We start from the raw sequence: 71,658 nt of genomic DNA, 5'->3' as shown, positions 1-71,658 counted from the left end.
GGGGCTGATGGGAGTTGTAGTCCAAAACATCTGGACAGCACTAGATTGGCAAAGGCAGCTGAAGCTTCCTTATCCCTGCTTTTGATTCCATACTTGATTCCATATTCAAAGTACTGTAGTTTTGCTTTGCATACAGCAACCTCTTAACATGTCTTCCACATCCAACATCCACTACTTCTAATGGAGACGAAGCTATTTTGAAGTCCCTTTTCTTGTGTAGTGTCACTCTATTTTGGGGTGAAAGCATCCCTATATTTTTCTTTCTTGGGTTGGAGCATGAAATGTAGGAATATGCCTTACACTGAGTCAGACCATTGATCCATCTAGCTCAGTATTGTCTACACTGACTGGCAGCAATGGCTCTCCAGGGTCTCAGCAGGGGCTGTCTCCCAGCCCCGCCTGGTGATACTGCTATTGGGAATTGAATTTAGGTGAATAGCAGGTGCTCTGTCACTGAGTGACAGCCATTCCATGTTTGTGTGTTATGCTTAAATAGTACAAGAATATTAAACACGTGATGAAAAGATTACGGTATGTCCTAATGTTTTGGCTATAGATTCCAATAATGAAAATATGCATCAATATTGAATGGACAACTCCTCAATGAGCTGACCTTTTTTCACTGGCCAGTTCTGACCTTTTATAAGTGCGGCCTTCAGGATAACTTGGTTGCTTTGCATTCTGCTCATTTATTACGTTTATTTATTCATTGCATATATACACCACATTTTTCTCCAAGGAACTTACGGCTATCCCCTTCCTCCTTTAATCCCCAAAACAACCCTGCGAGGTAGGTTAGGCTTGTAAATTATTCATAGCATGATAGCTCTGCCAAGCACTGAGAAACTGGAAATAAATTTGCTGCTCTTGTTGAGAGGATAAGACCGCAATTTATTTATTCATTTACACGTCATTACTTTTACTTAATTGCTTTTATAATCCACCAAGGAGCTCAAAGTGGCCCCTCTCCATAGTACATGCCAGTAACCCTGTGAAGTAGGTTAGGCTGAGAAAGAATGACTAGCCAAAGGGCACCTGTGGGGCGATTTGAACCCTAGTTTTCACCAGGTCCTCGCCCAATGCCCTAACCACTATACCACATTGTCTTTCAAGTTCAAACACCACCTTGATCCCTGCAACTCCTTTTGCAAGTTGGGGCTGGGCAGAAAACACAAATACAACCCAGTGTGCTCCCTGCCTTGAGCGCTGGGACATCAGGCTCAAAGTCAGTACAGTGGTACCTCTACTTACGAATTTAATGCGTTCCGAACGCACATTTGTAAGTCGAAAAAAATTGTAAGTCGAATCCCATAGGAATGCATTGGGAGAAAAAATTCGTGAGTAGAAGCAACCCTATCTAAAAAATCGTAAGTAGAAAAAATCCTATCTAAACCGCATCCAAGATGGCGGACGGAGCTCCATTCGTAAGTAGAAACATTCGTAAGTAGAGTTATTCGTAAGTAGAGGTACCACTGTATACACGTTCAGCATCATGTTCTGTGCTTCAATCTCACTTGCCCATTTTTCAGGGATTCAGGAAAGAAGTAAGAGGCAACACAGGGCAATATTCTCCTTTATAGATGCTGAAATGAAAGGGAGTGCACACACCTGGGGCCCCGTTCTAACACTGAATGCAAATGTGGTGTGGTGGTTAGAGTGTTGAACCCAGGAGATCAGGCTTCAAATCTCTCCGCAGCTGTGAAGCTCACTTGATGTGACCTCAGGGGCCAGTCACTGCCTCTCAGCCTAACCTAACCTACCTTGCAGGGTTGTTGTGGAGATTAAATGAGGAGGAGGACAATATATGCCATCATGAGCTCCTTGGAGGAAACGGAAGGATGTAAATGCAACAGATAAATAAATAAATTGTCATGGAGGTTAGGAAAGATGGGAAAATATAATATATTTGCTGCAGTTGGACCACACCCTAGTTTTAGCACAACAAGCAAGCCTGAGTCTGAGGCTCACGTCCACCTGCCTGCCTCCTCCCCTTATCCAAACAGGCAAACTATGGTTTGCACTTGCCTGTCTCGCAACAATGGTTTGTTACTACATCTGAATGCAGCGGGTGTGACCTTTGCCTTGAAGACTAACAAATTAGCATGAAAAGGACCAGTTTGACACTCACACCCCTCTGGTCCTAGTTTGTGGTCCTAGTTTAAAGGCACACAACGGCCTTAGCAAGCCATTGTTTGCTGTGCTCGGATGCTAACTGCAAATTTTTCTCATGACAACCCCTCGCATGTGACACAAGGGAGAAGCAATGAAGGGAACTGCAAACCTGAAAGAGTCATAAACTGTAGAGTTGGAAGGGACCCCGAGGGTCATCTAGTCCAACCGCCTGCAAAGCAGAAATCCTGCCCGCAGCCGTTCCTACGTGGGAGCTGATTCTTTGTGCCACATGCATGGTTTGCTATTATATCAGAAGGTAGCTTTAATCTCCTTGCATACGCACCAGATATAAGATGTAAACAACAAAACAAGTCACGCATACAAAAACTGGTGCAAAGGCCGCTTTGCTTGTGCCAGGAAATTAAGAGATGAAGGCTAGCCCTTTAGATCACGATTTTATGTTACAAATGTTCACAATTTCTGAACCGTGAGATTTTGGACTAGACTTTCCTGGGTGCAATGTGTAGGCATCTGAGCTGCTAAGCTGTTGTTACCCACCATGGCTGCCCTTGCAAGTGTTACTTTCTGGCCTCCTCTCCTCTGGAATGCAAATTGTCACCACGTGGAGACTGCAACATCCTTGGGTGCTTTCAGGAATTGAGGGCTTATCGTTTGCATTTACTTGGTTACAATATAATAGTTGTACATTGTTTGCTCCTGCAAATTTTTCAGGGTGAAATCCATATACAGTACGCCAGAAGTTCAAGACAAGGCCAGATTATTGCATAAGGCTCACTGCTGGGTGAGGAAGGAGGCAGGGCTGTGTGTTTCTTGGAAGTACAGAAAACATGCTGAATGCGGTTTTAGCTGCAGAATTGCATTTCCTAAAAACTCCAGGTTTCCCTTAAAGCAGTGCGGAAGCCCTCACTGGCTGCATTCACAGGTAACAGGAAGCCAGACTTCCTGAAAAATTGTTATTTCTTGTAAAGAAGCAGCAAGCTAGCCCCTGCTGCCAGATGGCATCTACTTTGCTCTTCCTTTGGCGCGAGTGGGATGAACCAACCATTGTGCCTTGGCTCCCCATTGAATCAAACCCAGGGACTGTGGTTTGTTTCTCCCTCACAGGCCACAATCGCTGGCCAACCTTGAGTAAAGGTTTGTTGCCAGCTGACGGAATGTGCCTTGCAAGGGAGCAACAAACTATGATCCCTGGTTTGGACATAACGGGATGTCCCCCCGCCCCCCGCCCTGCGGGAGCAGGGCACTTATACCAAGTGTCCTGGATGGAAATCAATCCAGCGAACGTGGCTGTTGTTTCTATCAGTGTGCAAATGATACATCACCGAGTGCGATTCCTTCCTATTTGCATTGTGTTTCCTTTGTAATCAAGAGCACGGGGTAGACACACTTAATGACGATGCAGCTAATATCATATATGTAATTAATTGCGTCAGTTACATAATTTTGCCACAGCAGACAGCGAGTAACATTTTTATTTATTTTTTTATTTTTTGTGTGGAAGCCGAACTGTGTCAGAATGGAAGCAGCGCTGCCTGCAGTGAATGGGCAGTAAGGTAGAAAAGAACACCTTCTCCTTTCCTTAGTCTGGAGGTATCACAACTGGAGCTGTCTTGTAATATTTGATTTATACTAACAAGGCAGAGCACCCCAGAAACGAATCTTCCTGCAGCAAGCAACAAAATCTAAGGAAGCAACTGGGCATTTGTGGATGGGTCTCCTTTCCAGCTAAACTCAGAGCTCATATCTTCCAGCTCTCTGACTCAGTTTTGGACCTCACACCAAACCTTGATTAAGGAAGGTTTAGCTGTGGTTTAGTGTGCAGCCTTCATTGACAGGTGACAGTTTGCTTTGGCCACGAAACCAGAATTGAAAACCATTGTGTGAAGAAGGTTTAGACCTTGTGGTTTGCGCTAGCCATTTGTCGGCATGATGCTTAAATTGACAGACCACAGTTGCAACCATTTCTCTGCACCTGAAGATGGGAATGCCAGGCAGATGAAAACTGAAAGCAGACAAGGGTAAACCATGGTTTGCCTCTGTTTGGAAACTCAAGCCATGGTTTGGGTTCTAAATTGTGGCTAGTACAAACCATTGTTTGGTATGATGTCTGAAATGAGCCACTGAACGGCATGAAAAATTAGGGAAGAAACACACACAAATTATACAGGATTCAGCTTTCTTTTTTGCAGAATCTTTGTTATGATGCTCATGGGAATTCAGGAAATGAGAATAGGAAGTAAGAAGCTTCTTAATGAATGCTGTGATTTCATTGCATAAAATGTATTGGGATCAGAACAGGCAGTGGTGGAGCTTCAAGCTCTGGCAGGGGGAGCAGGGGCAGAGAGCAGGCGGGGGCATGGCTGGCGCACATCCTGGGGGCGTGGCATGTGTCCCGGGGGCATGGCACACCGCCTGCGGGGGGCAGCCATGATGGCTCCACCAGGGTCATGCCGCCGGGGGTGGTGCGCTCCCCCCGCACCCCTGTTCCTCCGCCAGTGAGACCAGGTAGCTGCCAAATTTAAAAGAGTGGACATGATCAAGATAAAGTTAAGAACTGCTGGTTTATTTCATTTCTATCCATCCTGCCTTTTCTTTAGAGAACTTGAGGAGGCATACACAGCGTTTTTGAGACAAGTCTGCTATCCAGGCCATAGTCAGGCTCATACTAGCTGAGCTTGGCTGTCTCATGCTTTCAATGTCCAGACTCTGGGATCACCTCCATTATCTTTTGGGCCCCATTCATATTTCAATGGGGGATGAAACCCTTGCTTAAAGCTTTTCCACTGACATCAATGGGACTTACAGGTGCTTAGCTTTGGCTGGATCATGCCCAGCAAATTTATAAAGGGGGATGGAACTGCGAGATGCCACTAGTTTCAATATGCTTTTTTTATAATTAAATATGTGCATTCACAGTTGGGGCAGCTTTGCTAAGAGCCCACAAGTTCCAAGAGGTTTCAGCGCTGCGCTTTGCTGCGAAAGGAACTCGCTACCTTAGCAACACATTAATATTGCAAATGAATATACTGCAAAAGGTTCAAAAATGCAGGGGGCCCTGTGGGGATAGATCAGCTTTGCTGCTGAGCCTGCACAGCTATTAGCCTGAAAGGTTTCTTCCTTTCTCTTATATAAAAGACGCCACCATGTTTTGGGACAGTATCTCTCTGATGAAAATAGGGACGCCCTATTCCATAATACTAGTACTAATAATAAATAATTTTATTATTTTTACCCCACCCATCTGAATGGGTTGCTCCAACCCCTCTGGGCGGCTTCCAACCTGTATAAAAACATTAAACATTAAAAAAAAACTTCCCTATACAGGGCTGCCTTCAGATGTCGTCTAAAGCTTATCTCCTTGGCTCAGGAGTCGCATAACTCCTTACCCTCCAACATTTCTCTGGTGAAAATAGGGACATTCTAAGGGGTGTCCAAACTTTTTTCAAAGAGGGCCAGATTTGCTGAAGTGAAGGGCCATGAGGGCCGACCAAAGTTGTTGACCCTTTTTTAGGATTGAAGTTGTTGAGGTTTTTTTCAGGATTTTACCCCAGGATATAATACCCCAGATTAAACTGACCGGCAGGCCAGATTAGGCCCCTGAAACGGACTTTGGACATGCCTGTTCTAAGGAAAAGGGGGACATTCTGGGATCAAATGAGAAACCAGGACGACTTTTGTAAATCTGGGACTGTCCCTGGAAAATAGGGACAATTGGGGGTTGTGTCATGATAGACATCTTTTTGTACACAGTTTACCAATGTATACCTTTTTGCAAGCAATTTCCTCTACTATAATACACCATAATGAGTTTTAACATTCATCCGGCAGAGAAAGAACCTTTTGCAGTGCCAAGAACGTAGGAACAACAATAATAAGAGCCCACTGGTCAATCAGATCACTGGTCCATCTAGTCCAGCATCCTGTTCTCACAGTGGCCAACCAGATGCCTCTTCTGGGAAACCAGCAAGCAGGATTGGAGCACAAGAGCCCTCTCTTTTTCTGGGGTTTCCAGCAACGGGTATACAGAAGCATTTCTGCCTTCTTCTGTGAACCATTGTGGCTAGTAGCCATGAATAAACCTCTTGGAAGTGATGGTTAGCCTGAGAGTTGGGGTGAAGAGGGCTGCACCTCATTTCATCTGCAAAGTCTTCGGGGTCAGCTCCAGTTTTCGGAGGGCCTTTGGGCAAGTTGTTCCCCCTCAGTGAGTCCAAGGGACTCTTCTTGGCAGACACCTGACACCAGATCTGGAAGGGGGTGGGGCTCTGCTGGTATTGTTTGTTTGTTTGTTTGTTTCTTCTTGGAGCCCAGATTCCCTCTCCTGCTGCGCAGATTTGCTTTTGCCGATTGAGCTCCCTTGCGTAACACTCCGGAGTGTGGCGAGGAGATTCTTCTCCTCCGTCTGGCTGTGCGAGGCTTCGATTTCACCTAATGAAATGCAAGCCGCATCACCTCACACTGGCAAGACAGAAGGAGCAGGATGTCAAGAAGGGAAGAAAGGCAGAGGACTGGGAGGAAGTTTTGTCTGAAGGGAGGAAAAAACCAGAACAGACAAGCATGGAACGGAACACTGAATAGGATGCCCAGCTGCCAAAGACAGCCATAGTTCCTGGGCCTTGTTGAAATAAATGGGTACAACAAGGTCAGGCAGAAGGTAAATTATGCTCTGCTAGGAGACCACCTTAAGCGCAATGGTTCTCAAACTTTTGGTGGACCCTGTCCTCCCCGTTCCATAAACTCACCCCCTGGGCCACCTACCTCATATTTTAAAAAAGCATTATTCACAAGAATGGTTTGCATGACCTGCTAAGGAACATAATGGCACCATTAATTCAAAACAGTAACGAATAATTGCACATTTGTTCCAAATCCATTTAAAACTCTTCAGTTTGATTAATTCAATGAAACTGAGGAACTTGATCCAGCGATACCAGCTTTTTGAATTCTGGTGGTGATTTGTCACTGCTGCTCCCAGTGCCCCCATTGCCCCCAGGGCGTGGTGCCACCAATTTTGGGAGCCAGTGACCTAGTGCTTGCTGGGATTCTTGCAAGGAATGCTGGGGCTCACCTTGCTCAGGAAGGTGCATCTTCCCTTTGTAAGCAAAGCGCAGACCACAGGTCACTTAACGCAGGTGAGTTGTGCATCTTTTCACTGCTAAGAGATCCTTTTCTGTACCACTGGTAAATTCTCTGCCACCTCATTTTCCTTCTCACAAGGGGCTCCTTCTTCATCTCTCCTCAGTTCCAATACAGACATTAGCTCTGGAAGAATGTTGACTCTTCTCCCCATTATAGGAGGGATTTGCTGACCTAGAGGCTCTGAACACAGGGGGCTTTTACTTTGATCGCTTCCCCCTCCTCTTCCAGGCTTGTCAAACTTCTTTTCTTTTCCTCATCTCTTGTAATTTCTTCTCCCGTTCACAGCAAACTTCTGTCTCCTCCTCCAATTGCCCGTTTCTTTAATCCTTCCTTTTACTTGCACTTCCTCCCGTAACAGCTTCCCTGTTTTAGCCCGTTCCTTTCTGTTCTCCTTTCACCATTTAAAACAATATTAACCTTCTGCCTCTTTCTAAGCTTGCACTGCAGTTCACCTGGTCCCCTCACCTTGGAGAAAGAGGTCATCCCTTCCTGACTCTGAGCTGCCTTCCCTCAGCACACGAGGCATTGGTCCAACCCAAAGGCAGTCAAGAGCTAGGTAGATTGTAGCACTGAGGCTCACTGTAATGTGGTCTGTGGGCCCCTGTGCTCTCCAGCGGGCCCCCACCTGAAAGATACTGGCCCAGGAGTAGTTTTGCTCTTCTATATCTGGGGTTCCGGGTTCTTCAGTTCCAAGGCATTTCATTATAATCCTCAGCAGGGGCAACAGGTTGATCAGCCTGAATCATGAGGTGATGCCTTGCAATACTGTAGGACTGCGGAGGTGGGGGAGGGGAATGTGTGGATTTCTCATACTGTGCCACCTTTCCAAGCTTTTGTTTTCAGAAAACTTCTACATAAAAATCACATCAGCGAAATCCTTAAAGGCTCAGTTGTAGGTGTGTGTGTGTGTGTTATTAATAAAGAAAATGCATTTCTGCCCTGCAGCCAAATAACTTCTTTACAACTCAGTGGCAGTTTAAAGAATAACGTTTTTGTATTAAAAATAAATGAATCTTAAAACCAATTTTTAAAAATCTTTAAAGTTTGGTCATAACATAATGCGATTAGAAATTCCTACCCCAGTAAAATCCAGGAGGAATGCTGGAATTATAGTTCAAGCAAAAAAGAAAAGAAAAGGGGGGAAAACCCGCAAGCAAAATAACACCCTCTCTTGTCCCATGTTTTGCTCCTGCAAAGAACCTGTGTGAGGAACATAAGAGTTGGAGTCAGTGAGAATCTGCTCTACTGTTTTGACCCAGTAAAACTATGTTCTGTTCTTCTGGACTTCCTTCACCCCATCCTGCAGGCCAATTCCAGTCCTGGTGGGCTCCCCACTGCATCAGTGCTCCCCCCAACTGTGGGATTACATAATAAGCCACCATTCAAATGCCTTATACTGAGTCAGACTCTTGGTCTATCTAGCTTAGTATTGTGTACTCTGACTGGCAGCAGCCACCACCCCCCCACCTCCCTGGGTTTCAGGCAGGGTGTCTCTCCCAGGTCTAGCTGGGCATGCTGCTGGGGATCGAAGCTTCTGCATGCAAAGCATATGCTCCATCCACATTGACCCTGAAAAGACCAAATTCTCCTGTTTGGATTTCAGTGTTGTTCCTCCATTTGCTCATCGCCAGTCCTTGTTGCCGCCAAGAGGACATGGCATGTTACGTAAGGCACAGGGAATTATCCCTTCTCAATTAGACCCCTGGGCGCTGAACCGGGGCCTGCTTAGTTCAATGCCCGGTAGCAAAGCAAAGATGGGCTTATGTAAAGTTTGTTTTGTTTCGGCCACTCGGCCCTCAGAGTAAACCTGGGTGCCCTCATCAAATTTAATGAGCCTGGGGTTGAACTATGGGCACAATCCAGCCCCAGTCCAAGGCTCCGGTCCTGGGCACACCGAAGCCAGTGGGATATCATGCCCAACACAGCAGGCCTCGGCCTCGGCTGAAGGAGGCCTCCTCTCTTGGAAGAGCAGCTTGGTTCAAGGTCGGTTTCTGGAGGCAGGTGAGAGACCCTTGAAATTGTCCCTCAACAAATTTGGACCACAGACTGAGCAGGCTCCCAGCTCGTCCTGGTCACCATCCTCCCCATTTACAGTGAAATGTATTGTATTTCTGTTTAAATTAGAGCAATTATTTCTCCATTTACATCTATGCATGCAAATTAGACTATATGCGTCCTCTTTCATCCTCTAGTTTCTAATGGCTGCCCTTTGCTTTCCCATAAGGCATTGCCAGAAAAAGGACATACATTAGAAATTAGAGGACTGACCCTTTCTTCGCTTGCGGCAGAGTTGGGTGCCTGTTTCCCTTACTGCCATTGTTTCAAAATGATCCTAACCTTAAGAAAATTCCTTCAGTAGCACCTTAAAGACCAACTAAGTTTTTATTTTGGTATGAGCTTTCGTGTGCATGCACACTTCTTCAGGATCTGAAGAAGTGTGCATGCACACGAAAGCTCATACCAAAATAAAAACTTAGTTGGTCTTTAAGGTGCTACTGAAGGATTTTTTTTATTTTGCTTCGACTCAGACCAACACGGCTACCTACCTGTAACTAACCTTAAGAGTAAAGCATACCCTCCAACATTTCTCTGATGAAAATAGGGACGTCCCATTCCATAAATGATAATTTTACTGTTTATACCCCTTCCACCTGACTGGGTTGCCCCAGCCTCTCTGGGCAGCTTCCAACATATATACAAACATGAGAAAACATTAAACTTTAAAAAAAAAAAAAACCTTCCCTATACAGGATTGCCTTCAGACAGCTTGGTTGTTTGGATAACTCCATACCATACCCTCCAACATTTCTCCAATGAAAATAGGGACATCCTAAGGAGAAGCGGGACATTCCAGGATCAAATCAGAAACCAGGATGGCTTTTCTAAATCAGGGACGTCCCTGGAAAATAGGGACACTTGGAGGGTTTGGTAAATAGAAGGAACAATGAGATTGGCCTGTGAAATAGTTCAAGGAAGACGGGCAGGAAGTTGCCACCTGGAGAGTGGACTGAGCAGGCACTGACACAGGGCCCCCAGGCCACAGTCTCCTCCAGCCCCCCATGATGAAACAGAACACATTCCTTTTTTTAAAAAAAAATGATGGCAATTTGCATCTATACCTATAAAATAGAGCGTGCAAATTTTATGGTGATACAATTTCTCTTTCGGCAATGTGAAAGTGGCCACCCTTGTGGAATGCTGTTCCAGGTGAGATATGTCAAGTCTTGGTACTTTGACGTGCTTGGTTAAAATGCAGCTGTTCAAGAGGAGGTTATTATCCGAACATTTTTCTCTTTTTTGTGTTATATTAATGCTGCTCTCTTTAGATCTTCGGGTATTTTAGGAGTCACTGTTCTTTCTATTTGCTGGGGTTCTTGGCTGATTGTGTTAATGCTGTTCAACTACCAGTATTGTACACACACACACACACACACACAGAGAGAGAGAGAGAGAGAGAGAGAGAGAGAGAGAGAGAGAGAGAGAGAGAGAGAGAGAGAGAGGAGTTGATGTATAAAGCTGGTGTGTGTGTGACATGATAGCTCAGTTGCTAAAGCATGGCACTCTTAATCTCAGGTTTGTGGGTTCAAGCCCCACATTGGGCAAAAGGGTCGGTTGGACTAGATGACCCTCTGACCCTTCCAACTCTATGGACTCAGCTACATTAGTAAAAAAAACCAATGATTTGAACGCGCTATAAACATGTAACACCAGATGGCGCCAGAGAGAAGGAACTTTTTATATGTGATTTTCTGTAGGGTTTTTTTTTAAAAAAATTGTTATAACAATCTAATTTCTGACTTATTCATAGTGTTCCTCCCACCTCCTGTGTATAGTTCCACCTTATGATTCTACATTTATTGTTTATACCCCGCCCATCCGGCTGGGTTTCCCCAGCCACTCTGGGCGGCTTCCAACAGAAAAATAAAATACATTAATCTATTAAACATTAAAAGCCTCCTTGAACAGGGCTGCCTTCAGATGACTTCTACAAATCTGGTAGCTGTTTTTCTCTTTGACATCTGATGGGAGGGCGTTCCACAGGGCAGGCGCCACCACCGAGAAGGCCCTCTGCCTGGTTCCCTGCAACTTGGCTTCTCGCAGCGAGGGAACAGCTAGAAGGCCCTCGGGTACTGGACCTCAGTGTCCGGGCAGAACGATGGAGGTGGAGACATTTAGGGCTTTAAAGGTCAGCACCAACACTTTGAATTGTGCTCGGAAACGTACTGGGAGCCAATGTAGATCTTTCAAGACTGGTGTTATGTGGTCTTGGCAGCTGCTCCCAGTCACCAGTCTAGCTGTAGCCCAACAACATGTGGGGTGGGCATTGATTTCCCATCCCTGATCAGAGTTTATTCAAACATAAACAGACAGAGTGACATTCATTTTCTCTGCACACTTGATTCAGACATGCATGCACATTCTTGTGCGCATGACTTGGCCAGAAAAGTACAACTGAGAAATTCGGAGGTGTGCAGATTTGAAAGGATGGAGGTTGCAATTCAGTCCATGGATTGTTTCGGAAAGCATGGGCTATGTAGGTTCTCCTTTAAATGCAAAATGTGTCAAATATCTTTCCCATCTCAGGATGCTTTGGGTAGTACAACAAGACATTAGTGTGCCCCCCTCCCCAGGCTCACACTACAGTCCCCATCCAGAAGTGGCAGCTCTTCACATGTCAGGAGCAGTAGTCTGAAGCATCGTGAGGGCACCGGCTTGGGAAGGTGTCCACAATAAAGACATTGCCTTTAAGATGCTGCAGGATCTTGAGGGAGCTTCCAGACAGGGTTAATGTTCTACATGAGGGTTGTTCAGATATTGCAAATGGGTCACTGGGAACAGGTTTTTATTTATTTATCTGATTTCCCCCGGAAAGGGTAAATCTGGATTAAATGGGGGGGGTTACAGACTGGCATTTTTATGCCAACAATGTAATTTGGAAAGTGCAATAAAACTGAAATAACACTGCAGGCATGAGGTGCAGCATCCTACAAGAGATGCCTGCCAGGGTCACCCTTGGATGCTTTTCTTGAAGGAAGATATGGGTTAATGTCATGTTTAAGGGACCCAGGTGGCACTGTGGGTTAAACCACAGAGTCTAGGGCTTGCTGATCAGAAGGTCGGCGGTTCGAATCCCTGCAATGGGGTGAGCTCCTGTTGCTCGGTCCCAGCTCCTGCCCACCTAGCAGTTCGAAAGCACATCAAAGTGCAAGTAGATAAATAGGTACCGCTCCGGCGGGAAGGTAAATGGCGTTTCCGTGCACTGCTCTGGTTCGCCAGAAGCAGCTTTGTCATGCTGGCCACATGACCCGGAAGCTGTCTGCGGACAAACGGCGGCTCCCTCGGCCTATAGAGCGAGATGAGCGCCGCAACCCCAGAGTCGGACATGACTGGACCTGATGGTCAGGAGCCCCTTTACCTTTACCTTTACCTTTAAGCCTCTGAATGTAGATTAGATAGTTGCGGGTTTTATGTCATTTTTCCTGCTTTCATTTCTAATATACAACAAGCAATAACAACGGTAAAGAGAAAAGATCAAAGCAAGAAATGAAAAAGAAGGTTACGAGGAGAGAGTGGTCCTATTTGAAAAACAGCATTATAATCCTTCATTAGCACATTATCCAAGAGTGTTTTCCCACAGGAGTCCAGGAGAAGAGGGCGGCTGCCAATCATGTTCCCTTACTTTAACCTAATCAGAGAGTTGGCTAAAGTGCTTTAAAAGCGCACAACGTGATGGACACCACTCCTGGCTAGGGAGATTTTAATTCTCCTTTGTATTGCGTGTTGTGCGTTTTGAGGGAAGCTGCAGTTGTTCACTGAGTTCGCGAGAGTGAAATGGCACTTCTATCCTGCTGGAAACTATAGATTCTCTTTTATTTTCCCTGGCATAAGAGCACACCCCGAAACACACTGCGTGTGTCATAGATTAACAGTGCCACCAAGGCTAAATGGGTGTACTTGCGTGACTAGGAATTCTGGAGCGGATCACCTCAGTTCTCCTCCACTTTGGCAGGGCTACAGGGCTCGTGTTTTCACATGAATGAACGGCTCTTGAACGATTTGTGGCTGAATTTCTCAAAGTTGTTAGGAACAAAAAGGCTTTTCTTTAGCATCGAGGGTACACAGCTACTGGGTTTGCCTATTTCTTCACCCGCACCCGCCCCCCAGCCTGGCGCACTGAGGAGAACATGGCTGCCGCATTTTAAGACACTGGGAAGTTCATTCATTTATCACATCCTGTTATTAAGATCATCCCTCTCTGATACTTCTTTCAGTGAGTGGGCAAATGAAGATGAAGGCTCAGTTTAGACATCATGCCAAACCAGAGTTTATACTAACCACAGTTCAGACTCCAAACCATGGTATGAGTTTTACAGGCATACGGGAAATAACTACAGTTTAGAGCACCTTTGGTTTGCTCTCTGCTCAGGACTGCTGTTGGCAGAGCAATGGCGGTAACTGCCTGAGATTGGTGGGCAGTTGTAGTGTTGCCAAGGATGCTGACGGCGTGTCTGCAGTGTTGGGTGTGTGTGTGTGTGTGTTGCTTTAGTTCATTTTTGCCGCATTTCTCCATCCTTTCGTGGCCAGCAAATGGATTAAGCATAGCAGCTCTCTGGATGGTCTAACAACTGCGCCCGCAGGCCTCTCCACCTTCCCCTTGGGACTCTCATAAGAATAGAATGCTGGATCAGGCCAATGGCCCATCTAGTCCAGCATCCTATCCTCACAGTGGCCCAAACAAATGCCTGTGGGAAACCAGCAAGCACAAGAGCCCTGTGGTTTCCAGCAGCTGATGTTCAGAAGCTTTCTGCCTCCAGCTATGGAGGAAGAGCATAGCCGTCATGGCTAGTAGCTATTGATAGCCCTCTCCTCCATGGATTTGTCTAATGCTCTGTTAAAGCCATCTAAGTTGGTGACCATCACTGCTTCCTGCGGAAGGGAGTTCCATAGTTTAACTATGCACTCTTCTTCTGTGACGGTTTTGTGGAACCTCTTGCCCTCCCACCTGATGCCATTATATATGGGTGTGGATCAGGGTAAGATGTTGTCTGAGCTGAAAGCAGGGGGGCACAGAGCCCTGAGCAAGCTCTGCCAGCGCTGATGATCGTCGAGTCTCATGGAGCGCCCTGCGTAGGGCTTTGCAAGGTGCGGTGATCAGGTGACAGCTGGATCTTAGGAAAGCTGGTGCAGGGGGCTCCACAAAGCGCCAACCATCAGCTAATGCATCAGCTAATTACGTTTTAGTGTTCCCCCTCCCGGTTCACTTTCATTCATGTCCATGGAGGCGCAGGTCAATTCTGTGTCCAGGGCAGCTGTCTATCAGCTCCATCTGGTACGCAGGCTGAGACCCTACCTGCCTGCAGACTGTCTCGCATGCTCTAGTTATCAAGAGAGCTTGGACTACTGCAATGCGCTCTACATGGGGCTACCTTTGAAGGTGACCCGGAAACTACAACTAATCCAGAATGCGGCAGCTAGACTGGTGAGTGGGAGCGGCCACCGAAACCACATAACACCGGTCTTGAAAGACCTACATTGGCTCCCAGTACCCACCAATCTCCCTCCCACCAGATGTCAAAGAGAAAAACAACTGCCAAGCTTTTAGAAGACATCTGAAGGCAGCCCTGTTTAGGAAAGCTTCTAATGTTTAATAGATTATTGCATTTTAATATTCTGTAGGAAGCCGCCCAAAGTGGCTGGGGAAACCCAGCCAGATGGGCGGGGTATAAATGTTGTTGTTGTTGTTGTTGTTGTTGTTGTTGTTGTTGTTGTTGTTGTTGTTTCACTCACATCAACAAGAGCGGTCGAAGTGAAAAGCTCTCCCGCAGACATTCTCTTAGATGGCAGAGAATTCCCTTGCCTTGAGAAATTTTCCAGTGTGAAAAAGAAAAAAGAAAAAAAGCTTGGCAAGTGAATTCCCAACGTTCCTCTTCAAAGATTCTTGTGTAAGCCCAGGGGGCTGGTTTTCATTCTAGGGCCACCAGATGGAGATGAAGCCTCACGCATCTGCTCATTTCGGGCTGGTGATTTCTGCCTCTCCCCATCCTTGCTTCTGTCTATAACCTAAGTTAGGGATCAGCAGCTAGCTGTCCTTGAGCCAAACCTGGCCCCCTGGCCGATTCTGCTTAGCACCCTGTTCTTAACCCAGAAGTGAAAGGGGGATATGGAGGGGATTTCAGCTGTGGGGTTGACCATTGTGGCCGAGGCCCACACCAAACGCTGACCTGGGCTGAAAATTCTGTTGCCACTTCTGAGATGCTCTCAGTAGGTGCTCCCAGATCACACAACTGCCATGAATGTTACATGGGATGTGGGTGCCCCATATCCATATATTATGGTCCACATGGTGGATTCCTCTCCCCCACCCCCATATATACACATATGTGGAAGTAAACAAGGAATCCTAAGAAAGTTGCATGAATTGAGTGAAACATTTCTTGCGTATGGCCAAAGGCCAAAATATCTCTCAAAACTAGATGCCTCCATCAATCTCTGTAAATGGTTTTGGGGTACTCTGGTGCAAAAACGGAACTAATATATCTCAACAGATCAGACATTCACACATGCCAATATTGAAAATACTATGTATATCAATCATCATAAATAAAAGCTAGAATCAGTTAAAATACAAAATGATGTACCGGTGGTGCCTCATGGCTTCCAAACTATCTAAAATGTACAAAAGTATAGCAGATGTATGTTGGAGGTGTGGGGAGACAAGAGGAGACATGCTACATATGTGGTGGGGCTGCTGTAAAATAAAAGAATTTTGGAATAAAATATACGAGGAAATGAAAAAGATCTTTAAAAAAAAACCTTCGTAGAAAAACCAGAGGCATTCCTCCTCGGAATTTTCAGTAAAGACCTCCCAGTAAACTATAGAGAGATCTTCCTGTATGCCACGGCAGCAGCCCGCTTGCTGATAGCTGCCAACTGGAAAGGGGATAAAACTCCCACAGTTGGAGAGTGGCAAATTAAGTTGCTAGAATTTGTGGAAATGGCTCAACTTACCGATAATTTAAGGGGAAAATCTAAACAGTCGTTTGTGGAAAAGTGGGAAAAATTTAGAAAATATATGCAAGAAAATGATAATAATGACGTAATCTTCATGGCAGCCTTGGAATGATTGGCTTATAGCAAAGAATTAGATAAATGGGTATGATTGGCTTTATTGTGTACAAAAGAAATAATAAGAATACGATGAGGAATGATGGTACATGGGTAACTTAGATGAGTCGCATGGCGGAAAGTGACAGGAAGTCAACAGTATCGATGTAATCAGTCATATATGGTATGGATTTATGTTATGTATGCTGTATAGCATGAAGAGCTTAAAGGTTAAAGGTTTCTTTTTTTTCAATAGACTCAATCTGAACAATTTGTGAAAAAGGAAATAAGAAGTAAGAACTCGGGAAATCTGTAATTTATAAAGGCTTTATTTTGTAATTGTGATGGAATAATTTTATAATTGTATAATTATTCAATAAATAATTGCATAACAAACAAAAAAAAAGAATCAGATAAAATAACAAATAAAAATAAAACAAAAGGAAGCAATAAAGCCCAAGCAACAAAATAAATGATAAAAGTCATCATCACAATTACAATTTCTCTCTCTGGGATATTTCTTCAGAAAGAGAGACCCTGCAAGTCACAACGAAAGCAAAGATCTGACGGTAGATCACACACCCTTTCTACAGTATATTTTGCGTGTATTCCCATTAAAACAGGATTGCGAAATTTAAGAAGGGTGAGTCTGTGTTCAGTTGACTCGCCAAGTGGTCAAAAGCAGATCACATTGATTGTTTCAGTCCCATCAAGTCAGCAGAAAAAAGGAAAAAACAGTATTCCTGGCCTGCTTTTCAATAATGTGGCAGAAAGGGTTACTGAAGTAAAGGGTACAGACAAGAAAGCGTCTTGTGACATCTTAAATACAAACAGCTGGGTGGCTTCGTAGGCTTCTGAGTGGCACAAGACTCCTTGACACTTTGCTGCAGCAGGAGAGCGGCACAGCGGCTGATCTGGAAGTTGAGGAAATGTAAACTAAACACCCCGACCTGTGAAAATTACCCTGTTGGTGGCACTGTTAGGTCCTGCCTGGTTGGCACAGAGCCATGGCGGCGTTTTCTCGGTGGCTGTTCCCCTTCTGCGAGAGGTGCACCTCACCCCCTTCATTCTTAACACACACAAGGAATTTTTAAACCTTCACCGGTCACCCAGACAATGGATGCCTGAAAGATGCTGCTCCTGGCAACTTCAAAATTCTTTGCTGCCAGGGCATGTTAACTCTTCTTTTGATGTTTTTAGATGTTTGTAACTGTTTTTAGTGTGTTTTAATGGCATTGTTTTACTACGCTGTTGTTGCCACCCTGGGCTCCTGTGCAACACAAAATCTTGATGTATTTATTTAGCTGTGATTCCTGCACTGGACTAGAATCAGGGGTGGCCAACTCCCAAGTGACTGCGATCTACTCACAAAGTTAAAAACTGGCAGTGATCTACCCCCTTTTTTAGGGTTCAGGTCAAAGTTGTTGAGCCTCTATGGGGGGAACCAGTGATCTACCAGTGATCTACCACAGACGTCCAGTGATCTACTGGTAGATCACAGTCTACCTGTTGGACTTGCCTGGACTAGATGACTCTTTGGGTCCTTTCCAACTCTACAATTCTATTCATTTAGAAATGCTGTGTATCTCTGTGTGGGTGTGGATTGATGCATGTACCGTATGTGCTTGATTATAGCACAGTTGCGTTTTGCTCCAAGCCGCGGTTTGGGTCTGGGGAATCTACTTGCTCCCTCTGAGAGTCTCCTTACGTAACCCATCGCTCTTGAAAGGCAGGCCCTGACCCTGCTGCCCTCCCCTCGTTGCGCAGGGTCCAACCTATTAGCATAGCTGTCCTGGTTCCAGGTTTCCTCAGCCTAGTTTAGCATTCCGCCCAGGTTGACTGTCTTCCTTTGGAGAAGGTTCTTCTGAATATTAATTAGACTTTCCCTGTCCGGATTAAAACCTTCGCCAGAAAAGCCATTTGGCTGCGAGATTAAAGTTCTTCCACCTCTTCCCAACACCTCCTTTCTTTGTCATTCTGAGAAAGTTCTCCTCTTAGAGCGGCATTCATTGACTGTCTTACTCACAGCAGTCATGAAAACAATTTCTTAAATCCCGTGCCTTTTACTGAGCGCCTGAGCGCCAAGCAAATGATCCTGGGATCTTCTTTGAAAAGCATCCAATAGTTGTCTCAATAGCTATTGTCTGCTTAGGGCTTTCCTTTATGGCAGATTTTGGTGTCAGTCCAGCTTAGGGAGTGGCAAATTATAGGGCTGGGTCCTATTCTGACTGGAGCTGATGGGTGTCAGAGTCCAAAGTACTAGAGTGAGATGGGCCGTAGCTCACCAGTGCAGCAGATGCTTTGCAGGCAGAAGTTCCCCAGGTTCAGTCGTCAGCATCTCCAGGTAAAGCTGTCTGAAAACCTAGAGAATTGCTGCCAGTCACTGTTGACAAGTCTAGCTTTTGCTAGACTCTCATTTGCACCAGCCAGCATGGCCAATGCTCAGTCACCCTTACATGTGCTGTTCATGAGGCAGAAACAGCGGCAAGCTTTCATCATCATCAAACGCCTCCTAAAGACCCATCTATTTAAACTGGTCGCCACATTGTTCTGTTTTATTATTTACTGCTTTATTGATGGCTTTTGCTGAGGCATCACTTTGCATTCGGAGTTTTAAATGTGGTATGTATATTATCTTACTGTGGGGTGGTGGTTGTTGTTGTTTTGTAAACCGCTTAGGGATTTTGAACATTAAGCAGCATATAAATATGATCGATGGTGACGAAGGTGACAATGCTGAGCTTTGTCCACCCTGTTTTGCTGAAATGGGAAGGTGCAGCCCTGCACAAACACCAGATACTCACCGCCACCACCCCTTCCTTACTGCCTCCACCAAAGCCTTGCTTATTGGGGTCACGGCTTCTGGGTTTTGGAAAGATCTCACGAGAGCTTTGTGGGATCTTGTGCTACCCCTGCAAGATCTCGTGGGACTCTTGCAATATTTCATGAGGCTCTCGCAAGATCTCATACCAGAACCCAAAGGCAGCCTCAGCTCCTTCTCCTTGCTCATCCGGAAATGGGGTGTGTGTGTGGGGGGGGGAGATGCCCCTTGGATTCTGCCACCTGAGGCAGCTGCTTCAGCCTGTCTCATGGATGGTGGATGGCCTGGCCGTGCTAAATGGTCTGATTGGGTAGAAGGCAGCTTCCTATGGCTTTGGTGTAGCTGGAGAAAAAACCCTCTGCCAAGTACTATCCAAATTCTCCTCTTCAAGTTATTACTGTTGTTGTTATTGGGGGCATACTAGAGTAGTGAGATGAGAAGATATGCCTATATATTAATTCATCTTCTCCTACGCCTTCTGCTCCTCCCAGGTAACATTATCGGCTCCGGCATCTTCATTTCCCCCAAAGGAGTCCTGGAGCACACGGGGTCCGTGGGGCTTGCCCTCATCATCTGGGTGCTCGGCGGGGGGATTGCAGCCCTCGGGTCGCTGTGCTACGCCGAGTTAGGAGTCACCATCCCGAAGTCTGGAGGGGATTATTCCTACGTCTCCGAGATTTTCGGTGAATTAGCTGGGTAAGTGGCGCTTTAGCAACATGACGCTTAATCTTTTGGGTCTCACGGCATCCTCACAGCAACCTTGCAAGGGGGGCTATATTGGCACATGCTCCTTGCCCCTCTGAGCAATTGACTGTGGTAGAGACAGCGCTGAGGATGCCTAGGGAGCTGGCCATATTTTGCTCTAAAAAGGGAGCAAGGGAGCTAGAGCCAATGGGTCAGTCCTTGACCCACCAGGTGCTCTATTTCCCCCCAAACCACGCCTACCTGTCAATCAACTGACATCACTGGATGATGTCAGCTGATGGGTGGGGTGAGGCTTAATCCTGTTGAGTGCTGCTCTGCCCTGTGGGGAAAGCAGGCCTCTATAGGGAGCAGGATTGAAGCTTTCTGCTTATCAGCTGGGGAATCAGAGAGTTCAGCCATGCTGTATAAGACATCCTACCGGTAATAAAACAGAAGAGCAGATCCATTTTTATAAACTTGAAAGATGCCAGGGATCAAACCCGAGGTCTTCATTTCATTTTACTTTTACAGTGGTACCTCGGTTTTAAGTACACAATTGGTTCCGGAAGTCTGTACTTAACCTGAAGCATACTTAACTTGAAGCGAACTTACCCATTGAAAGTAATGGAAAGTGGATTAATCCGTTCCAGATGGGTTCGCGGAGTACTTAAACTGAAAGTACTCAAACCGAGGCGCACTTAAACCGAGGTATGACTGTAATTTGTATACTGCCTTTCAATATACACATTGTGTTTACTTCCTGAAGAGACAACAAAATATACAACAAAGATCACACATCTTATAACAATCTGATCCGATACAATAAAGTCATAATAAAAATCTGACTTCAAAAGAAACAGCATATATCAGGGGTAGGCAAACTAAGGCCTGGGGGCTGGAGGCAGCCCCCCAGGCTCATAAATCTGGCCCACGGACCCTGCCGCCCACTCAAGTCAGTCCCCGCACGCTGCGGATGCCTCTCCGCTTGGGGACTGACTTCTGCGACGCTAGCACTGCTTCTGGGCAGGAAGATCCTGCAGCCAATCCGAAACATTGCCGCCCGTGGCTGAGGTAAACCCAGCGCGGCCATGGACAGAGAGGCCGGCAGGCAGGCAGCGTGTCTGGGCTGTGCCATGGGCATCATGATAGGCGCCGAGACGAGCTCCTGAGTGTGTGCAGAGTTTCTCCTCCAGGTCCAGAGGCAGCTGCAGGACTGGCTTGCAGGGTGTTTATATTTTTCGAAATATAGTCCGGCACCCCACAAGGGACAGTGGACCAACCGGTCTCCTGATGGAAAAGTTTGCTGACCCCTGGCTTATATCAAATAAGGCAATATTCAAAAATCCATTAGAAAATATTGGTACACAATAAAACCGACTCTCAAAATATAAGCAAATAATAATGAAACAGAAATTCACTCTCAGCAATCACGATAAATCCAGTGAACTGTAATCAATAAAAATAACAGCAAGTCACAATATATAAAATAACTATCTCTGTAAAATATCAAATTAAGCAAAAAGTCCCTTAACTTATAAAATAATATCAACAATAAAAATGAATTATTATTTTTTTATAAATTCCTCTGGCATGCAAAGCATCATTGCTTTCCCACTGAGTTCTGGATTTGAACCCAGGACTTCCTGGCTTCTAACCACCACACTGTGCTGCGCCAGCTTCCCTGAGGCTGCACGATTTCCCTTGTTGTCATGGAGGCCTGAGCAGCCGTTCTTGGCACAATCCTCTTCCAAACACCCTATTTCACGTTCAGAGGCAAGCATCCTTACTTTGGTGTTTGAATGAACTGGCTAGGGAGTTTCTTGTTACAGCCTGAAATGCTGATGCAATGTTGCTGAGGGGAGGGGAGCACCTGCATACAGACAGATTCCCCCCCCCCCCAGCAATATCTGCTCTGGCAAAGAGCAGGTGCAATCCTAATTGCATAGGATACCAGGAGGCAGTCTGCCTTTTGCAAAGACTGTAAAGCAGGCCGTGAAGATTTTGTAAGGACAAAGGCAACTAGAAGGAAGCCAGCAACTCCTGATCATTTTCAGGGCCAGTCGCCTCCCAGGAATTGATATTTATTGCATGTAAGAAAGTACTAAAACAACGAGTCGTACGTGGAGATATAAAAAGCGGCAAAGCTCTCCGCGTTGTTTCTTAAAAGTTTAGGCTGACAAAGGCATCAGCTCCACCCTCAGGCCAGCAATAACTCAACAGGGAGATCGTGTTAACCTTGCCCTGTCTCCACAAGGCTGTTTTTATTGAGGCTAAAAAGGGACAGTAGTTTTTGAGAGAGCTGGATCTGGCACGAGGAGGGCATCACTTGCCCTTGGGATGAGCACAGAAATGTGAAGGACTGGGGGAAGACTGGGGAAACTGTGTTGGGGCAGGGAACACATCTGGGGTTTTTCCACCCAATTTTGCTGGGATGGGAATAGAAAAAGTGGGGTGGAAAACAGATTTTGTGGCAGTTAATTCCATAAAGGAGATACACGTTCCTCTTTCATGCTTTCCCAGTTGTACAGATTTATTTACAGGATCCGAGCACAATAACAGCCTCCTCTTTACCAAGCTAAACATACCCAACTCGCTCAACCTTTCTTCATCAGTCTTAGTTTCCAGACACCTTTCTCGGTGCACACCTTCCTCTGTACACATTCCAGCTTGTCAATATCCTTCTTAATTTTGGCACCCAGAACTGGAAACATTACTCCGGGTGTGATCTGACCATGGCAGAACAGAGCAATACTATTACTTCCCTTGTTCGGAACACTATAATTCTGTTGATGCTGCCTAGAACAGCATTAGCTTTTTTTTGCTGCTGCATCACACTGCTGACTCATGTTGAGCTTGTCGTCTACTAACATCCCTAGATCCTTTTCACATGTGCTACTGGCAGACCAGGTACACCTGGTTCTTCCTGCCTAAGTGTAGAAGCTTACATTTCCCCCTGTTGAAATTCCTTTTTGTTATTTTTGGCCCACTTCTCCAGTCTATTAAGGTGGTGTCCCCTTGTGCCTTGGGATCAACCACCCTCCAAGTCATGGAGATTTAACTTCTGCAGACCTGGGAGAAGAGTCTGAAGAATGGGCAAATCTTTAAGGATGCAAATCCAAAAGGCAAAAACAGGGGACAATGAGTTCCAATGGGCAGAGATTATAAGAATTGCCACTAACAAATAGAATCCTAGAATTGGAGGCGCCTCAGAAGCCATTTAGTCCAAGCACCTACCAATGCAGGAAATCCTAATAATTCTGGCACCATTGGAACACCGTGGGAATGCCTAGCAATTGGGGGGGCAGCCCCCTCAAATATTTTATCAGGGGGGCAAAGGGAGCTTGGTCCTTAGGGGTTGGCTCGTATGCGTGGGTGAAATGTGGACTTACAGTAGTACCTCAGGTTACATACGCTCCAGGTTACATACACTTCAGGTTACAGACGCCACTAACCCAGAAATAGTACCTCAGGTTAAGAACTTTGCTTCAGGAAGAGAACAGAAATCGTGCTCCGGCGGCATGGCGGCAGCAGCAGGAGGCCCCATTAGCTAAAGTGGTGCCTCAGGTAAAGAACAGTTTCAGGTTAAGAACGGACCTCCGGAACGAATTACGTTCTTAACCTGAGGTACCACTGCATATACAAAATGGCCTGCATCTGTTGCTCTGCCCCCTGTTGTCTCAGGCTCCACCTTCCAGTGGTGGAGCGGGGGGGGGGGGCATCCCTGTGGGTTGTCCATCCCTGGGATTGAACCTGGGACCTTTTCCACAGTGGCATTTAGTCCAAGCACCTACCAATGCAGGAAATCCTGCAGGAATAGCAAAAACGTTAATATAAAAACTAAAAGGTGGTCACTTTTCCGGAACCCTTTCCATTTAAACATTTCCTGGCCAATAAAAAATAACCTTTAGAATCTTGTTCTGACCAGAAGTTAATTAACCTGCACATTTAATAGCTGTTTTATGAAACCACCCAGCTCCAATAATGACTCTCATATTCCTGCCTAATCTTATTTTTATTTATTTTATGTTTTTATTTCTAAAAATGAAGGGGAAAGGAAGATTAGCAGGGGTTGCATCATAAGCAGATTTGGCCCAGGGGGGAGCCAGTTTCCCCCTTTCTTTAAATCCTTCAATAATACTAAAACTTGAAATATATAAAATAAACAATTAAAAAATTGTCCAGTAGAACTTTAGAGACAGACTACGTTTGTTCTTGGTATAAGCTTCCATGGTATCTGAAGAAGTGTGCATGCATACAAAAGCTTATGCCAAGAACAAACTTTATGAAGGAGGTGTTCCATGATTATTGGCTTGCAATTGCTGCCACTTAGAAAAGGTGAGTCTAATTTTCTGACTGGAGGATTCTGGGACTTGTAGTCAGGAGCGGCTCAAGACATTTTGGCACCTGAGGCAAAATGCCTCCTGCTGTCCCTACAATGCGGTTGGGGGTGGGGCATGAGGCTCTGCAAGGGCTTCCCTTAAGGCAGGGGTGTCCAAACTTTTTCCAAAGAGGGCCAGATTTGATGAAGTGAACATGCATGAGGGCCAACCAAAGTTGTTGACCTTTTTAACTGCCACAAGGGCCGGATTAGGCACCAGGCTGGACTTTGTATATGCCTGCCTTAAGGAGAAGCACCGCAAAGCCTTGCCAGCCTGGCAGGCTGAGGGGCAAGGGAGCTTCAGAAAGCACTTCTCCTTAAGATAAAGCCATTGCCAACTCATTGAGGGCGGCGGCGGGGAGGTATTCCTCAGAGCTTTGCTGCTGGTCCCTCTCTGCCCTTGGCGGGTGGGGCAGCAAAATCTGTGTGGAGGAATATCATGCAGCTTAGCTGCCCTCTCCCCAATTTTCTGATTGTGATTGTTGTTATGAGAATCAGAGTGCGCCTTTATCCAGGGTGCTTCCAGACTCTCAAAATTTTGTGGGAGGGATTTGAATGCATGTCAGAACTTTCCGTTTGTGAGATTAAAGCGGATTAAGGCACTCTGTTGCCCTTCCGTAACAAATACACTTTTTAAACAGCAACAACAGCAGCGGACCTTTGCAGCTTGCAATGTGATGGGGAAATGCATGGAAAGTGTGAGATGAAGGAACATCTGGCAAGGGAGATGTGTAAATGTCAAACAAATGCAGGTGGGTGCTCTGCGTCATGTAACTACGCCATAAACACAGCAGAGCAAATGTGAAGTAAAGACCGCTAACAATCTGACCTCCACATAGGGGTGGGGGAGGAAATCAATTTGATTTGTAATTTAACGAGAAAGCACCTGATTCGCACCAGATTCTTCTTGAGCCAGGCCATGAACTGAAAGGCAGTTACCTTCAAAATTTGCACTTCCCTAAATGTTGTGGCACAGTTCTCCTGCCCAGCAAAGCACACATTAATGTGTGTATTTGGGGATGGGGGTATGTGCATGGGAGTGCATCGATTCATACCCAATGCTTTATATTGGGGAAATTCATTTCTAAAGTGGCATGCAAGTGGCAAAACTGCACTCAAAAATGTGTTTACTAGGAGAAATTTACACTAAAAGGCTCATAAATTTTTGAATAAAGAAAATGGATCAGCAAACTGATGTGGAATGGACTGAATTTAAGTCTGCAAGAATGAGAACTGGAGAGGAACTCCAGGCGATGGCTGCATCATTCCTGACCTTCAGGGAAGCTGCTGCAAGCCAGTCAGGATCATCTTGGATCATAGATTCATAGAGTTGGAAGAGACCACAAGGGCCATCCAGTCCAACCCCCTGCCGAGCAGGAAACACCATCAAAGCATTCCTGACATATGGCTGTCAAGCCTCTGCTTAAAGACCTCCAAAGAAGGAGACTCTACCACACTCCTTGGCAGCAAATTCCACTGCCGAACAGCTCTTACTGTCAGGAAGTTCTTCCTAATGTTTAGGTGGAATCTTCTTTCTTGTAGTTTGAATCCATTGCTCCGTGTCCGCTTCTCTGGAGCAGCAGAAAACAACCTTTCACCCTCTTCCATATGACATCCTTTTATACCGTGTTTCTCATATTATAAGACATGTCTTATATTTATTTTTTCCTCAAAAAAACACACTATGGCTTATTTTCAAGGGATGTCTTATTTTTTTCCTTCTCCTCCTGCCGCGGCCGGCATTGCTGCTGCGCCTATCACTATGTCTTATTTTCGGGGTATGTCTTATATTCCTTGAATGCTTAAAAATCCTGCTATGGCTTATTTTATGGGTATGTCTTAAAATATGAGAAACAGGGTATATTTGAACATGGCTATCATATCACCTCTTAACCTTCTCTTCTCCAGGCTAAACATACCCAGCTCCCTAAGCCGTTCCTCATAAGGCATCGTTTCCATCGGTCTGGAGGAGTTGGTAGCCCAATGTGGCTCTTTGCACCATCTCATTTAACTGGAGATTCTTCTTTTCTCTCCTTTTCTCTTGGCTTCAGGTTTCTCCTCCTATGGAGCGCAGTCCTCATCATGTACCCCACCAGCTTGGCTGTGATCTCCCTGACTTTTTCAAACTATGTCCTCCAGCCAGTGTTTCCCAACTGTATCCCTCCCTATAATGCCTCCAGAGTCCTTTCCATGGTGTGTTTATGTGAGTATTTATCAGCAACCTTTTCCTTGGGCTTCCAGCGGCATTTGCCGAAAGGGGCACTCTCCAGCACAGACACCCTCAACCAAGAAAGGGCTGATGCCGTTTTAGTTTCATTGGTGTTTAATTACTTTTCAGTGATTAACTTTTTAAAAAAAAACCATGTTCAGCATTTTTCTATTCCATCTGTGCTTTTGTATTTTGATCGGTAAGCCACCTTGAGTCCCAGTCTGGAGAAAAGGTGGGATGATGATAATGATAATGGGAGTGAGAGGGGTACATAAACACTATACTCATTCAATAAAGGCCAGGCTGCCTTTTGGATCCTCAGCCTCATCCTCTGGTTTTTCCAACCCTTCTCCCTCTTAAAAACAAACAAATAAAATGGAGTTGGTGCCGGTGGTACAGTGAAACCTTGGTTGTTGAACGCTTCGGAAGCCGAACAATTCGGAAGCCGAACACCGACAACCCAGAAGTGAATGCTTCCGTTCTTCTGGGATGGATTACATTTGAAAACCGAGGTTCCACTGTATAGCCCATTTTAGATGTCTAGGTGTTTTCTGTCTTCTTCCAAAAATAAGAAGCTCAAATAAAAGGGTTTGATCTTTGATGCGTTTGGCACAAACCTCTCTCTGGATGGAATTGTGTTTCCTGCTCTCCAGCACTCTTGACGTGGGTGAACGGCTCCAGCGTCCGATGGGCCACCCGCATCCAGGATATCTTCACTGCAGGGAAACTCCTCGCCTTGGGCCTGATCATTGTTGTGGGCTTCATACAGATCTTCAAAGGTATTTAATGCAGGAACCATGAACGTCAGGATGACATCGAGAGAATGTCATTGAGCAGAATCAAGCCCTTCTTAGCAAACGGAGCCCACACACTCTGACGGGGCAGAGGGTTGATGTTGTAAAAGGTAAAGGTAAAGGGACCCCTGACCATTAGGTCCAGTCGCGGACGACTCTGGGGTTGCGGCGCTCATCTCGCTTTATTGGCCGAGGGAGCCGGCATACAGCTTCCGGGTCATGTGGCCAGCATGACAAAGCCGCTTCTGGCGAAACCAGGGCTGCGCACGGAAATGCCGTTTACCTTCCTGCTGGAGCGGTACCTATTTATCTACTTGCACTTTGACATGCTTTCGAACTGCTAGGTTGGCAGGAGCTGGGACTGAGCAACGGGAGCTCACCCCGTTGCGGGGATTCGAACTGCTGACCTTCTGATCGGCAAGCCCTAGGCTCTGTGGTTTAACCCACAGCGCCACCCATGTCATTGCCCCTATTTCACTTTTTCCAGAATGGTGAACTCGAAGCAACCTGCAAAAACCAATATTAAAAACAGGTGTAAAAACAAAACAACCTAAAATGCATCAGTAACACACACACACAGATATATATATATATATATATATATATATATATATATATATATATATATATATATATAATATCTCAGCAGCTCCAACTCCACCCCATCCCAATGAAAAATAAGCTGAATCTTAAGGTCTGAAGGCCGGGGTGAATAAGAACGTATTTTGCCTGGCACCTAAAGAGAGAGAAGGATGGCACCTGGCCTGCCTCCCTGGACAGAGTGTTCCATAAATGGGGAGCCACCACAGAGAAGGCCCTTTCTCATGTTGCCACCCTCCACACCTCCCTCAGAGGCGGCCCATGGAAAAGGGCTTCAGATGATGAGCACAGGGTTCAACTTGTTAATGTATTTTCCCCCTGCCTGGAACTGTACCAAAGAAGTAAACTGGTGTCCCATCCACCCCTCTTCTCCAGGTAGCCCTGAGGAGCGGGTTTTTTTTGAGAGGGATTCAGCCCTCTGACTGAGCCCCACAATGCTGCTCCCTCTACCTAATGGTAGGATTATTTAGGGAAGCCTGGATAACTAAACTTTTTTATAAATATGTCATGCAGCTATACTGAAAGATTGTCCTTCCCTGTTTCTTTGAGCAGATTTGCTGGCTTTCTTTACTGGCACGCAGAAATTAAGAATGCAAAGTGTTTCCAGCCTGTGCAGTAGGTCATTGGAGTGAGGGGAGGCTGACAGGCTGACTATGCAAGGGGGCAACCTTGCCTTTCCATCTCGGACCGCAAAAAAAGCTGAGGCTGGCCCTGTCCAGAGGAGGATTCTGCTTCTTCCTGAGACATGTCCCCCTGCTCTTCTAACATATTGGCTGCATCAGGGGGTGGCTGGGTGCTGAGATGCATGTCTGAATTAACTTTTGCATTACGCCCCGCTTGTAGGAAACTATGAAGAACTCTTGCCAAGCAATGCCTTCAATTTCTGGATGACCCCTTCGGTGGGGCATTTGGCGCTAGCCTTTCTTCAGGGCTCCTTTGCATTCAGTGGGTGGAACTTCCTAAATTATGTGACGGAGGAATTAGTTGATCCTCGCAGGCAAGTATTTCACTTCCTGTCTCACCTGGGGTTAGAAGGAAAACCAGCTGCGTTGTCTCTTAGCACCTGCCTTTCTGCACATGTCTGAAAAGAGAGAGAGAGAGAGACCCATTGAAATTAATGAGCGTGGCTAACTTAGGTCTTTTCATATCAGTGGGTCTACTCCAGGTCCTTTTCATAGGCACCTCTAGGAATATCCGGAGCTGCCTTACACTGAGTCAGTCCATTGCTCCATCTACCTCAGTGTTGTCTACACTGACTGTCAGCAAAGACTGTCCGGGGTTTCAGGCAGGGGTCTCTCCTAGCCCTCCCTGGACAGATGCCCTTGGGGATGGCACCCGGGACATTCTGCATGCAAAGCAGATGCTCTACCACTGAGCTACAGCCCTTCCGCTAACTCTGCAAGGTTTTGAAATCCTGCAGAAGCCACACAATTTGGCGATACTGCAAACCTGACCCCAGCAGCCCTCACCCAGGGCCCAATTTATCCAAGGACTGGCTCGGGGGGTGTATCCTGCCCTTGGAGTGTTCATGGCTTCCTTTGGTGTCAGCTGGCATCCCTGCATGAGAATATTTTCTGTTCCCATCTTTTGCATTGATGTACCATTTGCATGTTTATAATATTTGTGCGCCCTGCTTTTTGGTTGTGCTGCGTTTTTTGAGGCCCCATTTCTCCCCTGCTTTTTTTTAAAAAAGCCATAGCTTGCCTGTGACTAGCAAAAGCCCCTGGCTCAGTTTCATAGCAGCACTAGAATGAGATTCTGAGCGAAGTCATAAAGAATGAATGAGGCTGTGGGCACACTAGCCTGTTTGCAGCACAAAAATGTAGTTCTTCTAAACCTGGAACGGTTTGTGCTGCTTTCAGTTCCAGATTCCAGATCCTTCCATCCACAAGGGTGGACATGGCTGCTTGACACACATTTGCAAAACGAACCCCTTGACCAGGTTACCCAATGCCCTTTGCTTCTCCAGGCGAGTAAAGACAGAAGTGGGGATTGCAAACTTGGTATATGTCCACCCACAACATTATTGGGAAGGTGTAAATACGCATTGCTAGGACTGCCTGCATCTGTTTCCAGGTAATGCAGAATCTGCAGTGAGCTTTTATTTTATTTTTGGAATGAAACACAGTTTATCAGCGAGCACTTTCCATGGCGCCAAAAATACACAATCGACCTAGATCCTGTGCGGACTATGTAGGGAGGGGGGGGGAACCGTCAAATACTCAGTCCCCACCAATGGTAGAATAAAACGCCATGTGTACTCAGCCTTGATCCACTCGCAGGATCCCAAAATTGTACAGTTGGAAGGGGCCTGTCGAGATCCTCTAGTCCAACCCTCTGCAAGGCAGGAACCACAGCTCAAATAATCCCCAACAGATGGACACCCACTCAGCCTCTGCATGAAAAACTCCAACAACGGAGAAACTCCACCACCTTCTGAGGGAGTCCATTCCACTGTTGAACAGCTCTCACCGTCAGAAAGTTTTTCCTACAGGTTTTAGGTTAGATTTTGCCCTGCTGACCTCATCCCGCTGTCTGTGCTGAAAGAGATCCAGTGCGGATCGGCGCTCTCCGCATTATGTGCGCCTGTTAATGCTTTTTGTTGCCCCCTCCTCCTTTCTCGAATGCCAGGAATCTACCTCGTGCCATCTTCATCTCCATCCCATTGGTGACCTTTGTCTACACCTTCACCAATATCGCCTACTTCACTGCCATGTCACCCCAAGAGCTCTTGTCTTCCAACGCTGTGGCGGTAGTAAGTAAAAGCGCCCCTGGACCTTTCCTTTCCTTTCCTTCCCCTCCCCTTTTTTTAATTACAATTATTCCTGCTCTGTGCCGTGTGGTATTATGTTTCAGTTTCTCTGCCTTTTGTTGCTTTAGACATTTGGTGAAAAGTTACTGGGCTATTTTTCGTGGGTTATGCCCGTCTCTGTGGCTCTGTCTACATTTGGAGGAATAAACGGATACCTTTTTACCTCATCAAGGTTAGACGAAGTACGATTTTGTTTCTTTTTCCAGAATGGGTGAGGGGAAACCATTTGCTTTCTCGGCTAGCTCTGAGTCTTTGTCATGGGTCACTTTTGACAGATTTATTCACTCATCTTAGTTGTGCCCTGGCCTTCCTCCATATCACTCGTGGTGGTGTATATGGGGTTAAGTCTGTGAGGTAAAAATTAGGTGAATAATTTGCAGTTTGCCCTAAACCACTCCATTAACCCCCCCCCCCCCGACAGGAACATTAGAACATTGAAAGCTGCCTTATACCAAGGCCACTTTCAACAGACATGGCTTCTGCCAAAAAATCCCGGGAAGTGTCATTTGTTGTGGGTGCTGAGTTGTTAGGACCCCGACCCCGTTTCCCTCAGGGAACTACAGTTCTCAAGAGTGCCCTGGGAAGAGGGATTGATGGTTAAACCATCCTGGGAACTAGCTAATGTAACACAGCCCTGACACAGTGTTGTTAAACCTCAAGCAAAAACCAATCAGGATGAATCCTCAACGAATGGCCAACGTGGTCTCACCTCCCCACAAACTTTGTGCAGGGAAATCAGGATCAATGGTCAATAAACAGGTCATCTGGGTGTGCTGCATGTTTACATGCAAATCCCCCAAATGCATCAACAGGTGGAATATTGATTGATTGATTGATTGAAGTTATATACCAGGCATCCCCAACCTTCGGCCCTCCAGATGTTTTGGACGACAATTCTCATCTTCCCCGACCACTGGTCCTGTTAGCGAGGGATCATGGGAGCTGTAGGCCAAAACATCTGGAGGGCTGCAGTTTGGGGGTGCCTGTTATATACCATCCTATACCGGCAGGTCTCAGGGCGGTTTCTGTTTTCTTACCGTCTTTTTCTCTACTTACTTCGAGAAACAGAAGTTAGTCCCTTTGAGGTCAGTTTGAGGTCAGCCCATTATTATTATTATTATTATTATTATTATTATTATTATTATTCCCCTTGTTGAGCCATCTCTGTTTGATGTCAAGCCTTTCAGTAGCCGGAAGAACAGGCGCTGCTCTCTGCATGCAGTTGATGATCTCCTGATCCCACTAACCAGTTTTATTCTTCCTTCTAGACTGTGTTTCTCCGGAGCCCGAGAAGGACATTTGCCCAGCTTGTTGTCCATGATCCACGTCCAACACTGCACCCCGATCCCAGCCCTTCTTGTCTGTGTGGGTATTTCTCCTTTACATACGACTCTGTGCCCAAATAGGCTGCTCAGGGGTTTACAAGCATAAAATGCCAAGATGCTTCACTATTCCGCCAATACCAGCTTTTGTGGCTTACAGATACCTCTGAGAGCATCCCAGTGAGAAGCATGGGGGGCAGAGTGCATGTTAAGAGGTGTGTGTGTCTGTTTCATAGCAAGCCTCTTAAGAAGGGTTCAGGAACCTCTGGCTGAGGACTATGCAGCCCTCCAGGCCTCTCACTAGGCTATGCAACGCTGTCTCTCCCCTGGTCACACCTCTTGCCTTGCTTACATGCTTTTGCCTGGTGGGAAGTCACCCTTGGCAGCTGTCATGCCTCTTGCTTGCCTGAAAGGAGGATGGAGAGCTGCCTCCCTTTGACCCCTGCCTGCCTGCTCCCCTTCTTGCAATCACATAACAAGAATCTTCTGGATCAGACTGATGGCCCGTCTAGTCCTGCAACTTCTCCAAACAGTTGCCTGTGGGAAACCAGCAAGCAGGGCCAGAGCTCAAGAGGACTCTCTCCTCCTGTGGTTTCCAGCAATCAACATTCAGAAGCTTTGTTGCCTCCAGCTGTGGAGGCAGAGCATAGCCGTTGGGGCTAGTAGCCACCGATAGCCCTCCGATAAACATGAATTGGTCGATGGGGTCACACCACCTGTCGGCTTCCTCAGTCTCAGGGTGGCCTTCATAGGTCTTAGCAGGTCAGGACAAAACAAGCATGAGTCGGTTCCGTTTGTCATTGGCAAACGGAAGACAATAAGCATTTCAATCTGGCTTGTCCAGATCGAGATATATTCTGTTATTCCTGCTAAAGACCCCTCGAATCCCTTCTAAGAGAATAAAGAGACCACAGGCTTATTCATAAGTAACAAAAAGTAGTTTTACTCACGATCAGGCAGAGCACAGTGCAATCCCTGAAGGCAGGCTTTAGGCTTAAAGTTACAGACATGTACAAATAAGTTTACCCCATATGGGAGTTGACCTAGTGACTGCAGGCTAGCAGTTCAGGACGTTTGCAGGACGAAAAGGGAAGCAGAAGAGAGAAAGGTGGCAGTGTGACTTGGCCTTTTACCAGGTCTGGAAAGGTCACGCCCACCTACTAGTCACATGCACAGAAGGATGCTCCAGGCCAGGAGGAACAGGAAGTTTTGACTGGCTGGACCAAACATTCCTTTGCATGTCCATTCTAGCAAAAACAAGGAATGATGTACTTGACTTCTCCCAGTGGATTACATCCCACAATAGGATGTAAAACCCAGCCAGAAACCCAGCCAGACCCTGTTGAGGTTTAAAGTTTTAAGTGCAGCTCTCCAGGTCGGAAGGCATGAGTCTTACAATGAAATCACAGCACAACATAGCACAGGCATCCCCAAACTGCGGTCCTCCAGATGTTTTGGCCTACAACTCCCATGATCCCTAGCTAACAGGACCAGTGGTTGGGGAAGATGGGAATTGTAGTCCAAAACATCTGGAGGGCCAAAGTTTGTGGATGCCTGACATAGCAGAAAAATCCCAGCATAAAAAAACTTAATAAAAGCAATAAATCTAAAATAAATAAATAAAAATACTCCTTAGAATCATTATTCCTTATTGAATTTATATCCCATCCTCCCCTGAGGCCTTCACTTAGTGCCCCCCCCCCAAAAAAGGCTTATCGAACTTCTGAGAGAATTGCTGAGTACACATTTAAAGCACATTCCCCACCACCCAAAATTCCTGGGAACCATAGTATAATAATAGCTCAAGCCAACTACAATACCCAAGATTCTTGGGGCTGCACACTTTTCAGGCATGCTTTTAATATACAGTGTGTACACAATACAGAAGAGCCTCAGGGCTGATGGGAAAAATATGCCCTGTCCAGGGAGTCGCAATAAAACAAACAAACATAGAAATGAGAAGGTTTCCTTGCTTTTCTTCCAGTAATGCTTCCATTTCCATTTCTTCTTCTTTCCCCAGTGTCTTGCCACGGTGGTCATCATGCTTGTTGGGGACACCTACACACTGATCAATTATGTGTCCTTTATCAACTACCTCTGCTATGGAGTGACAATAATCGGTTTGATTGTGCTGCGCTGGAAGAAGCCCAAAATCTTCAGACCCATCAAGGTGAAAAATATTGGGGCTCTCCGTATGCACCCTCCCTTGCTTCTTTAGGGGTTTGGTAGGCTTGCGGATGATGCTCACTTCCCACAATGCGCCTGAAGAAGGGGCGAAAGGGCGGGGGGCTTTCCTTGCAGGCCATCTTCTGCTGAGGGCATAAATGTCCTGTCAACAGCCACAACCACGCAAAACAGTCCCCTCATCCGCCACCAGCCCAGGGGGTGATCTCCATACTGTCACTGCTTTGGAGGGAGGGGCTTGAACGAAGACAGAAGGATTTGGTTTGCAGCATCACAGCGGCTGAAAGGCAGTGGAGTTTGGTCCATGATGGCAAGTGGGGCACTGCCCAGTCCAACCTCAGCCTCACTTCCTCCATTCCAGGGGGTGGCATCACCTGCTAGTTTTCTCTTTCTCCTCCTCCTTCTCCGTGTTGCTCTTGTAGAACCCAGGTGGGAGGAGGAGGGAGGGGAGAAAACTAGGTTTTGGCCACTCCTCTTCCCTCTGCCCCACTACAAGGGGCACCAGCTACCACTGGTTAAAGGGCCCTGCTGCCCTAGAGCTGAAAATCCACTTCAAAAAAACCCAGACTGTTTGCAGCCAGGAAAGTGATGGAGAAACACCCTGGAAAGATTGGGCTGCGCAAATGATTGACAGGGAGGCATACAAATAACCCACGGGCAGCCCAGGCCAAAAGTGCCCCACAAACAAATGATAATGGATGCCCAAGAAAGGTCGGACACGGTTTGACTTCCGCGTAAGCTTTGTGCCAGCAGATCTGGGTGGTTGATCAGGAAACAGATTGCCCAGAAAGGCCCTTCATTCACCAGAGGGAGAATTGGGCAGGAGAAGGGGGTTGTGCTCTGCCGCTGCAGCTTCCATATTCTTCCAGATTCCTCCAAATACCGTACTAGCGCAGCAAAGGCAAGAATGGGGACACGGGGAGGGTACCATGATGATGAGGGGCATCTCCTGGGAGAACGGTAGGAGTATCCCATGAGCTATAGTAGCTTTTGTGACAGTGGGAGGTGGCACCTATGCATGTAGGTGCGTTGGTCGATTCCTGTAAAGGACACGCTTTCAATTTTTGCAGTCCTGGCACAAACCAGTTTTGCAGGTTTCTCCAATGCTTGTTCAGCATTCTGGGAAAAGGAGAATCGGCACCCTATTCAGTTCACCTTTTATTGTGTTAAGTCACAACAAAGAAAATCAGTCCCATCATGTCAAACTAGCAGGGTGGCAACACACAGGTGTGTATTTCTGGGAAATGGTTGGGTAGTTCCGAGGGTTCTCTTGAGTTACATTGTGAATATATATTGTGTATTTAACATATTTTTTACCCTTCCTTTCATTTTTATAACTCTGAAGGTGGCCCTCAGTCCAAGTTTGAAAGCAACCCACTATCAAAATCCTTAAATACTTTTCTAAAAGCAGCAAACAAGACAACATATTTATTAATTTTTAAATGAAAGAACAGGAATAACTGAGTGAGTTTCATGTCTGAGAGAGGATTTGAAACCGGGCCTCCTCAATCAGTTAATAACTATTATTACTGATTATTATTATTACAAACATTATTATTACATATTACATATTATTAGTATTACCTATTTAAGTTGTTTTAAATTGTTTTTGATATTTGTGTTTAAATTGTTGTAACCTACCCTGGGACCCTAGTGTGAAAGGTGGGTGAAAAATTGCAATAAAATTGTTCTCCAACAGTAATAATTCATTTAGATCCGTTTTCCTCAAATGAGCTCAAGACAGCCTATTTGGTGGTGAGGCAGTGACTGGCCCATGGACGAAGGTCACCCCAATGAGATTCATGGCCAAGTGGGAGATATGAACCCAGGACTCCACAACTTAGCCCAACACTCTAACCGCTACACCACGCTGCCTCTCAATCTATCACCACACCTTTGATGCGTACAGGGCAAAGGAAATTGGGAGGAAATGCCAGGCTTCTGTACACTTGCCATCTTTTTTTCCCCTCTCAGGTTAATCTCCTGGTTCCAATCACTTACCTGACATTTTGGGCCTTTCTCTTGATCTTCAGTTTATATTCTGAGCCAGTAGTCTGTGGAGTTGGACTGATTATCATACTAACTGGAGTGCCAGTGTTTTTTATTGGAATATACTGGAAAAACAAACCAAAGTGTGTAAATAGGATACTAGGTAAGCGGGGAACCTGCGGGAGGATGCCGCTATGGGGAGTAAAAGCTGTGGTCACCATAGAGACGGGATAAAGGACATTGATGATGTACGGAGAAAATGTCGCCGGGTTCAGGGGTAGTCACAGATTTCAACAGCCTACTTCCGAATGTGTGCAGTGAGGGCAGAGAGATTTGAATCTGGGGGCTTTCCAAAGCCCATCATCCCACCCATGTGGTCACAAGGGCCAACTCAAGGTCTGTTCATGCAATAGGCAACATTCGGTTTTTCTGCCCCATCTCGCATCATGTTGTGGGTGGTGGGGAGGCAGGAAGGGTCGTGGCTCAATGGCAGAGCAGAGCAAGGCCCCAAGTTTAATCCCAAATGGCAACATCTTTGGGTAAGGCTGAGAACAGACTCCTACCTGAAACCCTGGAATGCCACTGCTGCCAGTCAGTGTAGACAGTGCTAAGCTAGATGGATCAATGGCGTGGCTACACATCAGGTAGCTTCTTCTATTCTTCCTCTGACTGGCCAGCTACTCTCCAGGGAGTTTGGGGACAAGGTCTCTCACCTCACCTGCTACCTGATCTTCCTAACTCAGGGATGAATAGGCACCTGTGGGCCTCTGAACATCATAGTGCCCATAATCTCTTTGATTACTGGCCATACTGAATGGGACTTTTTAGTTTAAAGGCAAGTAAGAGGCAGCACAATAGGAGCTTATAAAAGTTATGTGCGGAGTAGAGAAAGTGGCAAGAAAAACGTTTTCCTCCCTCTCTCTCATAACACGAGAACTTGTGGACACATGCAATGAAGCTGAAAAGCTGGAAGATTCAGGGCAGATCAAAGAAAGGACTTCTTTACATAGCACAGTGTTAAACTGTGGAACTCACTGCCACAGGAGGCAGTGACTGCCACCTACGTGGATGGCTTTAAGAGAGGATTAGACAAATTCACCGAGAGAGTTATTGATGGATACTTGCCAGAATGGCTCTGCTCTGCCTCCGCAGTTGGAGGCAGGAATGCTTCTGAATACCAGTTGCTGGAAACCACAGGAGTGGGGGGGGCTCTTGTGCTGGAATCCTGCTTGCTAGCTCCCCTCAGGCATCTGGCTGGCCACTTCTGAGAACAGGATGTTGGACTAGATGGGCCATTGGCCTAATCCAGGAGGACTGTTGGGAGCTGGATTCCCAGGACATTTCAAGGGACAGGCTCCCCACCCCTGCTTTTAAGTGGAGGTGCCAGTGGCCACTAAACCTTCTGCAGGAAAAGTGGGACCTCTGTGACTGAGCTAGATTGAGCCACTGACTGGTGGATGTTCTGGCTACAAATAAACTAACTGCTTGACGACTTCCTCTTTTCCAGAGTCCTTGACGCACTGGGGCCAGAAGGTGTGTTTTGTAGTCTACCCGCAAGGGGGTTCTACGGAAGAGGATGATCTACCTTTCACTCACTCACCCCTCCAGGAAGAGAAAAGACCTTGAAGAAATAACGATATATTTTACACACGAGAAGTAGATTTTTGTTGTTGTTTTTGTTTACATGATTATTATTATTTTTGAAAAAAGAAAAATCTTGACTTTTTTTTTTTAGAAATCCAATAGTAAAATGTATAAAATGAGATACACCTTTTCAGCAGCTATAGTGGACCGTTAATAGCACCTAGCTCTTTTTCCTAAAAAGAAAAAAGAAGAAAAAAAAGAGTAAAAAATAAAATAAAATAAAATGAGCTGGCTTGTTTCTTCCTAGTGGTGTATTTTTGTCAAGTGATATATTTACATTCAGGCCCGATATGTAAAATCCTGACTATCGTTGCTTATTCCGGTAGTTTTAAAGAACTTCTGGAAAGTTTCACCATGAGAAAATAACACATTTAAGGAAGTGATGTGAAGTAGTGCAATTTGTTGAAAACAGCTTTGACTGACAATGCAGAACTACATGATGGCTCTATCACTTTATTTTTTTATGGACAAGGGAATGTATTATACACACAAACCCTGCCCCCATTGACTTGAAACCCTTCCTTCCACAAAAGAAGGTTCATCCAGGGCATTGGGTTATTTCCATTAACTTATGACTCTCAACCTAAAACCTATATCCCCCCTGAACATATGCAGATTGAGGGCTTGTTGAAAAGACCACCCATCATCACTTGATTCAACAATGAAGGCCCAGAGGGTGAAAGAGCAGGGACCCCAGAAAAGTATTCCCAAAGGGGTTTTTAAACTGTCCACCCCTCTTCCCAGGAGACTCTGGGAACTGTGGCTCTGGGAGGGGAATGGGCGTCTCCTAACAACTCTCAGCACCCTTAACAAACTACAGTTCCCAGGGTTCTTTGGGCGAAACCACAGCCATTTAAAATGGTATGAGACTGCTTTAAATTTATAGTGCAAATGGGGCCTTGGATTGAAAGGTCTCTTTCACTAGGTGCCACCTGATAGCCTTTTCTTAAACTGGAGTAACAGGACAAGAGGAAAAGGTCCTTCTGATTAGCAGATCCCACAAGCTGCCAAGCGGGAAAATGGTTGGTATGGTTACAGCATCATTTAGCAGCACCATAAGGGAAGCACAGGTATGGAGCTGTTGCAGTACGTCTGATCCAGTAACTTTTGTATTCATTCCAACATTTCCTGCAAAAGTACAGAATCTTTCCCGCCATCTGTATTTCCTCTTCCTACCCAGAGGGAGCTTCAGGTTTTGTGCCTTCAGTGTTCAACAGATTTGGTCACCTGAAGCATCCGTGACATATGGCTCATCATGATATTATGAAGATGATGAAGATGCACTTTGACTGGGGGTGATTGTAGGTGAAGTTGGTACCCTTTGACTTGTCAAATGAGTGAACCAGGCAGCTAAAGTTCTGAACCCTGATCACCCATGAGGGTTTCCTGGCATGATCCAGACACAGAGCAATACAAATCACATGAAACATGTCCCACATGGTGACATCACTTTTGCCAAATCAGAAGTGAAAATACATATAAACTGCTAAGCATTTTGAAGACTGAAAGGTTTTCTGCATGATCATAAATGGGGGAAGGGTTTTGCTTTTATTGAACTTGCCAACATGTGAATGGGTCGCCTCTGGATCGTTCTGAGGACTAATCTACAAAAACTTTTAAAACTGCCAAATCTGGGATCCTCTTTTTCCTTCCCATTTCTTGAGAAACCCATGTCTGATGCCCTCATCCACCTTCCTCTTCAGGTAGTTCTTCCAGAAGAAACTTCATTTCTCCTTGGAGCTTTCTCTGTGAAGCTCCATCAGTTTGGAATGGGGCACTAGGCAAAATAAATAAATAAATAAATGCCATGAGGCAAAAATCAAGTACAGCGTAAGAACAGCTTAGTTTATGAACAACCTGGATTAAGAATGCTGCAAACCTGGAGGTAGGTGTTTGTTTGTGAACTTTGCCTTGGAAGCAGAACATGTTTTGTTTTCTGTTGAGTGTGTTCCATTTGTAAATTGAGTCCCCTGCTGCTATGGGAAAGCACGCCTTGGTTAAGACATTTTAATGTACGTATTTTAATCTTTGTTGGAAGCCGCCCAGAGTGGCTGGGGAAACCCAGCCAGATGGGCGGGGTACAAATAATAAGTTGTTGTTGTTGTTGTTGTTGTTGTTGTTGTTGTTGTTGTTGTTGTTGTTGTTAAGAACGCTTTGGTTTAAGAACGGACTTGTGAAATGGATTAAGTTCGTAAACCAAGGTACCACTGTATTCTTAAAGATCCTCAAGTCTCGTTTTTGAAAGAGCAAATCTTTAGGTTTCAGCATAAACAGACAAAGCTTTTTTATTGTGTTTTCATTAAGTTGACCTCTTTAGAAGCCAAGGAAAGTGAGTCCTCAGAGGGGAGGGCTTCATGCCCAAAGGAAGCACCTGCAACTTTGCATCATTTATACGGGTCAGAAAAACCCACTTGCCATCTCTCATCGATTGGGCTAGGTAAAATTTTATATCCCCACCACCAACCCTGTAGATTATTCAGAGAGCCCTGAGTATGTCTTAAAATATTGCTGTGTCAATAGCTCCAAGCTTACTTCTGTCAGCTGCACAACCCCTAGCACAGAGAGATAAAACCGTCCCTCCTACCACCAAGCCATTGCTTACTCCTGGGTGAAGGAGCACAGAGTTCAAAGCAGGGAAAGATGGGGAAATAGCACAATCCCAAAGCAGGCATGGTGCTGGAGGAGATTCTTGAGAGTCCCATGGACTGCAAGAAGATCAAACCTATCCATTCTGAAGGAAACCAGCCCTGAGTGCTCACTGGAAGGACAGATCATGAAGCTGAGGCTCCAATACTTTGGCCACCTCATGAGAAGAGAAGACTCCCTGGAAAAGACCCTGATGTTGGGAAAGATGGAGGGCACATGGAGAAGGGGACGACAGAGGATGAGATGGTTGGACAGTGTTCTCGAAGCCACCAACATGCGTCTGACCAAACTGCGGGAGGCAGTGGAAGACAGGAGTGCTTGGCGTGCTCTGGTCCATGGGGTCACGAAGAGTCGGACATGACTAAACGACTAAACAACAACAACAACAACAAAGCAGGCCAAGTCATCCTATTCTTGGATTGACCTCAGCAGAACTGATCTGGCCAGATGGAAAAGGATGGCCCTGGCTACCAAAGGGAGGTGCTGGACTGACAGTCCTAAGGCTGAAAATGTTAACAGATGCTGCCTAGGGAGGGGGAGAAAATCCAATCAAGTCTTCTTGAGCAGGAGGGGAATTACTTCACAGCCACAGCAAAGACCACCCACGCTGCATGCTCAGCACTACCAAGTGATGTCAAGAGCTTGGGGCGTTGCTTTGCATGGCTCGCCACTTCCACGTCTCAGAACTGGCTTCCTCATGCCTATTTGCTAATTAAAAAGAAGAAAAACGCCACTAAAATGCCTGTGAAAATATCTGCATCGAGTGTGTTTTGGATAAACATGTTAGCACTAGACATGTTTTTCTGCAGTTTACTAAATGATGGGCAGTAAACAACTAGGCAAACATTGCCGAATTGTGATCTTGTGTACTAACTGCCAAGCTGTCAGTGCTGTATTTTAAGCAGCAAGTCCTCTTTGTTGCTGAAGAGCGTAGAGAGTGGCTTGTGTTTATCACAAATGTGTGCAATGTTGTCAACAGTGATAAAGCACTCGCCATCTGTTGATGGCTTTCGGAAACTTGTCCTCTGGAGGTTGCAGAGTCTCCCTCTCCAGCCCTGAATGTGCAACTCGCCTAATCTGTTTTAGTAGCAAAGGGCTGTCCTTGCAGCAATTCTACCCACCTCTGTCCAGAATATAGACAGGCCTGCGTATCAACACAGATGCAGAAAATCAAACGCAGAATGTGACATTAGCTGCAGAATTCTGTACTTTCTAAGAACCTCAGAGCTTTCATTTAAAATCAGCAGCAACACTAACGACTCTAAATTTCTAGCCCTTACGTTTGAAGATACATTTGAAAATGTGGGGAGAACACCTAATTAAATATCAGGATCCAGAGGACTTTTTGGTATATAGATATATACAGTAGTAGTCAAAGGATGGGGCTTCAGTCTCCTCCGCCACCTTCATTACTAGAACAATCAAAGTACAGATTCAGGATAAAATAGGCCAAGCAAGAGGAAACATGCAAAGCTGATCGCTTTCCCCGACTCACACAAGTCATGTCTCCTCCTCCCCTTTGAAGCACAAATCATGCCCGGACAGTGCAATTCTGACTCAGCATTTGCACAAGCTTTATTACAGGAATTGGCCCTGTTCAAACTATTCCCCCCCCCCCAAAAAAAATCTTTTGGAAAAGCTCCGAGAAATCTTCTCGATGATATTAACTTTAAATAAATGAGTAATGTTCTGCTAGTTCTGCCAAGAGATGCTATCGCCTGCAAGATTTTGAATTCAGAACTTTCCAGATACTGCAAACTAAACAAGTGGGACCCTCCACAAAATGTTGCAGTTCATCCTCACCTCCCAACAGAAACATTCCTATTCAGGCTCCCAGCCAGCTATGCTTTCTCCAGGACACTTCATTCCACCACCCATTCCCAGTTTCATTGTCTGCATTTTGAATTGACTAGGACTATGGAGCATGCACAGTTCTCACTGGGAATTTTTTTAAGGGGAGTCCCCTAAGGTTGTTGTGTGTTTTTTTAAAAAGAAAATATATTTCTACCTCTGCAATCCTCGAAGGTCCTCCAACCAAGCTGACACGTCCTCCTTGTTTGTAAGGGGCCATAGTTCGCCATTTGGCTCCTACATTCACTAGTAAGAGGAAGGGATGGTTCAAGTACCATTGATGGGTCTTGTGCAACCCGTCTCACAAAGGAAAGACAATGTTAGGTTAATTTAATTACTTTTTGCTTTGACAGAAAGATAGTTGAAACATTTTAATTTCCTTGGTAATTTGCAAAAGGGCGGGGGACGACGACAGATGATGTCTCTAAAGTTCACAACCAAAAAAAGTATTTTGCTGATGCAGCACACTCTAATTTATACCATCCCCGCTTAAGGCACACAACCACTTCGGTCCAGCCAAAACCAAGAAATTTTAATTTGACTCTAAGGGGGTTAAAGAAATAGAGAGTATCGCTAGGCACCATGAACCACACTCTGTATACCTGATTGTGTTATCACTGCTTCTCACTGCCCTTAAACTTCAAAACACACACACAAACATGAAAAGGTATTTTTAAGTGACAGAATGCCAGAGAAACATTTGGTTACGTCATTAAAAAGCAATCAGCACTCTGAGAAGCGGCTACTAATGGCTATGCTGGATGCAGACCAGTGCCCAGCAAGTGCACTCAGATCCCATCAATTACCATGGAACTGCAACACATACAGCAGCGCAGGGACTGCAGCCATGACAATTCTAGTTGCAGAGAACAAAGCGGAATCAAGATGTGGTTTCAGATCCAGGTTTGCTCACTAAGGAGGGTTTGGCAAGCTACTGTTCCGAGCTCAGAAGTAGCATTGAGCCATGCTTGTTTTTGAAACCACACGTGGATGCTCCTTTAGTGCATGGTATAGGGAGTGTGAACAAGCCCAAGGCTCCTTTATACAGCAAGAAACCAGGACTTCTCATTGTGCCTGAACCTCCATGGGCTTTCAGGAAAGCTATTACACCACTATTTATGTTCTCACCAGTATCTGAGGAACTGAACAGTTCTCTGGAACTCCCTTTGAAAACCATGGAAAACCTGCTTGCAGCTTGCTCAGTATAATTCTCAGGGCAGTATGTGAATTTAATAAATAGATAAATAAATAAATAATAGTAATAATAAAGCAGGGATATGGACCCTGTGACCCTCCAGCTGTTTGTTGCTGGCCTCCAACTCCCTTCAGCCCCGGTCAGCCTGCCCAGTGATGGGAAATGTATAACCCCTGAGGTCCAAAGGTTACCCAGTTCTGGTAAAAAGCACCTCCCAATTCACAGTTCTATGCACTCAGCACTCTGCTAACATTGGAAACTTGGGATGGGGGTAGGTAAAAGGGGTTCACAAACCTACAATAAACAGCTCAACAAATACCCTTGTAAAACTGTTCCAACTTAAGTCAACATAAAACTCCTACTGAAGTCAGCATTTGCTATAATCCCACTACAGTATAATCAAAACCTGGCTGCTTTGTTGTTACAGTGGCACAGCAACCGGAAAATGCAATTATTTTCTGTGAATGAAGGATACGGAACCTTTGGCTGCCACTGGCATTTCTCGATCGCTATGGGCACCGTAACGAAGAGAGCAAACAAATGAGTGGATGTAGTTTTTTTGTTCTTGTTTCAAAAGGGGGTGGGGAGGCACGAAAGGAAAGGAATGTGATGCTCCCTGCCTTTGGTTTCCTGTTAAACGATTTACCCCGGGGCTCTGTAAATATAGCTTTAATTTAGACAAATATTCTAAATCACCAATAATTGGATCTCTCCAGTTGAGTAGTCCGTCATAATTACTTGTGCCTGGTGCCTAGCTTTGCCTGCTGGATGAATCCCCTCCAGCATATGAATGAGAAGCTATAAGCTGACTTTTATCTCGGAAAGCGGAGGGGGAAAGCGCCTTTTACAAACAGAAGGAACAAGCGGATTTAGGGAAGCGTCAAATTGCAAAGGCAGATCTGCTGGGGCGGGTGTTGTGTGTTCACCCACCCACAGATCAAGGTCAGCTGGGGAAAACAGTAGCCAGGGGGGGTCCCTATGGTAGGCCGTTGCAGAGCCACATATTTCCTTCTTCTCACAGACACAGCGGCTTTCCAGAGTTACACCTGTGTACCTGTGCAGGAACCCCCCTGGGTCAGTTTCTCCCTGGTAACCACACACGGATTGTGAAGCGAGGGCACCAGGGAGACCTCCCAGCATATGTCATTATAAGCAATGGAAGAAGCACAGCCGATACAGACCGATGAATTGAGATTTAACAGTTCCCTGCTCTAACCTGACGGCACAGAACTTTCCCCCACCTGCATTTCCCATACCAGGAACATATTGCATCTGCCAGGTGTTTTGTGCATCTGATGATGGCTACAAAACACTTATGCCACCCACCCACCCACCCACACACACAAATGGAGGTGCCAAAACTGACAACTGGTATATTTTAATGACTGTAGCCTGCTAGTCAGAAATCTGTATGCAGATACCAAAGGAGATGGCAAGACAGTCCAAACTGCAAGCCCTTTGGGAAGAATAACTGTGTCTTGTACGTATAACACGTTATACAAGTAAATGGTTTTTTTTGTTTGTTTTGTTTTTAAAGAAGAAAAGCATGATCGTGTGAACACACTCTCATCAGCTGCAGATCCCACTTCTGTGCTGCAACAGAAGTGGTTATGTTGGTGGTGGGTGGCGTGCACCACAATTTAATGAAAGGTGTCCCCGGGGGCCCCTGAAAGAGCCCAGCACAATCCGATTAGCAGACCAGTAAAGACTCATCATCGCTGGGGGTAACGTCTGAGAGAGGGGGAGGGGATTCGAGGATTGGCACTTCCATGGAATGGCAACAAGCTGGGCGAATGCCCAAAGGCTCTTCGCGATATGACTGGGGGCAACAACAGTGTCGGCCGTCCCCCTGAATAGGGACATTCATGGGGCTGTCAGAGTATATCGACTCCCACTTTTTAAAAGGGAGCCGGCATGGCTCTTCACTCAGCAAATTATTCCTGCTGGAGCTTCTGCACTCAGCAACAGTCCTGCTAGACGATGAACCCCCACCCTGGTGCGTTTCTGCCACCCTTTCCAACAAAGGGTCTCTGAATGTTTTCCCTGAATCAGCCTTGCTGGTCTGTCTGATCTCACCGCTGGGAGGGTCTTCAGTGCCCGAAGGCTTGTCGTGTCCGTCCTCCGACTCTGAGAGAGCTGCTGTGCAAATGTTTGACAGAACGTCTGAGGGGGGCGATTCTGCAGCTTCTGTCTCTGAAGGCAAATGGCTGTTTTCAGATTCCAGGAGTCCCCGGTTTGGGCTGCAGCTCCCCATTTCAACATTAGTTCCCTCGGGAGAAGCTGGGGGGCTCTGGGGGGCCGTGCCATCTGTGCGATTGATGATTCCATCCCCTAGCACTGTCTGGGAAGTGTGGGTGGGGTTCAGCAGCGGGATTTGAGCTCTCACCCGCGGCCGGTGGAAGAATCTGTTCCACAACCTGCCCAAGCGCCGGCGGGATGAGCTCCTCCTGGACGAATGGCGACGCATCTGCCTCCTCATGGCCGTTCGGATGTTCTGCAGGACAGAGGCCTGTGAAGACAAACAGAGTGGGTTCTTTTTTGCCTTCCTAGCTTTCATTCAAAGATAATACACTAACATCCTGGCCAGTGTCATAAGACGGGAAGGAAGCCATCCTCAGAAAGGAAGCCAGAGGAACCTCTCAGCCCACGACACAGCAACCTCTCCCCAATCTCTTCTTTCCTCTTGAACCTCCTGACCTCACAAATGCAGGGGATTATTGGGATTATCCAGCGCCAATGGTCACCTCTGTTTCAGCCTCCAGCAGTGCAAAAGGCTGATGCACGAAAAGCCCCCAAAAAAGCCCAAACCAGAAACATAAAGCAGATCTGCCTGCTTGTGTAACTAAATACAGAGCTTTGACCATAATAGGATCACGCTGTAGAGGCTGGATGCATTTGCCAGGGCTGGGGGAAATGCAAATACAAAACAAAATCCAATCACTGCTTTGGGAGGGGGGATTTGTGTATACAAGTATCCCCATGATTTTCTAGGTAAAAAGTGGTGAAAATATCATAGCAAAAAGTGAATTTATTTTCTCTTTCCTGACAAGGTTCTGGCAAACAAACACCAAATCTATTTTCAAAGCTCACCTTTGCCAAATCCATCTCACAAGGATAAACACATGGGTTTAGCAATACTACAGTACTTTAGGGTGGGGTTACCTGTGGCCCTGTTCAGTTTCAGCTACCATCAGTCCCAGCCAGCATGCCCAATAGTTTGGAGTTGCAGAAGCTGCACTCTCAACATCTGGAGGGCCACAGATGTTCCCCATCCCTGCAGTACTTTAATGCATTAAAACTGTATTGACGTGTAATCAAACATTAAGGGCAAGGCTGCATGTTGCTTTAAAACACATCACTTGGCCTTGTACTATCGGTAATCTTTTCCTCACTATAAACAGCAACCAATAGGTATCTTAGAAAGATCAGGCCTGTGAGATTGGGGGGGGGAATCATCCCCTTCTCACAATTAAAATACCTGTCTGCAAAATACAAAATTAGTTGGCTGGCTGATGCTGGCTGATTGCTTGGGTGTGTCATTTTGTAATCCTGATGTCAACAATTTATGCAAATAACCAACAGGCACCTCAATCATTCAGGTTCTCGATGTTGCGAGCAAGCTGCAGTCCTGTTTGTGTTTTGATAGGACATGTCAGAGAAATGTCATCCAAAACAAAACATCTGAAGAACATTGAGAGGAACAGAACGAATCTCAATGCATTTAGACCTGGGGGGAGTGTCATATTCATCCCTACTTTTCATATAAAAATGTTTGCAAAACATAATACAGTGGAACCTCTGTTTTGGAACATAATCCATTCTGGAAGACTGTTTGACTTCCGAAACATTTGAAAACCGAGGATCAATGGGCAGTCAGCAAAATCCATTGAAAAAAATGGAAAAACACACAGTGAAAGCTGTTCAACTTCCGAGGTGCGTTCAAAAACAGAAGCGATTACTTCTAGGTTTTTGGCGTTCAAGTTCTGAATCGTTCGACTTGTGAGATGCTCAAAAACCGAGGTTCTACTGTACTTTCCCTCAACAAATACAAAACTTTGTTTCTGTTGCGCAGAGCTCACTCTGAAGGAGTACCACAGAACGCAGGAGAAATGCTTTCTAGCTCAGTCAAAAAGTGACTGCATTGTTAGTACAAAGCAAGGCATTTTCAGATCCAGACTCTACTTGGGTTGCAATAATGGATAGATCAGTGTTTCTCAACCAGTGTGCCTCCAGATGTTTTGGGACTACAACTCCCATCATTCCTGACCACTGGTCTTGCTAACTAGGGATGATGGGAGTTGTAGTCCCAAAACATCTGGAGGCACACTGGTTGAGAAACACTGGGATAGATGACTACAGACAGAGTCATTTACTTGTGATGCGTTGTAAACAGGGAAGTCTTCCACGGGTGGGATCAGGCCCTGTGCGATCAGTTGCCCATAAGAAGGGGGAGCTTCACGCCTCACAAACTCCGCCTCAAGACGGGTCATCTGGGTTTCAAATGCCCTGGAATCGGGGTGGGGAGGGAGGGAGAGAAGAGAAAAGCTGGCTGGATTAGAATAGACTAGGTGGGCATCTTTTCTGAGACTGTCATTGCCCAAAGTAGAAGTAACAAAGGCTATCACACACACTTGACTAGGGCTGCAACCGGAGCCTTTCTTGGCTTAAGGACATGCAGTGCACTACCGCCATCAAACTGGGGCACCCACTGGGGCACCTGCGCGGCTCCAACCTAGCCACCATCCCATCTTGCCCCCTCCAGATAAGCAGCATTAATGCCAATGCCAGGAGGATGGCTCCCCAGTCCTGCACCGCCATACTGTCAGTTTGACAGAATGAGACTTCTTGTGCTATGCATGAAACATATCAGGGCTGGGTTCAGAAGCAATGTTCCTGGGCACAAGCAACAAGCTCAAGTGCTCTTTCTCTCTGCTTCTTGGCTGGCTGGCTGACTGCAGAGAAGACCTCCTGTATGGTTTGCAATGTCCAAACTGGGAAACTGTGGTTTCAGGACTCCCTGTGCCTCAAATCCAAAAGTCAGAGGGGCCTGTGGGTGCTTCCAATCTGCCCCTGGCATTAAAGAGGAGGAATGGGGAGAGAGCTCAAGGTTCACCATGGCTCATTCCTGTAGCAGGAAACCCTATTTTCCCCTGAGATCTGAAGAGGGGGAGGGACTGCCACTCAGCAGGGAAGCACAGGTACTGGAAGCAAAAGGCCTTAGGCTTAATTCCTAGTACCTCAAAGTAGGGTGATGCAAGTCTCCTGTCTGAAACTCTGGGGAGCTATTGCAGTTAATGTAAACAATAGTGTTATGTTAGGGTCTTAACAATTATACCACATGATTGTAAATTTACTTTCCAAGATTCAACTGGGCGTCTATGTTACCGTATCCTGCCCAGAAAGGAAATGAAAAGCCCTCCTAACAAAATGGGTTGGGGGGGGGAAGCAAAGCTGATCCTTTTCACCTGTATTCCCTGGTCCTCAAGGAGTAGAGCTTGAAGGCGCAGCCCAAGGCGATCACCAGCAGCAGCCCGCAGACCAGGCTCCCGATGAGAGCCGCCGTGATGACTTTCCTGGGCACGATCACCAGGCAGTTGTGTTCATCGCTCCCATCCTGGCAATCCTCCTGCCCATCGCAGCGCCACGTCTCAAAGATGCACAGGTTGGTGCCGCAGTGGAAGTTGCCCGGTTGGCAGGTGAAGCAGTTCTTCTCATCCGAGCCGTCCGGGCAGTTCTTCTGGTTGTTGCAGCGGTCGAGCAGCGAATAGCACAGCCCACTGTTCCCCTCGCATGGGTACTCATTCTTCTGGCAGGCCGGGCAGCTCTCCTCGTCCTTACCGTTGGGGCAGTGCCACCAGCCATCGCAGCGCTGCCTGTCGGTGTAGCACCCCTCATCGTTGCCACACGGGTGCTCCCAAGGTAGGCAGTAGCCCTTCACCTGGTAGGTGGCATTGAACCCATGCCCAGTGCTCTTGGACCAGGCATGGTATGATATGGTCAGCTGCCCCTTGGAGGACTCCAGGCTCACTGAGTGCCTGTTGTTGCGATATGAAAGGGTCTGCATGAGCTTGTCGCCTCTCTCCTCCAGCCCATCGTACACCTTCACATAGTCATTGTAACCGAGCTGCAGGTCAAGCTGCAGGAGAACATGGCGGTTGTCCTGGGTGTCCACATGCCATGTGCAGAGGAGGTCCGCCCGGCTGTGGTCTGAGCGAAAGAAGTCAGGAGAGGCGAAAGACCCGTAAAAGTTGCCCAGCCTTTTGCCGCATGAAAGGTCGGGGCAGTTCTCTTCGTCGGAACCATCGCTGCATTCTTTAACTGTATTGCATTTCAGCTCGTTCAACAAACACTTGGTGGAATGGGCCACACTGCACTGGAAGGTTCCTGAAGGGCAGATGCTGGACTGGGGCTCGGTTGGGGGAACAGTGCAATTTTTCTCATCTGAGTTATCGCCGCACTCATCCATGGAATTGCATTTCCAAGTGCCGGGAATGCATTTGCCATTCAGACAGCGGAATTCATCAGACTGGCAATTGGCCTGGCCCATTTTCCCTGTGAAGTGAGAGACAAGCATTAGGAAACTTCTCTGGGCACTTCTTGCTCCATGCTGTGCCTGAAACATGAATCCAGCATGGACGACAATCAAGCTTTGGAAGCAGCAGCTCTTGAGGACTCTGAAATATTGTTATGCCAACACAAGTATAAAATTCTCTCTCGCCAAGGACGAACTTCCCCACCAGCTGCACACAATCTCTCCCCCACAACTCATCTGGGTTTTCAGTAGCTCCACTGCAATGGCATGACTTCAGAAGGAGGAGATGCCCTTTCCAAAGGGATGGAAGGGGATTCCCTCTCCCTGCTTTTCCTCTCCATAGCAGCTTCATTGTCATGGAATGTTATCTGCCTGCCTGCTTGTGCACCTGCCTTTGTGTCTAAGTGTGTGGATTTGTTTACATGCACATGCGCACACCTGTGACTGGCTGTCTGTTGGCCACCTTGGCCACACCTACCTCTATCCAAATTCTGAAAAAAGAGCTAACTACCACTAGCTGTGATTTCCACCACTATGGGGGGGAGCAGCTGTAATATGGAGGGAAGGTTACTTCTTACTGACCTTTCTGCCCAAACTAGAAAGCCCCCAAATACCTGGGATTGGGGAGCTGTGAAAAGTTTTCAAGTAGCCCCCCGCCCCGTCCCAGTTAAGGTTCAAAGACAAAAACCTGAGAGAACAGCAGCCTGTAGGCAAACAAAAAGGGGTATCCTAGATGGGCAAAGCAGGTCAGGGAGAAGCTAAAGCTGTTCTACAAAGGCAAGAGGGAAGAGAGAGGAGGCCCTTTTTTCTTACAGGAACAATGTGGGAGGAGTACAAATGACTCTCAAATTAGGGGAGCAAAAAAGAGCTGGGACTCAAAAGAAAAGATCTCAGATTTAAAGTGCCAACAGTTCTAACTTCCCCTTGCAAAGGCAGAACTAGATCACACTCTTTCCTTTCTTCTCTCCAATAAAGAGTGTGTGTGAAGGGGGGAAGACTCCCTTGCCAAAAGCATGGCTGTTTCTGTAAAGAGACTCAGAGAAGTGCTTCTGAGTGCCGTGCAATTAAGGCAAATGAGAATCCTTCTTAGAACTACAGGCTCCAGCTCATTTGCCACAGGGTATCTGTAGAGGGAGAACTTCTGAGGCTTCAGCTGCTTTCAAGAGCTCCCTTCCAGCATACAAATGCTAGAAGCCTAGAGCGATGGCTCCTAGCACTGGAAATCACAAGAGCCTTGTTGCCACTTAGGACAAGTCCCCCACGGAATGCCAAGAGAACATATCACATCAGGGTTATTTTCAACAGGAGAAGCAGTTATGTGAAGGAGGGAGGAGGATCTGCAAAGCTTTTTTGGGTGGGGCACCATGTGCAGTGTAATCCTATTTCCCCCTCTTTTTACTGTTGCAGAAAAATGGCTGGTGCCCCCCCCCCCGAGCCCTGCCCCTTTTGCTTCCTTGCCTGTACACACACTGTCCTTCCAGGTGGAGCTATCCCTCCTGGTAGAGGCAGCTGGTTGAAAACAAGAGAGCGAAAAAACTTCAGGCAGGGGGAGGACTCAGCCTCTGCCACTCCAAGACTCTTTGGTTCTTTAAAATCACACTTGTACCTAAAGGTGCAAGTCTGTCACCATTAGAAGCAGACTGGAGGTTGTTTTATTTATTTGATCCCTATTTTGTGGTTAAATCAAGGCAGCGTACAATGGAAATATAAACTCCCAAGAAAATCAAAAACAAAACAAAGAATAAAACAAACAGCAGTAAAGCTGCACCATAAAGCAGAAAAATAAAAAACCACGCCAACAGGAGCGTGTCAAAGGCTCAGCTGGAAAATGCCAGCTGGAATAAAACAATCTCAAGAGCCAGTGCAAAAGCAGGCAACCCTATTGGGCTCTGCCATCGTTCAGGCACCACCACTGAAAAAGCCCTCCTCCTGCCTAGATCCAGAGCCAGTGTGGTACAGCGGAAAGTGTGTGAGGACTTGGGATACAAAGACCTCTATTAGGCTGAGACTGGCTACACCTCAGTCTCAGCCTAATAGAGGATAAATAGTGATAAACCTCAGATAGAAATGTTGAAAATAAGATAAATGCAAAGCAATAATCAACATAGCCATTCAAACTAGAGAGAACTTTTACCTCGGATATACGAAAGGCGAAATCCCTGAGCCTGCCCTGAACTTGATGGATCAGAGTGGAAAAATATCCAGACGTGATCCCTGGCAGAGATGAAAGGAGGTGGGATGAAGGATCCACATGCTTTGTATTCTTCTCCCTTGGCAGGAGGACCGATCATCAGCCAGTCTGTTGAACACTTGGGAGAGTCCTCCAAATCGAAGTTCTTAAAACTGACAAGAGGAGGAAAACGGGAGAAGGGAGCACAGATGAAGGGAGACTGATTTCTTTTTAGAGAAATGGAGGGAGACCACCATTTTAGAGGAATGCACTAAAGAAATGCATAGCTGCCAAGTTTTCCCTTTTCTCGTGAGGAAACCTATTCAGCATAAGGGAAAATCCCTTTAAAAAAGGGATAACTTGGCAGCTATGGAAATGCAAGAGGGGAACATTAAAAAATTTACTGATTTCACTGAAACCTTCAATGCAGGTATTACTTCAGAATGTCTTTGAAGGCAGGCTTTGAGACAGCTTCCCATGAAAAGGAACAGCGACCGTCAACGTGACACTTTGCTGAGAGGTCACCTCTGCCAGATTGGAACACCAACTCTCCTCCTCCTAGTGGTGCAGCAATAAAAATGCTAGCAGATTTGCAAAAGTTGCCTTTAGGATGCAGGCCAGTCAATTAAAATGGCTCCCATCAATTAATCAACTAAAACTGTTCTTGATTAATCAGTCAATAACATCTTGATTAAAGCTTCCAGTGCTAAATCAAGCATTTCAAAATCAGCAAATGCTGGAAATCTAATTTGCCTCCCCTGCTAGCAAATACATTGGAAGTCCAGCGCAAATAATTATGGCTGCCAACAGCAAAGCAACCATAGCAGCCAATTAAAACAAGAGAAGCCACGATTGTTTGTGACTTTCTCTAAATAAGGGCAGGCTGTGAACACAGCTGAAGCCTTAATTGGCTCATTAAAAACATTCTGCCCAACTCCTTAGAACAAGGAGGTGGGAAGTTAGAGAGCCTCCGTTGTATTCCCTCCTCAGTTGCTGGCATGATGTATTACCCAATGCCAGGCACAACGGAGCTGAATTGCAAGGCTTGGTGTATTTGTCCCTCCCTGAAGGCCATGGGAACAGATATCAAATGCAGGTCAGACAATGTCTTTGCCTGCTAAAGGTGGGCTAGGGCACAATTTATCAGGAAGTTCTGCCTGCAGGCTCTGATGAAATGAATAGGTTGGGGATGCAAGATGCATTAGTATATAAAGCCCTCAACAACTTGGGGCTAGTTTGCCTAATAGACCAACTTACCCCACATGCCCACTCAACCACTTTGATTGGCAGAATTGGCACTACTACAGTTGCCGCATAATACTAGTTCCACATTTGTAAGAACTCAACCATTTAGTGTGGCAGCACCCACACTCTGGAACTCCCTGCCTATTAATATCAAGCAGGAGCCTTCACTGGACTCTTTTTGGCGTCTGCTAAAAAACCATCCCTGTTTAGGCGAGCCTACCCAGATTTTTTAGAAAGTTGTGAATTTAAAGCTGTCTTAGATTTTAACTTTTGGTAGTTTTAAACTATTCTCTGGGGCACAAGCCTAGGCAGTGTGTATGGAGGTCCTGGGCTGCCAAAATGACAATACACGCCCCTCCCTACACTTTTCTCGGTTTTATTGTTTTATCTTTTTGTAACATGCTTTGAGGTGTGTTTTCTTTACAGTTAAGTGGTGCACAAATATGAAATAAAGAATAAATAAATTTGAAATGAAATTGCAAAAGAAGTTTGTGGCAGAGAGGAAAACCCATAGCTCAAGGGAGGAGACAATCTGTGCCTGCAGGTAGTCCCAGGTTCAATCCTGGCAACTCCAGCTAAGAGTCAGGTAGCAGGTGACATGGAAGAAGGCTGACAACTCTGGGAAGATGGACATGAGCATCAGAAGAGCCCTGTAGCTGGATCAGGACACTGATGAATTAAATTCATCTTGCGAGGCACCACTGTACCTGCTCAGACCTCAAAGCAATTTACAATATATCTGAAGAGAAATGACGCAAATAAATTAATATGCTCTTTCCTTCAGGAAAACAATGATTCTCCTTGTGTGCCACCTTCCTAACAAGAGGCAGCAAAATTAGGTGGAAGACGGCCAGGCAGCTCACCCCCATGACTCCCAAGTAGCACGTAGACTGGATAGGGGCCGCAGCTCAGTGTTGGAGCACCAGCTGGGCATGCAAAAAGTGCCAGGTTCAATCCCTGGCAGCATCTTCAGGCAGGATCAGTTGCCTCCTGCCTGAAACCCTGGAGATCCATTGCTGAAACCCTGGAGAGCCATTACTGCCAGTCAGTGTTGGCAATACTCAGCCTAGCCTATTGTGAGACTAAAAATGGCTTTTTCACCACCACGGACAACGTGAAGGATAAAGTTCCTTTAGACCAAGCTTATGTTAGCCAACTGGTCTGGATCTGAGAATTTATTTCAGCAGAGGAAGACAATTAAAACATTTTCACTAGTAGTACCTAATAGTTATCACATCTCCTCGATCACCTTGAATGTACCAGCTGCAGTTGGTGGCTGGAGGATAGTGGAGTGGCCAGGAATGGCTGTAGATGACCCCACGCCGTTCAGTATGCTGTTCCAGTTTTCCACTGCAAGCAGCTGTCAAAAGCCACAACAAAATGTTAAATGTTAAATACTTTTTTTTTGTCACAATAGCTTTCCCTGGTCTCTAAAAGTTATTGTCATAAATATTTCCATTACTCTTTCCTGCTCCTTCTGCTTTGTTAAACTATCTGGTCTTCTGGGTTAAATACAGTTCAACGGGCATCTCCTGTGAGAACATCAATAGTCCTAAATGAGCCTGGCAAAAGGGATTTGATAAGGAACTGAACAGATCTGCCCAAAAGGAAAAAGGGAACAAATCGACCAGCAACCACAGGAAATCCATACCCAAAGCCAAGTAAATAATACATCGTTTTCAAGACCTATTGTCCTGAAAATGCTTGGTTTTCCTCCTCTCCCAAACAGGCACTTTTTTTAAAACATCACAATTTCTATAAGTAGGTTTGAAAAGTGTTCTCAGAGAAAGCAAGGCTTATGGATTTGTTGCCCTATTGTTGCTTTTTGGATTTCAAGTACAGTAACTTTATAAAGAGAGCACGCTAAGTGGGATTTTTGCTTTGAGCACACAGCTGCTGTTGCATGTTCCCACGATAATGAGTCACAAGTTGCAGGAGCTGACGGGACCAAATGCAAATCCCTTGCTGTGTAGGGCTGAACCCCACCAGGAGCTCAACAAATCTCTAATTTTGCTACCTGCTTGGGGTTGCAAAACTGCAAAGTGAAAAGGGGTTGTCAAACTGCAGTCACGCTGTGGCGCTTGGTTAGTGAGAACCAGCCTTCCTGATGGGTGGATCGCAAGTTGTACTGAACTGTGCTATGGAATTTATAAAGTGAAGTTGTAGTCCATTCTTCAGATAAAATTTACTAGCATGCTTTACATACAGCACAAACCCACAAACCCATTCATCTCTACACAGAAGTAGGCCTCAATTAGTTAAATGGATTTTACTGACAGATAAGTTTGCAGAGCAGGAGTGAAGAAGAGGACCCAGCCCATGGGCTCCCTTGCCCTTGGTTGGCCACTTCAACAGATGAGCGGGGCCATCCATGTGTCAGCCACCTGACGTCATAGCCACTACAGCCACATCTTTACCTGTGTGCAGCAGCATGGGGGAAATGGCCTCATGGGACAAATTAGGATCCATGCTGGTCCTGCTTAGGCCGCCGGTATAAAGAACTGCAGCCACAACTACTACCGGTACTACAACTACTGCTGCTTTCAACACAACATAATCTCCAAAAAATAAAACAAGTCCTGCTGTACTAGAGAATTTGTCCATTCTGGAAGCTCATTTTTTACTGCACTTCCGTCTGCCCTTTCTAATTGCAGCAAATATATCTCCCCCGCCATCTTATGCTCATAATAAAGCTGTTTTGAAGTACATGAGGCTGAGAAAGAATGAATGGCCCAAGGCAAGGGGAGATTTGAAGCTGGGAAAGTCCTGGTCCAGAGCTGCCTAACCACTACATGCAACATTGTCTCTCCAATGCTGTCATATTTTTTTCCTACTCTCACATCCCCTCCTTCCTGCTCCCACTAACACTCAAGCCAATAAATGCACAGTGTAAAGTGAGAGTGTTCATCTATCTACAATGAAAATTAGGTTTTGGAATAGTCTGGGCAACATTTACTGCATATAAAATTGGTCCAGAATGACAGCAATTAATTTAGATGAATTTCTCTCCTTTACAGTGGCATAGAAACCAACAGGATAAAACTGTGCCATTCACAATCTGAATTTGCTGCGTGAATTTTTATGAGGATGATGTGGGGAGATCTGGACTAGTCTTTCAGCCAAAAGTATCTCAGTAGTATAAGAGAGCATTTACATTGTTTTAAAATTATTCTTAAAAAACACCTTCTTCTCAAAATGATTCTTTACAGGAAGTGTTTTCTATCAGTAAGAAAATGAAGCTCAAATGCTAATAGAAAACAGAGGTATCTTACCTAATGAAGTGACAGCACTTTCAATTTTCCCAGACAAGAAGAGGTTGACTGTTTTCAAAACAGAAAAAAAATATTTTTTTATTTGTTACAGATTGTAGTGGAGGCAATAAGTAATTAACAAAATTATTAATGGCAAAACACATTCAGAGAAGGTATGTTCTTCCAACAAGCACCGGGGTTAGCTTATAGCTCAGTCAGAGTCTACATTTTCTTTACGATGCCTTGTGTGTATAATATTTAAAGTATGAGAGAACCTAATTGTTTTCTTTTCTTTTTCTTTTATAGAACAGGAAAAATGGCACAGAAGCTGTTGTTGTTATAAAATTTAATTTGTATACCGTCCTATACCCACATGCCTCAGGGCGACTCACAGGATAAAATTGCAATATAAAGGCACAAAATACCGGTATATAATCAAAATCAAAACCAAATAACCCTGCCTCCAGCTGCAATCCTAAGCACATATAGTAGGCAGCAAGCATCATTGGACACAGTCAGATTTTATTCTGAGCAAAAATACCTAAGATCATGCTGTGGATGTTTATAACGTAGACTCTAGGGATCAACTGAGCATGGGTAAAGTGTCACAGCTCAAGTGCTATGAGGCTGGGTTGTTTCTGCAGCAAACACACAAACAAGTAAGTAGCCATCTGGGCCACTGTTCTCTCAGCTGAACCCTCCACCTGTAATAATGAGATACTAGTACTGATCTACTTTATAGAGCTATTGGAAAGTTCACTGATATCACGTATGTGCAGTGCTCTGAAAATATGAGCTGTATCCAATGCGGGCCGTACTCAGAGTAGACCAACTGAAATGAACATAAGTCCATTAATATCAATGGGTCTACTTTCAATAAAAATCATTCAGATACAACACCATCAATACATTCTTTCTAGTCTCGGACCAAAGCAGCTGGAGTCAGAGTGTCTTGTTCAACCTAAGCAAGACAACATCATATGTGGTAGGCAACAGATCAGTATTACAGAAAGAGTTTGATGCTACTCATAGGCTATACAGCTACTCTCTGCCCTTGCGCCTCCATCCAAAAGTTTCACATTTTGCAGGAACAGCCACAATTTATATCCACAACAGACTGACTGTAGACATCACATTGATGCGAATAACTGGGCTGTGGATTGTCACTGAGGTATCGTTTTTTCTTGTTGTTACAAAACGTTCTGCTATCCCGGCTGCTGACCACTAGGACAATGCAAGGACAGTAAATGTGGTTGGTGCTTTTTAAAACGATTGCTCTGTAGTATCAACAGTTGATTTTTACAAGAAGGGAACCTGACAAATATCCTGTCCCATCTAACAAAAGAAATGGAGGCAGGGAGGGACTGAAGCTATAGAATTGCCTGGAGACCAGGTAGAAAAGCAGATGAAGAGGAAGGCAGCTTCAGTGTGGTGTAGTGGTTAAGAGCGGAGACTTCTAATCTGGGGAACCGGGTTCGCGTCTCCGCTCCTCCACATGCAGCTGCTGGGTGACCTTGTGCTAGTCTCTCAGCCGCACCCACCTCACAGGGTGTCTGTTGTGGGGGAGAAGGGGAAAGGAGATTGTTAGCCGCTTTGAGACTCCTCCGGGTAGTGATAAAGCGGGATATCAAATCCAAACTTCTTCTTCTGCTCCCTGTATCTTTATGAACAATGACCAGAATATTATTTTATTACACATTTAATACACGTGCTGAGCCTGAATAATTATTCCACTAGTTTCACAGCTTATGCTGATTTCTGGGGTCAATAAACCTTTGGGCCAGGAGGCCACTCAATGTGAGAGGCCCACCTCATTCTTAGATACTGCTGTCTAATTAGATCTGCCATTCTTGCTCGGGCCTTCTCTTCTCCTGACACCTGGTTCATGGTGATTGATCATGGTTTGAAAGCAAGTCTTGCTTAGATTGAACAAACTATGATTAGAACAAACCAGGAAAGAGAAGCTACACATGAGATGAGGAGGAAGAACGGAGACTTTGATGCCTGAACTGAGCATGCTGACTTAATTTCAAACTTCCAATGGGAGGGAGGCTGGGTGGTGGGGAGGATGACAGAAGTAGAACAGCACTCTGTGTTTCATGTAATAAAAAGAAATCACAACTAAAGCTCTAGGTACAGCCCTTTTCAAAGATGAGGTAGGGAAGAATAAAGACTAATCACTAGAAGGAGGGAGTTCCACAACTGTGGAGCCTGCCACAGCCATGACTCTATCACCCGCCAACTTAAAAACATGTTAGTGGGATTCCCAGCTTGTGGGTGGACAGCCACCTGAACAGTCTTAAGCAGAAGGCCTCCCCCACTTCAAGATAGTTATGCCTATGTTGTTGGTTGTTGACAGATGTCTCAGAAATCTCAATTTCTACTTTGAATAAAGGAAGTCAGCTTGCCACGGACAGCAGTTATGAAGAAATATCCAGAGGGGCCTCTTCCGTTTACGAAAACAGCTGTAATAGTGGAAATTCTTGATCTAATACCATGGAACAGGCAGGGTGTTTCACATCCTTTATTCCAAGGACTGACAGACCAGAGAATACTATACATGCCCTTCGCTTTCAAAAAAGCAAATCCACATTACGGAACTCCACACACTAGTTAGTTCTGCCTTACACTTCTAAAGCTGTGAGCTGCATTATTCAAGGCAGCTTACAGCAATCAAACACCACAACACCAAAATAGAACAATCTCAGACAAAACGTAACATAGAGGATGACATAGCAAGCAAAACAGTGTCTTCAGGAAAATGGCAAAACAAAACATGATTTGCCTGGCAAGGCAAAAAGCTTGCCAGAAATTTTGTTTGGTTTTTTAAAGTATTTACCAGCTGGCAGAAGACAGGAGGGGGGGGGGGTCAAGCACCTGAGTTCCATGGGGCAAGATGCTCCATATTATTGGTGCAGCCCCCAAGAAGGCCCCATCTCTTGTCTCAACAAACTACACTTTCATCATAGGTGAGACACAAAGAAAGACCTCTCTCCACTTGATCATAATGTATTGGCAGGTTGGCACAGGAGGCAGAGGTCCCTCGGGTACCCTGGGTCCAAGCCATTTAGGTCTTCAACTTCAAGTGTTATCACCAAGATGCTGAATTGTGCCTGGAAACAAACTGAAGACTGAAACACGACTGGTATAATATGGTCCCACTGACTGACCCCTTTGCTGATGCATTCTGGACAAATTGATGTTTCCAAATACACTTCAAAGGTTGCTCCATGTAGAACACAAATAATCCAATCTAGATATGACTAAGGTGTGCGCTACTCTGGCCAGGTCTCATGTTGCAATAGAGCCAGGATTTTCAGACTTCTGCTTATGCTAGTGCTCCCCTCTTGCAAACCATGCCAGTCAGCAGGCGGTCTGCATATCCCAGGCATTAGGCTCCTTTCAAAAGGCTTTTAAAATCCAGCCAATCTTCTTTCAGGTATCAGCTCTTTGTTAACTTTTCTAGCTCTTCTACCCCACCCCATATCTCACCATTGGGGGGGTGTGTGTATTTAGTCCTCCTTTACCAACAGAAAAGCAGGAGGCATAAATTGATTAAAGGGTAAAGGTAAAGGTAAAGGGACTCCTGACCAGTCGTGACTGACTCTGGGGTTGCGGCACTCATCTCGCGTTATTGGCCGAGGGAGCCGCTGTACAGCTTTCAGGTCATGTGGCCAGCATGACAAAGCTGCTTTTGGCGAACCAGAGCAGCACACGGAAATGCTGTTTACCTTCCCGCTGTAGTGGTACCTATTTATCTACTTGCACTTTGACGTGCTTTTGAACTGCTAGGTTGGCAGGAGCTGGGACTGAGCAACGGGAGCTCACCCCGTCGCGGGGATTCGAACCGCCAACCTTCTGACCAGCAAGCCCTAGGCTCTGTGGTTTAACCCACAGCGCCACCTGAATCTCCATAAAATGATTAGGTGACTCTAATTACCCAGGAGTAAGTTTTATCGATTTATTTCATCCTAATGCATCTTTATCTTGGAGGAATAAGAGGATGAAATAAGAGTTGGGAACTTGCTACTTGAATGCCTTTGCAAAGACAAGGGGGTTGTGCAAAAGTGATATCAGAGGCTGCTCATACACTCTATCTGCATTTAGCGAGTTAAAACCTGCTGTGAAAGTGAAAAGGGAAAGATTGCTGTAGACAGGTAGGAAAGCGAGAGGCTGAACACAGGGAAAGCAGCAACAAATCAAATTTTTCATCCTGACAATATTGAACAACTATGATCCGGATGAGAATGCTCGCTGGCTAAATGCCACCTATTCAATCTTGCATGGATGAGGAGCTCCTTGCCAAATGCAGGGACCAACATAAGGATGCATCCATACCAAATCTGGTCAAATGTTCAGAGCCGTGTCAAAGCATATCTGTCAACACAGTGGCTTCTCTTAAAGAAATATCCGTCAACACAGTGGCTTCTCTTAAAGAACAGCAGAGAAAATATACTCTGTACAGAAACTCTGCATGTGGCAAGCTGTGCCCATTAAGAGTCACAGTTCAAATGTACAGCATTGCAGAGTTCAGACACATTCAAGAGCCCAGGGGCGCAAGAAGAGCAGGGTTTGTAGTTTCTCATATAAGCATGGGAGCCATAAACCTTATTTTTAGGTTCTTGCATCTACCACCAAATTTTGTTTGTGACAAACTGCATGACTTTCTGTCAAGCAGATTGTTCAATTCCCTTGCCGCCGCCCCCCCAGTGGGAAAAAAAATCACATTCTAAACCACAGTTGATGTGTCTACTCAAAAGTAAGTCTCACTAGGTTCAATGGGGCTCACTCCCAGTAACCGGGCATAAGACTGGTGCTACATTATAGTTGCATTATTGCCTTCTGATGCCTTTATAAAGAACTCCCTCCTGTAAACTAGTAAACCATTTCTATCCTGAAATCATTTCCCATACATATGAAAAACAAGTATTGCTCCTATGTATCATTAGTCTGTGCAAATGATCTTGGTGTTTATTCAAAAAACGTTCACAACCCTAGCAGGAATCTTCCTCTCCAAGTCTCAACACAGGGGTGGAATCCATTAACGTGTTAACAGCAACAAATCAAAGAAGGCTGTCAGTGCAAACTGCACTAACTTGTTTGTAAAATGGAAGTGAGCCACCAACACCACTCCAGGCTTGCCTTTCTGAATACAGGCTAGTAACTTTGCAAAAAAAAAAAAAACCACAAAACGAAACGAAAACAAAAAAACCCCTGCTGCCTCTAGCTACAGCGACAGAGACAGGAAAAAAGATCCTCAATAACCACCGGGTCCAAACAACTTATGTCCTTAATGCAATCACAGGCCACGGTTTTACCGAGCATTTCCATGCAGAGCATAACCTGAGTGCAGGGAGAGAAAAAGTGCACTCCCTTGAGCAAACAGAGCTGATGTCACTTCATTCTGCAGTGCCCTCGCATGAAGGAAAACTCACAAGTCGGGGCTGGGGCCCTACATGCCAGTATGTGTGTGTCCCGGCTGGGCATACGTATATACTTTCGAGCAAGTTGGATCAAACGGCCTGCACCCCAACACATTTCTACATTTCTCTCCATGTGCTGCCAGGTGTGTAAGAGAGGAGCCTCGCGGTCAGTTCTTGTCTGCGGATCGCCCTCTCTTACAGAGCCTCTCCCGCTGCCACCAGCGGGCATCCTTGTGGGGAGGGGGTTGCACTGGGCATCGGATGCACAGGCCACAACTCGGCACCTGGCTTTGCCTGCAGAAGGCCCCCCGGTTCAGTCCCCGCCCGCAGCACCTCCAGGGACGGGTAGCTGGTAGGAATGACCCTTCGCTGCTGCCCGTCGGTGCAGGAGACAGGGAGCTGGATGAGTGTGGGAAATCAGCCAGAGGTAGGGTGGGCTGGGGTCTCCCACCGTGGGCCCCCGGAGCAGCTGCCCACCTGCTTGCTCCAGGTCGCGGCGGGCCAGGAGGATGCTCCGCTCTCTCCCGCCAGCCGCCACACCAGCGAAGGAGCATCTCCGCCGGGCCTCTGGCGCCCTGGTCCCTCACCTGGCCGCCCCTCAGCAGAAACAGAGCCAACGGCACCTTCTCCCGCATCCCGCCTGGAGCCACAATAACAAGCAGTAGCGACGGCGCTTCCTTTCCTCCCCGCCGTGGCGGCTATGTCCCGCCCGGCCCGGACTCACCCAGGCAGAGGGCAGCAAGCGGCCCCAGCGCGCCGGGTGCCCGGAGCTCCGCGGACGACGACGAGGAGGAGGGCGCCGCGTCCATGGCGGTGGGTCTCTTCGCCCGGGGAGGTGCGTTGAGCCTCCGGTCGCCGCCGCTGCCGCCACTTCGCCCCCTCACAGCGCCGCCGCCGCCACAGCCGAGCTCGGGGAGGAGGATGAGGCGGCGTTGGCCCCGAGCGACGGCGGCGGCAGCGGCGGTGGCTGCGAGGGAGCATCCCGCCGTCGCCTTTCCATGGCCTCCTCGCTTGGGCAGCTCGTCCCGCAGCGGCTGCGAGGAAGCAGGCAGGAGGAGGAAGAGAGGACGCCGCCGTTTCCGAGGCCCAGCCCCGCGTGACGCGCCGGCTCTGAGGGGCAGGCGGAGGGCAGGGCCGCCCTGGGCTGGAAGGAAGGGGGAGCGCAGCGGAGCGCCAGGCCTGGCAGGGCCTCCTCCTCCGCCGCCGCCACGAGGGGCTCCGCCGCCGCCTGCTTCCCCCAGCAACCGCCGTCTGTGAGGGGACGGGCCGGGACGGATGAAGACCCCCCCCCCAGCGCTTGCTCTTGTTTTAAAACCGGGGCTCACTCGAGGGCTTGCGAGGTCATGTTTTTAGTATTAAAAAAGAGAGAGAAAAGTTGCCTCTGAGCGTGGACAAAGTTCCCCTCGTGCCTCGCTTCGTGAGGGTCACAGCCAGTCCCCCTCGTTGCATCGCTTTGGGAAAGGGGCTCCCTGACTGACCCCCATATGGCAAGAAAAGTGAATTCTTTGGGCTCCTCGCATCCCAAATATAACATCGCTTCGTTTTTTAATGCTGTGACGTCATTACTTCAAAGTACAGGTTATGCGTTTCTCTCTTTTTTTAAATAGCTCAATAAATCACTCCACTGAAATCTACCCATTTCCTACTCTAACCAGCCAAATCTCTTTAAAGATTTTATAGCCCCATGATGGTAAACATGTAGCTGATGGGTTTTTGAGCAGTCGTTTTAAATTATGATCCATAGCAGCAGGGAAAGCTACAAATTTGCAGTAAAAGATAGGTTATTTAGCTTTATTTGCCCCCTTTCTGTTTTCAAAAACAATATTTTCTTCTAAGAGAAATTGTTCACCATGCACTGAAGCTCACTTAAAAACACCACTGAAATATTGTGATCGTTCGTATATTGATTTTAGCCGGATCAATTCATGCTGCTGAATTATGTATGAGGCAAAAACATTTATGACCTGATAATTTCTCACACTGTCGTCTGCTGTGGTTCATGTGAGGTCGGCTGCCAAGAACGTAAGAACACTAAGGTCGCCTGGCTGGAACAAACCAAGATCTGTCTGATCCGGCATCCCATTTCCAAATAACCAGACAGGCACCTCTGGCTTTCACATAACAGGACATGAAGATGATGCCCTTCTCTTGGCTCTTTGCCATGGCTTGTGGCGCTCCTAAGACTTGGGACTTAAGGTGGTGGAAAGGGCATAAAATGACACAAGAGCCCTATTGGATCAGGCCAAGGGGGGCACATCGAGTCCAGCATCCTGTTCTCACAGTGACGGTCCAGATACCCCAAAGAGAAACCCGCAAGCAGGACCTGAGTTCAAAATCAGCAACTCTCCTCAATTGTGATTCCCAGCAACTGTCATTCAGAGGCATTTACTGCCTCCACAGTGGAGGCAGAATGCAGCCAATGTGGCTAGTAGCCATTGATAGGCTTAACCTCCATGACTTTGGTGACCATCACTACATCTTGTGGGAGAGAAATCCACAATTTAGCTATGTGCGGTCCTGAAACTTCCATCATTCATTGTCTGGCCCGCAGTTCCTATATTATGACAGAGGAAGGAAAGCTCCCTGTCCACATTCTCTGCACCATGCATAATTTTATATGCTTTTGTCATATACCCTATTATTCTCATTTTCTCTAAACTAAAAAGCAACAAATACGAGAACCTTTCTCCTTAGTAGGCAAGTTGCAGCTACTTTTTAAATCATCTGGGGTGCCCTTTTCCAGCTCTACAGTATTAGCCGGGAACAACCGGAGTGCATAGGGAAAGGCTGGTTGCACATTGAAAGTACGTTTTACTCCCCTTTGCTCTGAGAACACACTTTTGCTTTTGTGCACTAAGCCATTGTTTTGTCTCAGCGCTATGTGTAAATTAGGCCACTGCAGAACAACTGCATTTTTCAAGGCTCACTTTAAACAAATGAAACATTACCCATTTTGGCTTTTAAATCGGTGGCGAACAGGCTGTTGCGAAGTAAACACAAATACAGCACCTAACCGTAAATTGTGAAAACGACTTAAATGACATGTAAAACTGAAGTTTCGCAAAATGATTCTTTGGTAGAGCAGATTTTGCAACAAGCATGTCCTTCTTTTGAGCCAGGAAATGCTGGCGGGTATGTACTTTTTTTATATGCCAAACCCATTGTATGCCAATGATTCCTTAATTATCCATCAAGAAGAGAAATTGTGTCAAAGTTTGCAAGAGTCCTAAGACTCTGATTGCACTTAAAAAAAAACCCCTCATAAATCCCAGGGAAATGAATTCAATAAAAGAGGTGTAAACTGGGATTAACGGAAAAAGAAATCTAGTGGAATTTGAGGGGGAGAATCTAATGACACTGCGGAGTCAGACAAGCAATATGTGCCTGCGCATGATAAGGATCAGCCTTAAATTACTGCCATAATCCCTAACTCCCTTTGCCTCAGCACCATTCTATTTCGCTTTCTTTTACTGCATGTGTTGCAGAAATTGTGCTCATGAGGGTTTGCCCATAAATTATAAAAAATACTAGCAACAAAAATATGAGAACATATTTTGAGCAATGCTTTCAAGAAGTCTAACATTCCCACCCGCCATGAGAAAAGTATTCTGCGTACCTTCTGACTTAGTTTTATGTTTTTAACATACAGTGGAATAATATGAATTGTGGAGCTATGAGTGCCTTCCTTATGTGACCCCCCTGTCTCTAATGCTCACATCACTGCTCACACTCCATATCCAGTTTTCTAGTAGAATTGAAGCTGTTTTAGGGAGAAATGCATCAAATACAGTATTTGATAAGAAACTATGGGATCTACGGTATGTGAATTGTGGCTAACACTGTGTGAATGTGGCTTCAAAAACTAGTGGATATGGAGTTAGTGGTTATGTGAACATACCCTTAGGAGGAAGAATCAGATGAGCTATTCCACTCCCTGGGCTCCTTGTGAATAAGAAGGTAGGCAAGTGGGGGGCTGGCTGAGGGCAGCCTGAAGTTGGTGGGGCAGTGCCCCATCTACCTTATTGGGCAGCTGGCCCTCGCTGAGGGTTCATGCAATGAAAGAATGGGGTGATTCTTCTATTGGTGACTGGTCTGCTGGTGGTTTTCCACTTCCCATGATAAGAGCCCTAAAGCTGTAGGTTGCTCTGCCACCCACTAGCCCAGAGATTTGCAGCAGTAGTACCTTAAAGTTGGAGCCTCCTTGGGTGATTTTCCTCACATGCAGAGTGGATGCTTACAGCAGGCTCCCTGACAAATTGTGAATATATGATAATGAGCTGTTAGTAGCAGCATCTTGTTGTTCCTGCAGGATGAACAACTGCTGTGGGTTCCTCTGTATACAACAGCTACACCACCACCATCAATTGTGAAATAAATCAGGGTTAAACGTTGCCATTAACGACTTGGTTTCTCTCTAATGCTTTAATTATCTGTGCATGGTACAAGTAACAGGAAGAACATTGTGTTAATTCACACTTAGCAGTTTAAACAAGGGTGGCTGAACATCCAATTGGTTTTTTTTAGTAAAAGTAATGAAACAAACAATGGATGGTATAGGTTGGTAAATAGCATGTCAGTGATTCGGTACTACCACTACTGTTTGGGCGAAAGGTCTCTTATTCTGTGTTTTGTCCTAAAGAATTGGTCTTCAAAAGATAATGTCACGTGTGTTTTTATTTGAAAGCACTGAAGTTTAGCCGAAGTCCCCACAACAGGCAACAGATCTCTACAGCGCCTCTGAACTGACACTTGATCTTGCACTTACCAGTAGCAATTTATCGTTCCAACCCATCCAGGCTGCAAAAGGCAACTCCTAAATCTGCAATACTGTTCCTTCTCATGAACTATTCTGGTTATACCACTGCAAGGTTTATTTTATACAGGGGCTCATTGGCCTTTGTTTTCAGTGCTTTCAAGGTTTGACTCTGGAAGATATTAAGTGAAAATAAGTGAAAGCCCTATTGAACAGGTACAGAGGGCATTGTACAGAGGGTTGTATCCAAAGTTATTCATACTCATGGTAAATCCACTTGAATTAATGGACATGACAAACACAAGTCCATTAATTTCAGTGGGGTTAATGTGAGCATAATTTAGCTGCATACAATGCAGAGTCTCCATAGAGCAGGAATCAGAGAGACGAGCTACTCGATCAGACGGTGTTGTTACTAGACAGGCTAGTGGAGACTGAACCCCACAATCCCTTTTGCTAGAAATTAAGCAATGTTCCACCACCTAGCCAAGCATTTTATATTGTGGCAGGCCTGCTTTATATTAGCAATTACTTTAGATCAATTGTTTAGAAAAAAATCATTTCTCTCTTGAAAGGTTTCAGTAGCCTTCGCTAATTGTTACCAAGGCAGCGCAAATCAATCTTGTTAAACTCCTTGTATAAAGTGCGTATTGTTAAGATTATCAATATATATTTGCAGGCCCGTTTAGATTTCCCAGTTCCCCTAAGATCACAGTTGGATAAAGGATACACACCATACATTTAAAGCACATGCCCATCAAAAAAAGAATCCAGGAACAGTAGTTTACCCACTCAGAGAGCTACAATTTCCCTTCCCCTTAACAAACTACAATTCTCAGGATTCTTTTCTGGGGGTAGGGAGTGAAATGTGCTTTGAATGTACAGTATGTTGAGTACACAACCATCATTTACTATGGGCATGTTGAGTTACTTGACACCTCCAACCTAAAAATTTACTTGGAAGAAAGAGCAGAACTACACATTACTGGTGGCCGCTGCCCAAGGCCTTGAAATAATAAAACAAATACCTCCAAAGCTACAATAAAGCAACAGAAGACAGAGTCCAGTAAAAACCAACCAACCAATCTAAAATTCAGAACAGATATAATGTTGAGAGATTGGACAGGAAAGCATTAATTCAGACAGAAGTATTTTAAGCCCACCATTTACATGCATTTAACCTGTGTGTGTAGCAATTTTTTAAAAAAGAAAAAGAGGTGGGGTTCTGGGGAAAATGATGTTGACAGTCCCACCTGCCATTGAACCCAATGGGTTTTGACCATAAATGATTTTGGCTTGAGACACATGCAGGCTTACTGTATTCCCTCAATGGTTGCAGGAATGACTTGCTCACCATGGCAAGATAGTTTAAGCATATACGGTAACACCAATCTTGGGCTGACTGCGCTGGCTGCCAATTAGTTTACAGGCCCAATTCAAAGAGTGTTGGTTTTGACCTATACAGCCTGTAATGGCTCAAGACCGCAGTATGTCAAGGACCACCTCTTCCCATATGAACCATTATCGGAGTGGTTTAACCATTGACTCCTAATTTCCCAGGGAAATGTAATTATGTGAAGGGAAGGGGGTTCTTCTGACAACTCTCAGCACGCTTAACAAACTACAATTTGCAGGATCCTTTGGGGGAAGCCATGACTGTTTAAAGTGGGGTAATACTGCTTTAAATGTATAGTGCAGATGGGGCCTTAATAAGGTAGGCTCATTTTAAGGTATATAAATCTTGCCCTCACATCCACTCCTTGCCCTTCAGCTCTCTGAGGAGTTCCCCAAGTGCTGTTTTCACTTCCAAACAACCCAACAGCTGGAATAATAATGCACAAGCATCTCCCCGCTTCCCTGTCATTCCTTACTCCGACAACTGATTTATATTGTGGCTTTTATTATTACCCTGATTCAAAAGTCATAACATGACAGTATTAAATGATCTACTTTAAGAGGCTGCTTTTTATTGTTTTCTATGCCTACTTCCAAGCCTTTTAATAGTTAATAGAATACAGACTGTAATTTATTTAGTTGCAAATCTCTCCCCACTTACTTACAAGCCATATAAAATCTAGCCATGGCTTGTTCTTGGGGTGTGTGTGTGTGTGTGTGTGTGTGAGAGAGAGAGAGAGAGAGAGGGGGGGGGGAGAGAGAGAGAGAGGGAGGGAGAGAGAGAGAGAGAGAGAGAAGGGAAATATAGGAAATATAACATGAAGCGATCCCAGTTGTGGTCCATTGAATGTACAGTAGTCAGATGAAAGCATCACAATGTTCCGTGTGATGCTAGTGATGGAAGCTATGCTTAATAGCTAGTGCTATTCCATAAAAGGATGCCATGTTGCGTAAAAGTTGCAATTTTTATTTCCAGTACAGTGCTCTTGTTATAAGGCCATTAATTTGTCCATAGGAATGGAGTCCCATACATGTGACAGCCAAGCTTCTAAGAGATTTAGTGACTTTGTTCTTTCTACCTGTTTTAATTTTACGTGACATACCAGTACACCATTTGACTTTGGAAGAGTCCCTGAATTGCACAGTATTTCCTTCTGCCAAACATCAACTCTCTGAGAAGATGGGTTGTCCTAATGTTTTCCCCTCTTCTTCCCCATCGCTTTGTTCTTTATACACGTTCCCAACCAATTGATCTTTGGCTTCTTAACAAAGGAAATTAAAGTCCATTTTGAAAATGCTTGCAAAGCCATTTTAAATATGCCCAAAATAGAGAACATACTCCAGAAGTGGAGTATTGCTCCTGTGAGGTGCTCTGTAGGCAGGAAAAGTGCCAGAATATTCCAGGAATATTGAAGTCCCACAGGCAAAATTTCTGCTTCAAGTATCTATACTATACTTCACAAAGCACCTGTGGACTTTTCCAGTGCATGTTGTTGTTGTTGTTGTTGTTGTTGTTGTTGTTGTTGTTGTTGTTGTTGTTGTTAGCATTTACATTCTACCTTTCATCACACAGTCCTGGGGTGGGATTACATACTCCAAGGTTTCATCCCTGGTCCTGAATGGGGTAACTGTGCCTCTGAAGGACCAGGTGCACAGCCTGGGGGTCATTTTGGACTCACAGCTGTCCATGGAGCCGAAGGTCAATTCTGTGTCCATGGAGCCGAAGGTCAATTCTGTGTCCAGGGCAGCTGTCTACCAGCTCCATCTGGTATGCAGGCTGAGACCCTACCTAGCTACAGTCTGTCTCGCCAGAGTGCTGCATGCTCTAGTGATCTCCGACTTGGACTACTGCAATGTGCTCTACGTGGGGCTACCTTTGAAGGTGACTCGGAAATTACAACTAATCCAGAATGCGGCAGCTAGACTGGTGACTGGGAGTGGCCACTGGGACCACATAACACTGGTCTTAAAGACCTTCATTGGCTCCCAGTACATTTCCGGGCACAATTTAAAGTGTTGGTGCTGACCTTTAAAGTAAGGTTACCATAATTTTTTCAATGAACCCACGGACACTTTAAATAATAAATAAATAAATAAATACTACAAGTCAGGACGTTGATGCTGCAGCGATGGCAGTGGCAGAGGGGCGGCCGCCGCCTTGACCTCAACCACCACGTTTCCCCTTCCTCCAAGGTTTCTATCTCCTTTCTCCATGAGCCTGGGCAGCCCCTGAGTTGTTGGTGCTTCAGTGGTAGTGGTGGTGGGGAAGTGGTGTGCAGTGGGTCAGGCATGGAAGGCAGAGAAGGAGGGCCGAGAGCGGTGGCGGCGGTGAGGTTCTGTCCCCCCCCCTAACAAAAGGCCTGGCTATGTCCATGTTTCTAAGTAATGATAGTACAGGGGAGGACAGTGTTATGGTGACACAAAGTCCAGTCAGTGCAAGTATCCATCTTTGGCATAATGAGGAGGAAATGGGCAGCTCTGGAGGCTCTGAATGGGAGGATGGGGGAAGAGGCCAGGATAAAGTCTGTAAACCTCACCAAGGGACAAACCTCCACCATCACTGAGCTTTGCTTGTGAAAGTCCCAGTGACACTTTCTGACCACTGTCCAAAGTGAATTTCACTGAGTCCGATGGGAGTTCCTCCCTAGTGAGGGTGTTTAGGAAGGATTGTAGCCTAAACTGGATCGACCCTTTGGGTTGGATTAATCGACTTGATAAAGCATTTCCTGGCACATATTGATGTATGCCCCTCTGCGAGTTTTCGCCTGTACTGATGACGGCAAGGAAATAAGCAGGGACAGCAGTGGTTCCGGATTAATCTGGACAACTACACAAACGCATGACTATAAATAGATGAATGAATGTAGAATGATGTGACAAACACTCTTCCCTTCAAAGTCTGCGTGGTGGGATTAAGCAGGATTCTGGAAAACATACCATACTTTGTCAAGTTGCTCTGTGTGTGTCTGTTTTAAGAATCGTGTGTCACCAGTGGGCATCTGCTGAGCATCCTCTTCAACATGTTAAACAACAAGGAAGGAAGCATGAAATAATATTAAACATTAAAGATTAAAGAGGGTCATCCACAGGAGCTGAAGGGTGTTTTCCCCTGTGCCTGGCATAGTTAAAAAGTGGCCCTGTTTAAAGGAAGGAGAAACACACAGAGAGAGAAATCGGCAGTTCAAGTCTAAAAGGTGCAGGCAACAAACACACTTCCGTGTCTAAAAAAATTAAAACGTATTTTCTGCAAGATGTCAGACTACTGCCACACGTAAGATTATTTCTCTCTCTTGTTATGATAACCCATTTTTGCAAAAAAGGTGTACATTTACTCTCGATTGCAATCACAAAGGGCTCGGCTGTGGGTTCACCGTTCGCTCCCCACC

At 45.8% G+C, this 71,658-nt stretch overlaps 2 protein-coding genes and 1 long non-coding RNA gene across 3 annotated transcripts; 1 reads left to right on the top strand and 2 right to left on the bottom strand.

Moving 5' to 3' along the window:
• The first annotated feature begins 19,623 nt into the window (after positions 1-19,623).
• Positions 19,624-37,847, top strand: SLC7A10 (solute carrier family 7 member 10). Its single transcript, XM_035120847.2, is given in 11 exon segments — positions 19,624-19,891; positions 26,309-26,460; positions 27,120-27,245; positions 28,704-28,857; positions 30,492-30,615; positions 30,741-30,844; positions 31,941-32,037; positions 34,015-34,164; positions 36,153-36,330; positions 37,675-37,767; positions 37,770-37,847. Coding segments are annotated over 11 exon segments (1,473 nt in total). The 5' UTR covers positions 19,624-19,628; the 3' UTR covers positions 37,802-37,847.
• Positions 27,225-44,834, bottom strand: LOC132592341 (uncharacterized). Its single transcript, XR_009557802.1, has 3 exons — positions 42,466-44,834; positions 28,883-28,941; positions 27,225-27,767 (listed from the first exon to the last, which is right to left on the bottom strand). It is a non-coding gene; the product is annotated as an uncharacterized LOC132592341 (long non-coding RNA).
• A 1-nt stretch (position 44,835) lies between these two features.
• LRP3 (LDL receptor related protein 3) lies at positions 44,836-63,323 on the bottom strand. The gene is made up of 7 exons (XM_035120216.2): positions 62,849-63,323; positions 56,723-56,770; positions 54,672-54,810; positions 52,170-52,378; positions 48,969-50,055; positions 47,877-48,009; positions 44,836-46,012 (listed from the first exon to the last, which is right to left on the bottom strand). Exons 1-7 carry the CDS (start codon positions 62,931-62,933, stop codon positions 45,194-45,196), a joined length of 2,520 nt encoding a protein of 839 aa, XP_034976107.1. The 5' UTR covers positions 62,934-63,323; the 3' UTR covers positions 44,836-45,193.
• Positions 63,324-71,658: the final 8,335 nt, after the last annotated feature.

This window comes from Zootoca vivipara, chromosome 6, assembly GCF_963506605.1.
Source record: "Zootoca vivipara chromosome 6, rZooViv1.1, whole genome shotgun sequence".
Taxonomy (NCBI): domain Eukaryota; kingdom Metazoa; phylum Chordata; class Lepidosauria; order Squamata; family Lacertidae; genus Zootoca; species Zootoca vivipara.
The sequence above is the reverse complement of the archived record's forward strand: the minus strand, read 5'-3'. Positions and strand labels throughout refer to the sequence as shown.

What these genes read in the sequence shown, in the direction of transcription:
- LRP3 (XM_035120216.2), bottom strand. Translation starts at nt 62,933, where the DNA reads ATGGACGCGGCGCCCTCCTCCTCGTCGTCGTCCGCGGAGCTCCGGGCA. An exon ending in AAGTGCTGTCACTTCATTAG is followed by an intron (nt 54,811 to 56,722) that starts GTAAGATACCTC and finishes GGCTTTTGACAG; the next exon opens with CTGCTTGCAGTGGAAAACTG. An exon ending in TCGCCTTTCGTATATCCGAG is followed by an intron (nt 50,056 to 52,169) that starts GTAAAAGTTCTC and finishes CTCACTTCACAG; the next exon opens with GGAAAATGGGCCAGGCCAAT.